Genomic DNA, 72089 nt, shown 5'->3' with positions numbered 1-72089 from the left:
GTTTTTCCTTTTCATCAATTTGAAATTGTAGAGTATCAATGATCATGTTCTTTTCTTCTATACATCTCTTGAGTCTAGTAATTTCATCATAAAGGTTATCCACATCTATAGCATCCATATAATCATCATCTTCAAATGCCATTAACAACTTATATTCATTACCTTGTTCATCTTCATCACTGTTTGATAGACCATCACTATCTTCATGAGTGTAGTAGCTTTTCTTATTTGCATTCTGTTTCTTGTTCCATCTAGCAGGTTCCTTTCCTTTATCCTTATAAGGACATTTTGCAGCATAATGACCTACTCTTCCACAAGCAAAGCATTTAAAAGGTAACTTACCTCTGAACCTTCCAGAACCCCTTTAAAGATTTCTGACAAGATTTGATTCTTCTTCCTCTTCTTCTGGGACGTGGCTCGCTTCATAATAATCTCCTTTTCCTGATGCCTTGAAAGCAGCTTCTCTTCTGTCTGATGGACCTCCCTTTCTCATTTCATAAGCAGTTAGAATTCCATGTAGCTGAGACATAGTAGGAATTCGTAGATTTTCCTTTTCTTCTATTGCAGATACTTTAGATTCAAACTTGGGGGACAATGATCTTAAAACCTTTTCAACCACAATAGCCTCTTTTATTTCTTCACCCAAATTTTTCATACAGTTAACAACCTCATCTACCCGAAGAAAATAGTTAGCCACACTTTCATCATTATACATTTTGAGAGTCTCATACTGAATTCTGAGAGTTTGAAGTTTAGCACGCTTTACCTGTTCATCTCCTTCATAGCTTGTGACAATTTTGTCCCATATCTCTTTTGCGGATTTATAGTGCATTACCTTCATGAATTCTGATTGAGATATACATCCTAATAGAGTACTGACTGCTTTCGCATTTGTTTCATACTTCTTTTTCTCGGCTGCATCTGTAGGAGTAGCTGAAGGAAAAGCGTAGCCTGTCTCTACGATGTCCCAAACTTCTGTACCAAGAGATTGAAGATAGGCAGTAACTCTTACCTTCCAATAATTGAAGTTTGTCCCATCAAAAACCGGTGGCCTGATTGATGCTTCTCTCTCGTAGTTGCTCATGATGAACGATCTACCTTCAAGCGATCAAGCTTCTCTGAAGGACCTGCTCTGATACCAATTGTTGGAAATAATACTGAGAGGGGGGGTGAATCAGTATTATGTAATTCTTTTAATAAATCTTCTTTATTTGTTCTTTGAATTATTTTTGCATGTCAGTACCATAAAATAATGAGCATGAACAAAGAAAACAGATAGTCACACCAAAGAACACAAGATGTAAGGTGGAAACCCAATGTGGGTGAAAACCACCTGCTGCAATATGTCTCTATCTTCTTTCAAATTAGAAACTCCTTTTACAATGGTTTTGTACTGGTGCAGTCCTTTACCAGTATGCACGCTGCAACCTGCAGAGAGCTATAACTCTCTCTCGTTTTCCAGTCTCTCCTGGAAGGGAGCTACAACCCCCTACTTCTTTTCTTACAAGGACCACTTTTCATAAATTTTCAAACTGGATCCATAAGCATCAAATGATCATCAAGTATAAGAGAATCACCCAGTCAACTGTAGTAACCAGATCAACAATAATAGGACCAGACCCAGAACACAGCAATGATAAACAAAGATTTTAAGAGAAGTAAGCACCTTGCTCAACTGCTCGCTTACTTACGTAAGCACCCTGCTCAACTGCTTGCCTGCTTACCGTACGCACCCTGCTCAACTGCTCGCCTGCGTACCTTGCTTTGAGTCCATTGAACTGCCTGTGGACCTCCGCACCTGCAACCCTTCTGTGCCTGCGTATGTACGCACCTGCAACCCTTCTGTGCCTGCGTATGTACGCACCTGCAACCCTTCTGTGCCTGCGTATGTACGCACCCGAAATTCTTCATTCCTGCGTATGTACACACTTTTCTCTCACTTTACCTGCGTACCTTCGGGCATAGATGATTTCAAGACTTCAGAAATAACCCAGACAGTCAGATCTACAGATCTGAACATGCGCCGAAGAGATCTCAATCCATCAGTAGATTCGCCTTATTTAGATCTAGACATACTCCCAAGAGATCATAATATTTCAGATCTAGCCCTCATAAGATATTCAACCCAAAACATGCTCAAGCCAAATGATCTCCTTTGCTTTATATAGGAAAGCTCTTCCTTAAATGATGGATCAATACCACGGGCCGACACCATAATAACACAATACCGTCGGCTAAATACCAAGAGTAAAACATAAGAAAACCCCACATGTGAATTTCTTTGCCTTGAAATGTGTGCACTGGGGGTACACACCTCCTGAACGGGATAACTGCGGGTATGTACGCACTTTATGTAACACTGACCTGCGTGTACGCACCTTATGTAAGGTGTACCTGCGTACCCCTTATTTTCTTCAATATTTGATAGCTGATCATCAATCTCTGCTGCTGACTTGAAGTACTGTGATCCATCACCTGAATGGGTTGCCATCAAGGACAACACTTTAGCCATAATGCCAACACAATGACACCTGGGGATTTAGATGTAGCTCATCCCTCCGTGATGGCCTGCCTATTCTTTGACATGCATCACATTCCCTACAATATGCTTTAGAGTCTTTATGTAGTGTCGGCCACCATAATCCGGTGCGTAAAATCTTCTGCGTTATTTCTTTTCCTACATAATGCCCTCCCGTAGCTCCTTCATCAGCTTCGGTGAGGATACTATTGTGCTCAAAATCAGGCACATAATGTCGAATTATTTTGTACAATCCCATCTTATACAAATGGTCTACAATGACTAAAAATTCTAACGCGCGCACCACCTATTCTTTCTTCAATTGACTGGTATATCCCTTCGGTGTTGTTCCTGTAGCTAGGAAGTGGATAATATCCACAAAGTGATTATTCGCTACAGACACCGTGAAGAGTTGTGAGTCAGGAAGCCCTTCCTCCACATTGGTAGGCTCCTCTCATGTTTCTTGAAACAATAGCAGCCATCTGCATATTCGCCCCCCAACACAGGCTTATTGACTAGATACTTCAATGGAGAATGGTCTGTGTACATCTTAAAATGTCCACCTAGTAGGTAATGTCTGAATTTCTAGAGTGCGTACACCATAGCCAACCCTTTGCGCTCTGTCGTTGAATAATTATTTTCAGCTTTTGATAGCTTCCTGCTTGCAAATGCTATAGGATGATCCATCCCCCTTCATTGGCCTATATTAGCAATGCTCTTAGTGCAATACATGAGGCATCCACATGCACATGGAATTCCTTCTTCCAATCTAGGAATACCAAGATTGGCATGATGACTACCTTTTCCTTCAATACATCCATACTGTGTTGACATTCTTCATTCCAATAGAATGTAGCGTCCTTCTTTAGCAACTTTTCCATGGGCGCGGTAATATGAGCATAACCCTTGATGAACTTCCGATAGTATCCAGTATGACCTAACGTTGTGTGCATCTATTTGACACTTCTTGGCATCTCCAAATTAATTATTACCGTGATCTTAGCAGGGTCCACCATTAGTAATTTCTTGCACACCACATGACCCAACAAAATTTTGAAAGGGATGCAGAACAAACATTTCTTCAGGTTTAGTGAAATTTGATACCTTCAACATGTATCCAACATCAAGAGAAAACTGGAAACATGGCACTTTACAAGCCCAAAAACTGTCGAGTCATCAAAATATACCTCCAAGAATTTGTAAATAAATTCTTTGAACGCTGCGATGACTACGCGCGAGAAGATTGGCGGTGCATTCTTAAGTCCAAAAGGCATCACTATATACTGGAAACATCCCCACTTTTTCATGAAGGTGGTCTTACTCATGTCTTCTGGTGTGATATTAATCTAATGGTATCCAGAGAATCCATCAGTGAATGAGTAGGAATCATGCCCTCCAACATTATCTAGTACTTTGTCTGTGAACAGTGTCGGAAAAGGATCATGAACGCAGGAATCGTTAAGCTTCCTAAAGTCTACACAGATCCTTATTTCTCCTTTCTTCTTCTTTTCTTGGACTACCATTGGGCTCACCCAATCAGATTCCTCCATAGGTTGAATAATTCCTGCCTTAAGCATCTTATCCAATTCTAAGTGGACCTGTCACCTTTTCCTTGTATTTGGGATTAAGGCGATATGGCCTCTTTTTCACAGGATTCACATTCGGTATCAGAGTTATTTTCATCACTCTTAAATCGCCTATCATGCCTTTCAAGTCCAAAAATTTTGTAGGGAACAAATCATGATATTCTGTTGAGAAACTTAGAAACTTTATCTACTATAGCATCATCCCCGTAATCCACAATCTTTGCAAACTTCGGCTCTGCCTCTGTGCCAATATTTACTTGCCTAGTTTTCAATGGCGCAGTCATGTCTGGATTCTCTATTTGCGGTCCATCTACCTCGCGGTGGCATTCTGTTTCTGGAACTTTAATATTCATTGGATCCTCATCGTCTCCTTCAGCAGTCATATTATAGCATTCCAGTGCATGGTGCAGTTGATTTCTCCAATCTGGTTGAATAAATTCCAAAGGATGTTGTGGTATTTGGAAGATCGCTACCTTATCCTCCTGCAATGCCTCAGCAATGCCTTTGAACCCATATTCAAAGATGAAGGTCCTTACGAATTCTTCTCTTAATATATCCCATTTTGCAGTGCCATGGTGGAGCTCCATCTCTAAATACCAGTTCATAGGGATTATATCCAGAGTGTGATAGAATAATTGTACCCATTCTTGTTGTGGCTTCATTCCATAAACCTTAGTCCACTTTGCTAAATGATTGCACGGATCATTTCTCCCATCATATTTCTCAGTTAGTTGAACTTTTGGGCGACCAAACCGCAATCTCATCATTCTTTGGTACTCATGCCATTCTTCAAAACCGTCCTTATGCGTACCCCACCACCATATGGGCGTAACACGCAACGCCAAATCTAGTGCTTGGAAGCGATGTTTCTTAGGTACTCCTCTCTCAAATGCATCCAAAAAAATATCAACATCAATTAGACCATCATAATAAGGTAAATTTCTTACCTCCAATGATACACAACGCAATGACTTAGTCATCATATTCCAGTGTAGCGTAGATACCTCATGCAACATATTCTGCCAATTCTCTAATTCCTCATTTGAGTTTGATGTACAGGAACTTTTGTGGTCCCATGTAATTCATCCATCAGTTGTCAGATTGACCCAGTCTTGGTCTCACACTATTATTTTATAGATTTTGTCCAAATCATCACTTTCCTCATAGTCGCAAACTGGTTCAGTAGAGCGCAGTCCTTCTACATGGTCCAGTGGGACTACAATGCGGAGCGATTTTCTTTCAAATGACACTGTCCACTTCATCAAATTGATTACCCCATTCATGTCAATAGCCCAATCAATTCCCAAGAGCATGGGGTATGGATTGTTGTCATCAACAATCACTATCACTTCAAAATCAGCTAGCGCGCTTGCTCCTTCAATATCTATGGTCACTCCATGCAGTCTCCCCATAGGGATAATATTCTATTTGTTTTCCTTCCTCAATTGAATCGGGGACCACTGCAGCATAGGCATCCCCATTCATTCCCATGTTTGTTTAGGAAAAACATTTGCATCCAACCCTAGATCCAAAATGAATTGGTCCATCTCATAGTCTCTTATTTGCACACGTTTTTCCTAAAAAGACAAGATAGTGATCTTTATCATGTCCCCGGAATTTACATTTGAGGCACCAAACTTCTTCACACACCTCCGGCTGAGCCAATTTTTCCTTTTTCAAGCTCTGTAATTCCAAGCAGAGATTCTACAATTCCGCATGAATATGCTGAACTCCCAAATCAACATCTTGAATAGGCGTTTCATGCAATCTCATCACAATTTCTAGGGCTTATGCTTGGGTCCCTATCTTTCGCTACAATAAAGCAACCCTTAGGTGGGGTAGGAGCAAGGCTACAAACCATTCGTGGTGCTGACTATCTGTGAGATTCATGTTAGCTTCACGGATCTGGAACTTCAATCTTTGATCTAATTCCCAGGGCATTTCACCAGGTCTCATCATTATTTCCTTGAATCCAATGATTGATTTTGATTCAGACTTGGGCTTACCAAATTATTTGTTCAGATTGGTCTAAGTTTTCGCTAATGATGCTAGCAAGTTATCAGTGTAGTACTTAATGTACCATGTCAACGCGTGATCTTGTAGAGAAGTAACCAACTGTGCCTTCTTGATATGATCATTTGTAATATTTTGTGCCATCCATACAGCCTTTGCAACAAACCAAAACTGATCTGGGTCCTCAATTCCCAAGCCCTTGAAAATGGGCAACTTCATGGTATTCAACACATTGAACAGTGGTGGAGGTAGTAGTGGTGTGGGTAAAGGTGTATGCTATGGACGTGAAGATGGAGATAGTGTGGGTGAATGAGGTACTCAGGTAAAACTCTGCTTTATCAACTATACAGCGCTTCGCCGTGAGGCTTGTACTACTCCCTTGTTGTTAATTGAAGGAGGTTCTATCAATGGGTTGTATTCAGGACCTGCTCTCTCCTGATTTCTAAAGAATCCTGCACTTCGCGTAGATACAAACATCAAGGCAGTGGCATAACCCTCTTTTCACACAAGAGAATTTTAATCCAAGTATTCAAAGATCTCAAATACTTACCTCGCAGTCCCTTGAAAAAGCATTGCTCTACTTCACTATAGCTGACTGAGGTATCGACCATGAATTCTATCACAAATCCTCCTATGACTCGATCAGGCCAGTGATTGACAGTGTGTGAGATATTATCTTTAGAAGCTTCCAACCCCTGCACTAGCTTTGGGGTCCACATTATTGGACCATCAAGCCTCCACCTTCCTTGGTCGACTGCCACTTTATCAATCCACTCATATAGTTCGATCAAGAAGGTGCAAAAGAAAATTTAGTGTATTTCTGTGTATAGATACCTGTCCAACCATTGTTCTTTTGTGAGGCATGGATTTCTGCTCTCTTGCGTTGTGAATTCATGGATCTATCTATCCAACCACTTCTCAATTTATTTCTTTGTCAGATTCCATTGATGTGACATCACACATATCTTTATGCAGAGCCCAATCCCGAAAATGAAACCATTTGTTGGCTTAGTGGGTCCTGACCTGGGTTCAGAGTTAGTTGCACCAAACAAATAGCTACACTACTAGCCCTTTCAACATCAATCCATGGAGTGTGGACTGAAGTCTCACCCGAAGCAGTATGGGGGGATGCTGGAACTAAGTTTTCGCACTGAGAGATCAACGTGATGTCATTTTGTTCCCTAGATCTGCCTTCGCGCAGATCAATAAGCCTTTATGGCTTATAGATGTAACTTCTTTTAATCAACCTCTAGACCTCCACGAAGGTCTACTACTGGATTTTGTGGACCTGTTGATGCCTCGAAAATCGCTGCAACAACATCGGGGATAACCACCCGGTCCGGACCTTAATACAGCTCCTTTTCCGTTTGGAATAGTGGCTCCGACTGGGGATAATGGGACCAATTTCCCAAAAAGGTAGATAAACCGGATGAATGGATGATAAAACTGAGCTAGCGATGGGCGAATGACTAAATCTATTGGCAAAAATAAAAGAAATATAATCTATCCCGGGAATCTATTTAGCTTTGAAGTGTAGCGTTTGATGATCCAAGCCCAAAGACAGGCATATAGATGACTCTATCTATCAGACGCAGATATTAATACATTTTATGATTGCTGTGCCTAAATAGTTAAGCAAAGCGATTGAGCGATATTACTACACTTATTATTATATCATTGATACATGCATGATTGAAAGGAAAGCAGACTATAAAACATCCAATAGTGGAACAAATATGGAACCGCTATTCAAACATATGCATGCGATCAATAATAGCAAAGATAACCAAATAACAATTTACATAACAGGAATGGATTCAGACATAGATAGAAATACCATATGAGCTGTTTAGACACTCCCGATATCAATCGCTACTTGTAGTTCCTCCTTCAACACAAAGACATTTCCATACAAAGACAATAGTGCACAATTGCATAAAAAGCTTCCTTATCGAATTTAGAACGATTGGTCCAGTTTCATAAAAGAATATTGACTGAAGCACAGTAGTGCAAACTTCAGTCTTTTAAGTCTGTTACAAAACTTTACGACCCTTTCTAAAAACATGAAAGGGTCTATAAATACTAAATTAATCTAAAACATCTAATAAACAGAAATCCTACATAATTGGCATCAATAACTTTTGATCCTATTTTTGGCCAGGGAGCTGGCAATCGGTGGCAATGATTCATTAGGTAGGCTCTTTGCCTTTAAACCTGAGCTGACATATCGCTAGCATTGGTTCTACTTCAGCCGGTTTGTTGAGGCGTGAACTGAGCTGAGAAGCGTATGTGGCATCTTGAATATCGGGAATTATACAACCGAGTGCATCAGTTAAACACTTGAGGGTCGACCTTTGTGTGTGTGGTTTGATCAGAAAGAGCCAATATGCATCGGAAGTCAAAGTATTAACTCCAACGATTAACCTTCCCTTCTCCTCCAAGTCAGGATAACTTGATTGCTCAATCATATTTGCTGTTGTTATGCTTCCAGGTGTACACTGGGAGATCATGTTTGCCAAGTAGAGGGTGTTGTTGACTAGATCAACCATATTGCTGGCAGTTAATTTACATCTTGAAGCCGCCCTTTCTGCTTTCATCACTTGAGTGTGCCATTCTGTGAAGAGTATGTCCTTGTATGTTTCTTGGATTCTGAGCAAATTCGCTGCTTTTCCCACATCAGAATCTTGCCAATCAAGATATGTGGTTATGATTTCCTCAGCTTGGTCTAAATCATTCCTGGCCTTTTCCACCTGCTGACATACGGAGGTAGTTAGCTCGCACAATGGTTCTGCCTCAGTGAGTTGATGACATAGGAGCCTAATCTGCGATATTAATGCACTGTTTATTTGAGATGCCTCGGCTCTGAAATCCTCCACCTGTGGAGCGCCTTTTATTACTTCGAGCTGTGCCGACAATTGAGCTATTTGCTCGTCTTTCATTTTCATCATCAGCTCATTTGCTGTCCTCAACTACGCCAATGCCTCTGATAATTCCTTTTGTTTCTGGATCACGCTTTGGTCAATCCTCTGCCTCTCTGTCTGTAATTGTTAGGTTAATGAATTGTTCATTTGCTGTTGTGCTAGCAACTGCTCTTCTGCTTTCTCTGCCTTCTGCTTTGCCTCGGTCACTTCTGCCTGTAGTGCAAAAATTTCTTGGTCCTTAGTCTTCAATAGAAGACTTACCTCTGATGCCTTATCAATAGTCGTTGCAGAATAAGCTCCTGCATACTGTGACAGCTTTGTTAGGTCATCGGAGGGGTCCAATTCCTCCTTCCATACTACATTACCCGTGACTGTTTGCTCTGGAAAGATAGCAAGTTGATCAGTCTTTCGTCCTTTCCTTGATCTCTTTACAACTGCTCTATGCCTTGGTCTGTAGAAAACATCCAGGGGAGGAATATCTTCCACCTGGAGAACGATTTGATCGGAAGGGTCTTTAGGAATTACCTCAACATCCTTAGAAATGGGTGGGCCACTGGTTCCACTTAGAACCTGAGGAGAAGTGATGTCCGGTGTGTCATTTGTTTTGGAGGTGTCCGTATCTTTGGAACCTTCCTTTCCACTGATAATAGAGTCAAATTGCTTCCACTGCTGGAGCAATTCGGGATCAATGGTGGTTTGTTTCTGCTTCTCGGCTTGGGACTCGCTCCGCTCTTTTTCCTGCTCTTTCCTCTGTTGCTCCTCTTGTTCCTTTTTCTGTCTATCTGCCAGTTCTTTTTTCTGTTTCTCCTCTCGTTCCCTCTTCTGCTGTTCCTCTACCTCTTTCTTCTTTCTCTCTTCTTGTTCCATTTGTGCTCTCTGCTGTTTTTCTGCTTGTTCTTTCTTTTGCCTTTCCGCTTGTTCTTTTCTCTGCCTTTCTGCTTGTTGCTTCTTTTGCCTTTCCTCCTGTTGCTTCTTCTGATCTTTTGTTGTAACAGGAGGCTGGCTTGACTGTTGCCAACCAGGCTCGCTTGAAGATGTCGCTGGGGTTGTTGCCAGTAAATCTAGAGGCAGAGTTTGCAACCTCTGCTCTCTAAGTTTATTGAACTCAGTTAACCCTTCATCATTATATTTCATCCTAGCGAGTTCTTTAGCATGGCCTATTGATTCGGAGGCAACGAACAGGTCATCAAACATATCTTCTTGATGATCAATTTTAGTCAATTTGGCCTGTTCTAATGCAGTGTAAGCAGTTTTCTTTGGATCATATAACCTATTTGGGATAGTGGCCAGAGTTAAGGACTGAATCTTTGTGGCTTCCTTTTCTGCATGCTTGAGATCATGCAGAGTATAGACACCAATTCTCAAGGGAAAAGAGGGCCAGCCCCTCTTCTTTTCTTTCTTGAGAGACTGTGTAGTACTCTCGGCCATAATCTGATAAGCGACTTCTCTAGCTAGCAGTTTATCTGGAATATACAAAGGGAGAACATGCGGATTGGCATGGCTCCCGAAAACCCTAACATAGGTAAACATCTCTTCTCCAAACCAACTTGCTACCGCTGGTAAATCAAAGGAAGCTAGATAGGAGATTTTGGGAATGGGCTTATCAAAAATAGAATAATGAATGGGAACCATAAATCCATTGCAGATTTGGTACAAATGGTGCTTGTAAGAAGACTTCCACAATTTCTGGTGGTATATATGAATGGGTGAGGTGTCTTGGGCGGTCCACCTCCAACCGAGGACGGGAAACTCAGAATTGAAACATAATGTATCTAAAATATATGCACTGTAATAAAACGGGGGAATTTTCATTTCAGTGACAACAGAATTAGCTCTAAAATCACGAACAACTACGGCTAGCTTATCAGAGAGAATAGTGGCCCAATCCATGATTATGCTGTTTACTGCTGCCTCCATTAGAGGAACCATCTCTATGGTGAAGTTAGCAGAGTCATGTAGTCCCCATAGCCTACACATCATTATTCCTGCATAGCAATAGGGAGAAGCCAAATAATCGACTGAGTACTTACCGGAAGACTCGTGCTTGTGTTTGGCCGGATTCTGCCTCCAATCCCGGATGGGTTCGGATTCCACTTCAATATCAGCTGCAAATTTCTCCAGGAACGTCTTGTTATACACCTTCTCCGGCTCGGGAAAATGATACATTTGCCTTAGATGCTCTGGCTTGAACGATCCGAAAATCCTCCCATCTCTGGTGCTAAAAGTCCTGTCGAGGATTGGAATTTCCTCAATTGCCCATTTCACGACGTCTGTGTAGGGAAGAATCTGTTCTCTAGCTGCTATCCTATGAAGGAAAGAGTCGGCCAAATCTTTGAGAGTAGAATCAGACTTCTTGAGTAAGTCCACACTAGCTTCCGTCACTGTTACCACTGGTTGTTCGGCCTCTAGCAGATTATAAGTGCCTTGCCATGTAGCTCTAGTGAGACCCGTGCATGTGGTATCCGATATTAAGCCCTTCTTTTTATCTGCGGCAGCTTGTCCTGCAACTGATGTAGCAGAGGAACCCGCGGTCTTCTTAGATTTCTTTCCCATCTTGCTCAGGCTTCTCTCGAAGGATGAATCCTACACAAAGGCAAGAAAAACCGTAACATAGAAACATAACAACGAAAATCTATAGTGGGAGAGATATATCAATCGAAGCGTGGCGAGAGATTAACTCTCAAAAATGGCTGTGGATCCAATCACTGGGAAGATCTTACAGATACATTAAATGGCAGTTTAAGGCCTGCTATTCTTTAAATACTTATTACACCGTTATCCGACTGAATGACCCCCTTTAGCGTGCAATGGATATTTTGGCGGTTGAGCGCAGGTAATCGTTAATCGAAGGGGCAAAACTTTAAATACGAATGCATCACCTTATCCCTCCATTTAACGACTTTTTCGAAATCTGTGCTCTATCAATCAGATATCAATAATACTTTAGATCTTCAAGTTATGGCTTTTGAAACGCCGATCGCCGATAGCGATATCGCATCTCTTTAGGAGAATAGGTATTATATAACCATAAGCATAGGATCCTCCCGAACGCCGATATGCGACATCGCATCGGATAGTGTGGAGAAATATAACAAGGCGCATTCAGAGTGAAGTGTCGATTCTCCGATTGCCAATATCGCATCGCATCGGTGGTTAGACCTGGGCGCCTTATTAATGTGCATGGGATGTTGCCGACTGCCGATTGCGAAATTGCATCGGATCGGAGTAAATGTCTTAAGATGGTTTGACCGCATATGAAGTATCGCCAATAGCCGATCACCGATTGCGCATCGCGTCGGAGCTTATGTTATGTGCGTTTTTTAAGATGTGTGTGGAGTATTGCTGATTGCCGATAGCGAAATCGCATCGGCGGAGACCATTGTGCCACTTAAATGTGTTTTCCATGTCATTACGATATGCGATCTTGCGATCGCTTTATCGCAATAATAAAAGATTGTTTTATTTGTTGAGAAATGGTTGTTCTCAAGGTTTAAATAAATGAGCTCATTTGATCATCGGACCTTTTTTGAACAACAAAAAATATTGATACCAATTAAACTTTCAAAGGGACCCATTCCATATATTAACCTTTATAAATAAAAAAGATATGAAATGGGGGGTTGTTGTAGAGCACAACAATTGGCGATTCGCTGGAAGAACCAGTTATCTCTGGAGCTTGATAAAAACACTTAAGCTTTTTCAAATAGAGTCTCAATCAGAAGGGGAAAATTCTAATATAACTAGATATCTATGCATTCTGAACAAAGTGAAACTATTTTGTTAACTTCCTCCCTTTTTTAAAGAAAATAAATGCATTCCAAGTTTTAAAATAGGCCTTTGTTGGTTTATAATGATAAAACAGAAAACTTTTCCAAATCAGCTTTTAAAATTAACCCCTCTGTCATAGGTAGAGCCTCTGTTGCTAGCAAACGTTTATAGTCTCGACAGGGATACCTTTTAACCATGCTATTGTCCATTGTTCCATTCACTTAAGAGTGTGACTAATCAGAATGAATCCAAAACATGTTTTCATATTTTGTATTTCATTTCCTTTTTCTTCTTTGTCATTAATAAGATAAAAAGCCATTGTCCTGGTTTGGTGGCCAGTTGTTGACAATGCCATTCACTGGTAGTAATCTAACTGAACAAGCTGGTTCGTGATGAGACCCCTTGTCTTGTAATTTCAAGCCATTACCCTGTTTTGATATGCAGTATTGGTAATGTCAGTCAAACTATTTTCCTAGGAACATGGTAAGCAGGCTTGTAATAAGACCTCTTATCTTTAATCTCTTATATTTTAGAATTACACTCTGAGTAATCATAAACTTTAGTGAATGGGGTGAACAATCTTCTCATTACGAGCAAATGGATGACAGGTCAAGAGTTGAAGGTTCTGGAATTGGATTAGCTTCTATCTTAGTATAGATAACCTTTAGAGACTGATTTTGAAAACAGAAAAATGATTCACAGAACTTTTATGTTTTGAGAGGAGTCTACAAAAGTTGGACTGTGGTTTCAGACTACAAAGATATCTAATTTCCTAGAAATTATCCCTTTTGGTTAAAAGTTGTATTTTTTAAAAGCAAGTATTCATACTACTTCTGTGAGACAACTTTTCAAATACAGCAAAAGGTCAATGGAAGATATCTTACAACATTATTTTCTGCGAATCCTACAAACTACAAAAAATCTACCAAACTTTAAAAAGGAGAAGGGGTTACCTCAATTAAAGAATTTCTTCAAGATCAGGCCATTAACAGGGAGAGAATCTCTCAACCCTGATAAGTCTTGTAGTACAAAGGTCGAATGGCATATCTTTTCACAGATCTGAAATGGTCCAAGCCACATCTTCTGGAACTTGGTGTGCTTTCCTTTATCTTCATGGGCTTTGTCCCATTTCAGAACTAAGTCACCGACTTGGAATTGTTTTGAACCGGATGAGACTGAATCAAAAGCTGCTTTGATGACTTGCTGATGTTTGGTGTGGATAATCTTGGCTTTTTCCCTTTCCTCTTCTAATTTTAAAATTTGATCATATCTAAGCTGAATAGAAGATGAAGGATTTTCCTCAATGAACTGAATTAGGGCTAAAGAAGGAAGAACAAGATTGGTGGGTAGTACTGCTTCTTTTCCATATACAAGATTAAACGGAGAAGTTCCAATAGAAGCTTTTTGTGTTATCCTATCAGCCCATAATGCAAATACTAAGGATTTATGCCAGTTTCTATGATTCTCTTCGATCGTTCGCTTAATAATTTTGATCAGATTCTTATTAGTAGACTCTGCTAGACCATTACCCTGAGGATAGTAATTAGCAGAATACTTTAATTTAAACCCTCTTTTAATAGCGAAATCAAACATTGCATTGCTTGAGAAATAAGAAGCATTGTCAAAAACAAGAGCATTTGGGACACCAAACCTGGTAATGATGAATTGATCTATGAATTCAATGATTGCTTCAGAATTTGTTGTCTTTAAAGGGATTGCCTCAACCCACTTAGTAAAATAATCGGTTGCAGTAAGGATATACTTATGCTGTTTGGAAGAAGGTGGATTAATCTCCCCAGTGATGTCCAATCCCCATTGCTCAAAGGGCTGTTCAATGTTGACTGGTTGCAAAGGGAAGGCCGGTTTTCATTGTCTTCCACTAGAAGTTTGGCAATTGAGGCATTTCCTTACATACTCGTGGGCATCTCTAAACGGAGTGGACCAATAATATCCAGCATGAATAATCTTGTGAGCTGTTGTGTCAGCTCCAAAATGTCCTCCTGCTGGTCCATCGTGTAACTCCTGCAAAACCCTTTGGGCTTCAGATTTCTCAAGGCATCTTAATAAAATAGAATCATAATTCTTCTTAAAAAGCACATCATCAATAATTGTAAAACTCTTCGCTTTTAACCTGATGGCCCTTTTGTTTTTGTAAGAAAGATTTGGAGGTGCATAACCATTCTTTAAGTAAAAGATTAAATCTGCATATTGAGATTCAGAATCAGTAACACTTATCTGATTGATTTCTTGAGTTTGGTATGTATCGCTTGATTCTGGAACGTTGGATGCTCCTGCCAATATCCTGCGAAAACCTTGGCCCTTAACAATCTTTGCTGGCCTAATTTCTAAGTCATACTCTTGTAGCGCTGTGACCCAATTTGCCCTTTTCTCACCCAATTCTTTTTGGATTAATAGTTGCCTAACTGCCGGGAAAGGAACTATTACTTTTGTATGGGTTTTCAGAAGGAAGGGTCTGTAATGTTTGACTGCTTTAAATACAGCAAAGGCTTGCTTTTCAACGTCGGAGTAATTCAATTCGGCACCCTGAAGATTTGAGCTAAAGAATGAGATGGGTGCTTCCAAATTGTCATCATTTAATTGCGTGAGTACTGCAGGATAAGATAAGTCGGATGCAATGGTATACAATATAAAATGATTGGAAAAATTTGGAGTATTTAAGGCTGGGGAATTGATTATTGATTGATTGATCAGATCGAAAGCTTCCTTTTCTACTGATCCCCACTTAAAGACTGAATTCTTCTTAATCATTGTCTGAAGTGGCAAAATAATCTGAGAAAAATCTAGAACAAATCTTTTAACAAAATTGATCTGGCCTAAAAATGACTGCATTGATTTTTTATTGTGAGGGAATGGGATTTCAGAGATTTCTTTGATCTGATCAGGATCAATATAAATTCCCTCTTTGGATACGATAAAACCCAAGAGCTTCCCTTGATCAAGAGCGAAGAATGACTTTTTAGGGTTAAGAGAAATACCATATCTTTTGCAGCGCTGAAAAATTTGATTTAAGTCGTGCAAGTGATTAGATCTCTCTTTAGAGAATACAGTAATATCGTCTAGATAGACGACTACTGTTCTATTAATTAACCCTATAAAAGCTATGTCCATGGCTCTTTGGAATGTCGCTCCTGCATTTATAAGCCCAAAAGGCATTTTCTGATATGCATATGTTCCCCATTTCGTCTTGGATGTCGTTTTGAGCTGGTCATCAGGATGAACTAGAACTTGGTTATATCCTGAGAAACCATCAAGAAAGGACATCAATTTAGAGCCTGCCACTGATTGAAGTATTTGCTCCATAGTAAGCAATGGGAAATTTTCTTTCAAGCTTGCTTTGTTCGAGTTTCTGAAATCAATACAAATTCGAATATCGCCATTTTTCTTTCTAACTGGCACCATGTTAGAGACCCAGTTTGAGTGTCGGACAGGAAAAATAATCTTGGCTTTCAAGAGTTTGTTAAGTTCCGACTTTATCTGGCTCTCTAAATTTGGATGTATTTTTCTTAACTTCTGCTGAATCGGTTTCTGATCGGGAAGCATAGGAATGGTATGCTGGATAATGGATGTATCATAAGTCTTCAAATCATCGTACTTCCAAGCAAAAACCTGCTTGTTCTTCCTTAACAGTCTAATGAATGCCTCTTTCTCTTCAGAAGAAAGTCCTAATCCTAAATTGATATTCTGAGGGGCTTGCTCGGTACCTAAATTTATCAATTCAAACCTTAGGGTAGAGCTTTGGAGTTTTGCATTAATTACAGGTTTGAATCTGTCTTTAATATCATAAAGATCTTCCAGCTTTACTACAGGCTTGGGAATTGTGTTTCTTTCATTTGAGAGTCATGCTCATCTTCTTCAATGATTTGATTATCATAGGACTTTTCAGAAGTTAAGAATTGCAAAATATCCTCATCATGGTTGAATACTCTCCAATTAGTGATATTATCAGGAATTGAAGGCCTAAAAATCAATTCTACGGAAAATCTATGAGGGCTGTAGTCTTCCAAAGGTAGAAGCTTGGAAGCTACATTGGCTAGTAGGTCGGCTACCGCGTTTTGTGACCTAGGAATGGAGGAAATGTTGAATGCCGAAAAATGTGAGGTAAGATCTTGTACTAGCGATTGATAATGTTTGAGGTGATTCGAGAGGCAATGAATTGCATTTCTCACCTGTTTAACAATTATTTCAGAATCGCCAAATACTTTTAGATATTGCACTTTAAGGCCGATTGCTTTATATAATCCCTGGACTAAAGCTTCATATTCGGCTGTGTTATTAGTGCATTCAAATTCTAGCCTACAGGACATCATTGTCTTTTCTCCTTGTGGACTAACCAAAATGCAACCTACTCCTGAGCCCTCGCTTGACTTGGAGCCATCAAAATATAAAGACCAAAATAAAGGAGTATTAACAAACATATTTACAATTTTTTTATCATCATTGAAACATCTAGACCTATCTGTTTGTGAAAAATTCTCAATCTGAGATGTAAAATGATTGACTGAAAAAGGAGATGGTTGGGCAACAAAGTTGCCAAAGAACGACTCTGACGAATAATTCCCCAAAATGTTGTTGTTGAACGCTACAGGTTGGTTTTCTTGCTCAAATTTAGTAACTGTGTGGCTCATATGTTTCTCACAATCAATCCTTATTTGATTTGGCTTACCCTTGTAGGGAAGCCACATATGTGACCAATCAGTGGAAATATACCCATGCAATTTTTCGGACCAATCTCTACTCAGAATTAAATCGTAAAATTCAGGTATATCGGCTATTAGGATGTCAATCCTTTGTACTACTCTGGGATCAGCAGACAACCTGATAGTTACAGAATTAATTTCACCCACAACCTGCACTTTGGTCCTGTCCAACTGTACAATATGAATAGCAGACTTCTGGGGTTCAATGTTCAGTTTAGAACAAACTGAAGCTGGCATTATGTTAGATGATGCCCCTGAGTCAATTAAACAGTTGTGCAGGTTTTTGTTATAAATCTCATAGGTCAGCAGGAAGGGTGGAGTATGAGAATTTGATCTATCTCCAATCAAAACTGAATCGGTAGCTTCAACCATACTCGGAGGAGGTTGGCCTGAATCATTAGCAGCTTTAGCACTGGGAAGAGGTGTAGAAGGAACGACATTTAATTCTTTAAGAAGTAATTTCTGCTGATGCTTTAATTTACTAAGTTCAAACATGGTGATGTTTTCTTTAGTTTTCTTCATATCATCAACAATATTATATTCCATTGAATCGGATACCACTAATGTTTTAGATGTTGAAGGAGAATTAGAAGTTGAAGGCTGGTTTTGGGGAACTACTACAGGTGATTTCTTTGGAGGAACTTTTTCCTTTGTTGTGGTGGCACCTGCACTCCTTTTCTTTGAAGTTGCCTAGACAGGTTCAGAAGTACTTCTACTTCTTGTAGTGACCAGGAAGGCTTCTTCTTCATTATCGGTATCAGAGTTAGGGAGTATAAAATCCCACATTCCGTGGCATTCAGCTACTTCTTCTTCATCATCAGTTTGTGAGGTTGTTTCCTCTTCCTCTTCTTCTTGCTCTGAATCTGCGTTAGATATGACATTCGGTGGTTTTGATTCAGTTCTCTTATAAGTCCTAAATGGTCTTCTGTTTGAGGTTTAGGCGACCTGTTTCTTTATGTCAACCATTTCGTTAGACAAGGTTTTTAGGACCTTTTGCAAACCCTCCATATCGTATGGGTCCTTTGGGGTTTTCTTCTTAGAATCCTCTTTGAAAGAGACTTTTTTGGCTTTTCTGTCCTCCAGAGCAGCTTTCTTCTCTAGAGCATTGATGCGTTTTTCCATGGCAAGGGCTTCTTTCATGTTTTCAGCTAAGGTAGGTTTCCCGGCCCTGTCTACAAAAATGGCTATATTGGCAGGTAGGGCGGTGATATACCATTCGCTTCGAATTTGTTCGCTTGGTTTGGAGGCAGTAGGGATTTTATTTAGGAGCTTATTGAATCTAGCATTAAATTCCTTTATTGGTTCCCTATGCTCTATTCTCAGATTGGAGAGATCGTTTATTAAAGTAGCCAAAGACCTATCATCTCCATATTTGGTAAGAAACTGCTCTTGGCAAGTGTTCCAACTGGTAATGGAACCAGAGGGTAAAGAAAAATACCAAGATCCTGCTGATCCTTGCAAGGTATAAGGGAAAATCCTAACGACAACATCTGCTTCTGTTACTCCTTTCAAGTTGACTGCCAACATGAAATTATTGATATGTTCCTCAGCCTGGGTCCCATTATCTGGGTTAAATTTAGGTAGCCATTTTTCAGGAGCATCTGGTAAAGGATGCAACGGTGCAGGCATGTTGACTGCACCTGGCCTGGTCCATGGGTCTGCCATTATAATAGCAACAGTGGTTGATACTACTGTTGGAATTCCAGATGTATGGGAAGGAAATAACGATGAGGAGTTAGCAGGTTGGGATGTTGAGGTTTCTAATCCCTGGTGGACAACAATATGTAATGGGGGAGTGGATGATTGACTTTGCAGAGGAGAAGATGGAATGGAGGATATGGATGAAAGCTCTCCACTATCAGATCCTTCAGTATATTTTTTAGCCTTTTTCCTTTTGGGTAAAGGGAACTCGGTGGGTTCAATACCAAGCTTTTCGCTTTGAAGTCTGGTGAGAGGATGAGATAAATTGAACTGCGAAGTCGCACTGCTTTGTGATACCTCAGATTTCTGTGGCGAAATCGAGAAGCTCTGAAGTTTGTGGATAAGAGACTGGACTTCAGGGGATTCAAGACTTAATTGTTCTGGAGTATGATGAGTTTGAGCAGTGGTAGTTGATTCCTCCTCTTCTTGTTTGGATACTGGCGAACCAGTATGCAAATAGGAAGATCGAGGGGATTCGGAGGGAGAATTACTCTTAGGATGGCTTATAGGTTTTGACTTATGTGCCATTCACAGTTGATGGCCCTCCTTCTAGCGCCAAAAATGTTGATGCCTCGAAAATCGCTGCAACAACATCGGGGATAACCACCCGGTCCGGACCTTAATACAACTCCTTTTCCGTTTGGAATAGTGGCTCCGACTGGGGATAATGGGACCAGTTTCCCAAAAAGGTAGATAAATGGGATGAATGGATGATAAAACTGAGCTAGCGATGGGCGAATGACTAAATCTATTGGCAAAAATAGAAGAAATATAATCTATCCGGGAATCTATTTAGCTTTGAAGTGTAGCGTTTGATGATCCAAGCCCAAAGACAGGCATATAGATGACTCTATCTATCAGACGCAGATATTAATACATTTTATGATTGTTGTGCCTAAATAGTTAAGCAAAGCGATTGAGCGATATTACTACACTTATTATTATATCATTGATACATGCATGATTGAAAGGAAAGCAGACTATAAAACATCCAATAGTGGAACGAATATGGAACCGCTGTTAAAACATATGCATGCGATCAATAATAGCAAAGATAACCAAATAACAATTTACATAACAGGAATGGATTCAGACATAGATAGAAATACCATATGAGCTGTTTAGACACTCTCGATATCAATCGCTACTTGTAGTTCCTCCTTCAACACAGAGACATTTCCATACAAAGACAATAGTGCACAATTGCATAAAAAGCTTCCTTATCGAATTTAGAATGATTGGTCCAGTTTCATAAAAGAATATTGACTGAAGCACAGTAGTGCAAACTTCAGTCTTTTAAGTCTGTTACAAAACTTTACGACCCTTTCTAAAAACATGAAAGGGTCTATAAATACTAAATTAATCTAAAACATCTAATAAACAGAAATCCTACATAATTGGCATCAATAACTTTTGATCCTATTTTTGGCCAGGGAGCTGGCAATCGGTGGCAATGATTCATTAGGTAGGCTCTTTGCCTTTAAACCTGAGCTGACATATTGCTAGCATTGGTTCTACTTCAGGCGGTTTGTTTAGGCGCGAACTGAGCTGAGCAGCGTATGTGGCATCTTGAATATCGGGAATTATACAACCGAGTGCATCAGTTAAACACTTGAGGGTCGACCTTTGTGTGTGTGGTTTGATCAGAAAGAGCCAATATGCATCGGAAGTCAAGGTATTAACTCCAACGATTAACCTTCCCTTCTCCTCCAAGTCAGGATAACTTGATTGCTCAATCATATTTGCTGTTGTTATGCTTCCAGGTGTACACTGGGAGATCATGTTTGCCAAGTAGAGGGTGTTGTTGACCAGATCAACCATATTGCTGGCAGTTAATTTACATCTTGAAGCCGCCCTTTCTGCTTTCATCACTTGAGTGTGCCATTCTGTGAAGAGTATGTCCTTGTATGTTTCTTGGATTCTGGGCAAATTCGCTGCTTTTCCCACATCAGAATCTTGCCAATCAAGATATGTGGTTATGATTTCCTCAGCTTGGTCTAAATAATTCCTGGCCTTTTCCACCTGCTGACATACGGAGGTAGTTAGCTCGCACAATGGTTCTGCCTCAGTGAGTTGATGACATAGGAGCCTAATCTGCGATATTAATGCACTGTTTATTTGAGATGCCTCGGCTCTGAAATCCTCCACCTGTGGAGCACCTTTTATTACTTCGAGCTGTGCCGACAATTGAGCTATTTGCTCGTATTTCGTTTTCATCATCAGCTCATTTGATGTCCTCAACTGCGCCAATGCCTCCGATAATTCCTTTTGTTTCTGGATCGCGCTTTGGTGGATCCTCTGCCTCTCTGTCTGTAATTGCTGGGTTAATGAATTTTTCATTTGCTGTTGTGCCAGCAACTGCTCTTCTGCTTTCTCTGCCTTCTGCTTTGCCTCGGTCACTTCTGCCTATAGTGCAAAAATTTCTTGGTCCTTAGTCTTCAATAGAAGACTTACCTCCGATGCCTTATCAATAGTTGCTGCAGAATAAGTTCCTGCATACTGTGACAACTATGTTAGGTCATCGGAGGGGTCCAATTCCTCCTTCCATACTACATTACCCGTGACTGTTTGCTCTGGAAAGATAGAAAGTTGATCAGTCTTTCATCTTTTCCTTGATCGCTTTACAACTGCTCTATGCCTTGGGCTGTAGAAAACATCCAGGGGAGGAATATCTTCCACCTGGAGAACGATTTGATCGGAAGGGTCTTTAGGAATTACCTCAACATCCTTAGAAATGGGTGGGCCGCTGGTTCCACTTAGAACCTGAGGAGAAGTGATGTCCGGTGTGTCATTTGTTTTGGAGGTGTCCGTATCTTTGGAACCTTCCTTTCCACTGATAATAGAGTCAAATTGCTTCCACTGCTGGAGCAATTCGGGATCAATGGTGGTTTGTTTCTGCTTCTCGGCTTGGGACTCGCTCCGCTCTTTTTCCTGCTCTTTCCTCTGTTGCTCCTCTTGTTCCTTTTTCTGCCTATCTACCAGTTCTTTTTTCTGTTTCTCCTCTCGTTCCCTCTTCTGCTGTTCCTCTACCTCTTTCTTCTTTCTCTCTTCTTGTTCCATTTGTGATCTCTGCTGTTTTTCTGCTTGTTCTTTCTTTTGCCTTTCTGCCTGTTCTTTTCTCTGCCTTTCTGCATGTTGCTTCTTCTGCCTTTCCTCTTGTTGCTTCTTCTGATCTTTTGTTGTAACAGGAGGCTGGCTTGACTGTTGCCGACCAGGCTCTCTTGAAGATGTCGCTGGGGTTGTTGCTAGTAAATCTAGAGGCAGAGTTTGCAACCTCTGCTCTCTAAGTTTATTGAACTCAGTTAACCCTTCATCATTATATTTCATCCTAGCGAGTTCTTTAGCATGGCCTATTGATTCGGAGGCAACGAACAGGTCATCAAACATATCTTCTTGATGATCAATTTTAGTCAATTTGGCCTATTCTAATGCAGTGTAAGTAGTTTCCTTTGGATCATATAACCTATTTGGGATAGTGGCCAAAGTTAAGGACTGAATCTTTGTGGCTTCCTTTTCTGCATGCTTGAGATCATGCAGAGTATAGACACCAATTCTCAAGGGAAAAGAGGGCCAGCCCCTCTTCTTTTCTTTTTTGAGAGTCTGTGTAGTACTCTCGACCATAATCTGATAAGCGACTTCTCTAGCTAGCAGTTTATCTGGAATATACAAAGGGAGAACATGCGGATTGGCTTGGCTCCCGAAAACCCTAACATAGGTAAACATCTCTTCTCCAAACCAACTTGCTACCGCTGGTAAATCAAAGGAAGCTAGATAGGAGATTTTGGGAATGGGCTTATCAAAAATAGAATAATGAATGGGAACCATAAAGCCATTGCAGATTTGGTACAAATGGTGCTTGTAAGAAGACTTCCACAATTTCTGGTGGTATATATGAATGGGTGAGGGGTCTTGGGCGGTCCACCTCCAACCAAGGACGAGAAACTCAGAATTGAAACATAATGTATCTAAAATATATGCACTGTAATAAAACGGGGGAATTTTCCTTTCAGTGACAACAGAATTAGCTCTAAAATCACAAACAGCTACGGCTAGCTTATAAGAGAGAATAGTGGCCCAATCCATGATTATGCTGTTTACTGCTGCCTCCATTAGAGGAACCATCTCTATGGTGAAGTTAGCAGAGTCATGTAGTCCCCATAGCCTACACATCATTATTCCCGCATAGCAATAGGGAGAAGCCAAAGAATCGACTGAGTACTTACCGGAAGACTCGTGCTTGTGTTTGGCCGGATTCTGCCTCCAATCCCGGATGGGTTCGGATTCCATTTCATTATCAGCTGCAAATTTATCCAGGAACGTCTTGTTATACACCTTCTCCGGCTCGGGCAAATGATACATTTGCCTTAGATGCTCTGGCTTGAACGATCCGAAAATCCTCCCATCTCTGGTGCTAAAAGTCCTGTCGAGGATTGGAATTTCCTCAATTGCCCATTTCACGACGTCTGTGTAGGGAAGAATCTGTTCTCTGGCCGCTATCCTGTGAAGGAAATAGTCGGCCAAATCTTTGAGAGTAGAATCAGACTTCTTGAGTAAGTCCACACTAGCTTCTGTCACTGTTACCACTGGTTGTTCGGCCTCTAGCAGATTATAAGTGCCTTGCCATGTAGCTCTGGTGAGACCCGTGCATGTGGTATCCAATATTAAGCCCTTCTTTTTATCTGTGGCAGCTTGTCCTGCAACTGATGTAGCAGAGGAACCCGCGGTCTTCTTAGATTTCTTTCCCATCTTGCTCAGGCTTCTCTCGAAGGATGAATCCTACACAAAGGCAAGAAAAACCGTAACATAGAAACATAACAACGAAAATCTATAGTGGGAGAGATATATCAATCGAAGCATGGCGAGAGATTAACTCTCAAAAATGGCTGCGGATCCAATCACTGGGAAGATCTTACAGATACATTAAATGGCAGTTTAAGGCCTGCTATTCTTTAAATGCTTATTACACCGTTATCCGACTGAATGACCCCCTTAAGCGTGCAATGGATATTTTGGCTGTTGAGCGCAGGTAATCGTTAATCGAAGGGGAAAAACTTTAAATATGAATGCATCACCTTATCCCTCCATTTAACGAATTTTTCGAAATCCGTGCTCTATCAATCAGATATCAATAATACTTTAGATCTTCAAGTTATGGCTTTTGAAACGCCGATCGCCGATAGCGATATCGCATCTCTTTAGGAGAATAGGTATTATATAACCATAAGCATAGGATCCTCCCGAACGCCGATATGTGACATCGCATCGGATAGTGTGGAGAAATATAACAAGGTGCATTCAGAGTGAAGTGCCGATTCTCCGATTGCCGATATCGCATCGCATCGGTGGTTAGACCTGGGCGCCTTATTAATGTGCATGGGATGTTGCCGACTGCTGATTGTGAAATTGCATCGGATCGGAGTAAATGTCTTAAGATGGTTTGACTGCATACGAAGTATCACCGATAGCCGATCTCCGATTGCGCATCGCGTCGGAGCTTATGTTATGTGCGTTTTTTAAGATGTGTGTGGAGTATTGCCGATCGCCGATAGCGAAATCGCATCGGCGGAGACCATTGTGCCACTTAAATGTGTTTTCCATGTCATTGCGATATGCGATCTTGCGATCGCTTTATCGCAATAATAAAAGATTGTTTTATTTGTTGAGAAATGGTTGTTCTCAAGGTTTAAATAAATGAGCTCATTTGATCATCAGACCTTTTTTGAACAACAAAAAATATTGATACCAATTAAACTTTCAAAGGGACCCATTTCATATATTAAACTTTATAAATAAAAAAGATATGAAATGGGGGGTTGTTGTAGAGCACAACAGGACCCTGAATAGGTAAATCAACTACTTACGCGCATCAAATATTACTCTTTCCCAATATTTACTCAGATCTATTTAAGTGTCGATAACTCTAACATACAATGATATAATCTTTGCGTAATCCCTTAACATCAATTGTGTTCATATAACAATATAGATAAAGTAAATTTGTGCATAACTACATCATTATTTTATAAACCCATCACTCATCACAGCATAAAGCGCATTCATAAATAACATAAGTAAATAGGTGAAACACAGGAATTTATGTAATAATATTCTTTATTAATATTTGGTTTGGCTTACAGACTCAAGACTTCCTTGTGCACTCAGCTACAGGGGTCCACACACTCAACTACAGACTCTACTCTAGGCCTCTGCGCACATATTTGTAAAACCTTTTCCTCCTCCAAGAATTCTACGGTCTTCCTTCTATTAACCCATTACATTCGTCTTCATACTTTATGTCTTATTCTTAGACTCTCTAAGACACACTTATTTATACAATCCCATTGTCCGTGGACCATGGGTAGTTCTTCAAAAATCCGCCTTAACTTACCTAAAAGAGGGTAAAACCCTTTTTGACTCTTTAGTTATATATGCGCTCCGCAACCACAATTTGTAGAGACTTTACATTCCTTTACATAAAACTTTGGGCTTTTTCTGCAAAATTGACCTAGGGGACCCCATCCCAACACTTGGCCTTCTGCCAATTTAGTGATCCACTCATACAGTTCGATTGGGAAGGTGCAGAAGAAAATTTCATGTATCTCTCTGTATAGATATCTGTCCAACCACTATTCTTTTGTTAGGTGTGGATTTTTGTTCTCTTGCACCGCGAATTCGTGGACATTTCTATTCAACCACTTCTCAATTTCTTTCTTTGTCAGATTCTAGGGATACACCATCACACATCTCTTTATGTTGATCCCAGTCCCAAAAATGGAACCATTTTTTGGCTTACTGGGTCCTGACCTAGGTTCAGAGTTAGTTGCACCAAATAAATCCCTACACTACTAGCCCTTTCAGTATCAATCCATGGAGCATAGACTGAAGTCTCACCCAAAGTAGTATGTGGGGATGTTGAAACCAAGTTTCCACACCCAAATATCAATGTGATGTCGTTTTGTGCCCTCAATCTGCCTTTGCGCAGATCGATAAGCCTTTATGGCTTATCGATGTAAATTCCTTTAATCAGCCTCTAGACCTCTGCGAAGGTCTATGACTAGCTTTCACGGACCCTAAGTAGGTAGATTAATTACCTATGCACATCAAATATTATTTCTAACCCAGCATTTACTCCGATCTACTTAAGTGTTCGATAACTCTAACATACAATGATATAATCTTCGCGTAAACTCTTCACATCAATTTTGTTCACATAACAATATATATCCAGTAAAGTCACGCATCAATACAACATTATTTAATAAACCCATCATTCATCAAAACATAAAGCACATTCATACATAACAAAAGTAAATTGGAAAAACACATGAATTTCTATAATAATCTTCTTTATTAATATTTAGTTCAGCTTACAGACTCAAGAATTCCCTGTGCATTCAGCTACAGGGGTCTGTGCACTCAGCTGTGGACTCTACTCTACGCCTCTGCACACCGAGCGGCAGAGCCTTCCCTCTTACTCTCTGCGCTAATTCTCTAGACTCTTTCCATAGACCAAACTTGTTACTTCTCTCAAACATCCCTAAGACACACCTATTTATACAATTCCATGGTCCACGGGCCATGAGTAGTTCTTCAAAAATCCGACTTAACTTACATAAAAGAGGGTAAAACCCTTTTTGACTCTTTAATTATCTACACGATCCGCGACCACAATTTGCAGAGACTTTACATTTCTTTACATAAAACTTGGGATTTTTCCCCAAAATTGAGCCAGGTGTTACACTAAAAAATGTCACCATGACTATTTACAGTTAGTATGGCTCAATCAACAGTCATGCTACCCTCTTAGGCAAGTCTTATGCCTCTGCTATCCATCTCAAACTCAAAGAAGAGAGAAAGTCTTGTAAAAAATGTGTTTATCTCTGGGGACGCAGGTTCTCTCAAGCCTTACCTGCGGGGATGCTCACAATGTTCACAAAAGCTGCGTTCTAGGACGCTCTGTATGTTAAGGGACAGGTGCGTCCTTCTGTAAAAGGAAAAATGCGCAAGTTTCATCTTAAAAAAGTTACTTGTGGTTACTTCTAGAACTTTCTAGAGGTCAGTTTGATGAAATGGATGCGCCTCCAGTTGGTTCATGTATCCCTATTAAGGAGGAACTTATCCCATCAATAAGGGAGCTATCCCACCCAAAGAGGGGGATTATCCCATTGATGGTGGCCCTGAATAACCTCTTTACAGCACTATAAATAAAGGCATTGAGCCAGAGGGAGGAGAGGTTGAAGCTATACATTTTCTTTGGGTAAATGCTGCAGGAATTAGGACTCCCATTTAGAACCTTGTGAGGAGAGATTGTCTTTGCTTGATTCTACTTGGAAGTGGGTGAGCTTTGTCAAAGTAGAGGAAAACCCTTGATGGACCCTGGGAGGAACTTGCACAACACCAAGGCCAGGTTGTAAGAGTTTCTTTGTTTCGTTATTAATACAAACTGGTTCATTTTTCTCAATAGCTTGTGTTAATGAGTTATTTCATGTGTTCCTTGGTCTGCATGTTGAATATATGTTTTATTATATGAGATGCAAGTGCTTGGTAATTGTTTGATTATTTGTGGTTGCAGGAATTGATGTGAAGGAGGAGCTCATCCGGATCGGCAAGGACGGACTACAACAACAACGTTTTGGAATAAGGTAAGCCTAAACACTTGTAGTTTTCATGTTTTAAAAGATGTATTTAGAGAAAGATCGCTCCATTTTGTCTTGTTTGTCGCTAGAGAGTTTAGACTCCTAGGGAGGTCAGTTGTGTCCGCACAAACGACTTTTTCCACCACGACAAATTGGCGACCATACTGGGGAAGCCGTTAATGTGAAAGTATTTTCCTTTGTGTGAACTTTGCTCTGAGAAAATCATTTTTATTTTCTGGTTTTTGACTGTGAGAATTAGTATTTGGGTGGCTTAGCTTTAGATTTAGTTAGATTTGGTTTTTCTTAACTTTTCCAGAAGGACGCACCCTCTGAGTACTGCACAGTGCGTCTTTGGACGCGCTGTTGCCGTTTGCACAGAGCGGGCCCGTGCCTGTTCTAATGGGTTGCCTGCGTCTTCCTGTAAAAATTTAGGAAAACTCCATTTTTGCTTTAATTGCTTTTAGATTTTGTTTTTTCTTAGTGTTTTCTGCCCAGATCCTTTAGTACCCTGTCAAAAATTTTCACCTGAACTTGTTTTGTGAGCTTTGAGTGTTTTAGTGGATTTCAACGAAGTTTAGGCCTAGGGTTTGATTTTTGAATAGGTCCTGTAGTGACTTTGATGGTAGAAAGTTGTCCAGCCTTAGATCTCTCTGGTTTGTCAGCCTTCTTAGAAGTCGGGCCTGTCGTAAAGTCTCCTTGTGTGAGAAGCTTGCCATTTAAGTTGTCTTTTGGGTCAAATTTCGAATTACTTGTTTATAAAGTGTTGATTTCCATTTTACAAAAGAACAAAAAGATTAGAGTTTTGTTTTGACTAGTTTTTGGTTCTGCAATAAGCTAGTCCTTGATTTGATTGTGATCAAGTAAAACACCTTAGAATAATCATTGTTGGCTTTGCCTCATTAGGTTAATTAAGGTAATTTCCTTTTGATTTGTTTGTTTTTATTTTTGAGTGAATTTTCATAGATTTCATAGTTTGCAATTGATTTTTATTAAAATAGATTTATGTTTTTCGTTAAATAAGAAAAATACAAAAACATCTCCTTTTAAAAGTTTTGTTTCAAGTATCATTTAAAGTTTTTGGAAGAAAAAGAGTTTTTTCGTGCAAGTAAAGAGCGGTCATTTTTTTATGCTTGGAAAAGACAAACGAATTGTTTCTTTGATTGTCTTTAATTAAGAAGTTGCTTTTATAAAAATTGCATTCTCTCAACTTTTTAGTTAAGCAATTCATCGAAAAAGTAAAGTAGTGGGTAAATCATCCTAGGTGCATTTTGTAGTGGTTTCTAGTCGAGTCAACACACCACTGGTTTCACTTCCATCACCTTTTGACTTAAGAAACAACCTTAAAAGTAACGCTTAAATTAAAATCAATCTAGTAATTTTTATTTTTCTAGGGCTCTGAAACACCAACATAGCTTAGGCTAGGGTCTTGGAGTAGGTGAGTACTTAACTCTCCAAGACTACAAAACCAAACAGATAGTTTATCTTGAGTAGAATAAATCCAATTGTTTCAATTGCACTCTGGGAAAGCTCCTCTTAAAGGAGAAGCACGAGCTCGTGTTCGAACCAGTGAGGGGATCATTCCCCCCTCATTGGGAACGACGCCAGACAGTACGTATTACAAACGGTAAACCTCGGATTGACCATTGTCGAGGAGCCAGGGGTCACTTATCGGTAAACCTTGGATTACTGTCAAGGAGCCGGTAAGGGGATTGAGCTTGTTACTCTGCCCTTGCGTGCTGTCGGAGTTTAGACTGTTCCCCCAGGTGTAATTGTTGTGATTGGTAACTTTAGTGACCATAATCTTTAGGGTTCTACCGAGGTGACGGTGGAGGGAAGGTCCCACTGTACCTGGAGCAGACGTCGGTTATACTCACTTGGATTTTCCGGGGGGTTCACTTCACTTCGAGACGGTTAAAGTGGAGGAACTTGTGCCGGTCTATTCATTAAGCAGGTTGCCGGGGTAACTGTTCCACCCGCCATTTCTGTACTGAATCCAGCGAGGTTGGACTTCATCACCAACTAGCGCTTTTGGTCCGGAAGACTACTGTTTTTGTTTGGTTTGACGCTCTAGATTCTTTAGGTGTGTGCTTCAAATTTGTTTGCTTCTTTAGAAGACTTTAGGTGGTTTGATTTGAAATTTTTACTTTGTTTTCGTGTGTTGTAGTTAAAAATCTTTAATTGTGGCGGAATTACCGAGACAGTCCCGTTGACTTCAGGGCAAGTCTCCTGAGATTGTTACCGGAATAGATTTGTTAAGAAAACTCCGTAAATCGCGGGGTGAATCTCCTGAAGACATTCCGGGTCAGTACGAAGGGTTAAAGGTCCTTGTAACTCCTCCTAGTGACAGTAGAGTAGGTTCACCTGAAGAAGGAGAATCTTCCTTGGTAGTCCATCCAGATTACCAAAGTTTAGAGACAGGTTATAATCCCGAAGCTGTTTCAGTTTCTGAGCTTGTCGGTAATTTTTCGTCTGCTAGTGATACAGGCGAAGAACCTGAAATATCTGAACCTGTTACTCCAACTTCTAGTGTTCCAGATTCACCGAGAATAGAAAGAATTATCACCGAAAATCTTCCTACTGGTTTGATTGCTATAGAAGAACTTGCTCCAGAGGAGGATATAGGTGTCTCTAACCTTGAAGGTCAACTTACTATTGATCTAAGGGAGCGTGAATCCATCTTTTACAGTCCTCCTAGAAGTACTACTTGGTACCTTTCGTTAACCAATTATTTGGACAACTCAGGGGTAGGTTTTTCTCCACCTCGTACTCCTTTTCCACCTAGAGGTATTTATACTCCTGTAAATATGACTGGTCAGTCGTCCGTGTTTACTCAAAGTCCTGAATCTTTCTTACACGGCGGTCCTTCTGTTCCCACTGGGTATCAATCTCTTTCTGGTACCTTTGCGGGAGCATCTCCTCAACCCGTTGATCGTGGGTTATTAATTGGAAACAGTGGTAATGTACCATTGGGTGTAGGAGACATTTACATGATGTCAGGTTCAGTTCCCGTTTCTCAACCTCAAGGTGGCCAATTACCGCCTGGGGGGCAACCGCAGTTAACGCCTGGGGGCAACCTCAAGGTACACAAATCGTGTCTGGGGGGCAACCTCAAAGTCAGTATGCACCTATGGTGCAATACGCGCCTCAAGGTCAACCCCAGCCTCAATATGTACCCCAGGGTCAACCTCAGTATCAATATCAACCTCAAGGATGGCAACCTCAAGGATGGCAACCTCAAGGGTATCAACCCCAAAGTTATCAACCTCAAGGGTACCAACCTCAAGGTCAAGGTCAACCCCAGTATTAGTATTTACCTCAAGGTTATCAACCTCAAGGTCAATACTCGAGTCAAGGTTATCAACCGCCTCAAGGTCAGTCATATGTTCCAAGTGTGGTAACTGCACCTTACAATTATCAATCCTACCCTCAATCCGGTTATGGATCTCAGTATCCTCAACCTGTTACGGGTCAATACCCTGGAATGTTAGTGTGGGATCCATCACAGGGTCAACAGGTGTTGCAGCCAAGTATACAGATGGTTCCTCAAGCTGGACAACCCGTAGTTTCTGGTCCAACCCAGCAACCGCAACCTGTCCAGCCAAATGTTCAAACTTCTGTAACTTCGGTAGTTACTCAGCCGCCAATTGCACCTAGTACTCCATCTCAAATGGCTGCTGCAACTACCGCTACATCTACCATACTTACTTCTGGAGTATCGACGGCTCCAGTTTCTACTGTCCCTGTTACCACACCTCAGACATCTTTACCGTTGTCTGGATCTACGATTCAAACCACGGTCCAGATGCCTGTAGGTCAGCCTGGTATAAGTACGGTTGTTACTACTCAACCTCAATTTGTTCAACCTCCGTACCAGGGACAGTACCAACATGGGCAAGCTGTCCAACAACCGGTTTACCAGTATCAACCGTATCCTGGGTACACTTATCAACAACCTCAACAACCCCAGTACGGTCCGGTTAATCCTGGTTTTCCAGGAGGATATAATATCCCAAATGCGACTCCTGTTCCTAGTTATCCTGGATATCCTCCTCCTGGGGCTGGTATTGTGACCCAGAGTTTTAGAGATCCTAACCGGCAGTTACCGTTTATCGCAACTTTGGATTTACCAGACTTGACGCGCCTAACGAACGATCCAATTCAATATCTTCCGTTCTGGCCGCCAATGCCAAACAAGTTGCCCAGTGATATACCCAAGTTTGAAGGTAAGTCTGGAGAGGATCCGTCCAATCATGTGATGACTTACCACCTCTGGTGTGCTTCGAATTCTATCTCAGATGATTCCATCCGCTTACGTCTTTTTCAACGTACACTCATTGGTCTCGCGGCCAAGTGGTACATTGAGTTACCACGGGCCTCTTTTTACAACTTTAGCCAGTTAGCTACCTCGTTCTTAACTCACTTTCAGTTGCCGGTCAGATACGATAACGGCACGGAGTTATTAACTTCACTAAAACAATCGACGTCCACGTACATTTCTGATCACATCCATGAGTGGAGACGTCGTAGGAGGTTAGTGAAAGTTTTTATCCCGGACCAAATCTTAGCTGAATGGTTTGTCAAATCATTATTACCGAAGATTACTGAAGATGTAGCTAAGGCCGGAGTAGTTACTGAGGAGCAAGTCATTGCTCAGGCACAATACCTTGACTTAGTTTACACTCAGTCGGGTACATTACACGAGAAGATTCCGGATCTTCCAAAGTCGAATCAAATCGCTGCTGCTCCTTCGGGATCTCATGCCGCTGATGGTATGATTGGTATCGTGAATACAAAGAGCAAGAAGAAGTCTTCCAAGGCTTCAACTACTCCAATTATCACTTTGCCTGATTCTCCGACAGGAGAGTCTTCTCCTGAACTTACCGCCGATATTCACGCTGTAGAGTCATCTACGGCCAAATCAAAAAACGGTGGAAAGAAGAAAGGAAAGAAGAAGGCTAAAGCAGACAAGGCTCCGAAGGAGAAAACAGAAAAGTCGGAAACCAATGACGAAAAGCGCAAACCTCGATATCCTTGTCTTATTTGTGAAGAGGATCATTTTACGAGAGATTGCCCTCATCGGGCCGAGGTTGTGAAAATAGTCAAAGGTTCTCCCACTCCTGCTGTGTTAAAAAATCCATTTCCGGAGCAGGAGAATAAGATGATAGGTTCTTCTTCGAATGCCAGTGAAGAACCCATTTTGATGATGTCTCATGTGAGGATTGCGACTCGATCGCAAGATTATGGTAGTAAGAATCCTGTTGATGGTAAGGAAGCAGAATCTTCTCACTCTAACCCATCAACCTCAGCTCCTGGTTCCGATCCACTACAGATCGAAAAACCTAACCCAGACTTAGTGATTAAGCCGCCCGCCAAGGGTGTACTTCGAAGGTCTGCTTTCAATCCACATGCGAGAGCAGCCCAGAATTACAACATTGTTGAGGACTTAGCTGTTTCACCCTCAGCAATGTCGGCGTTAGAAGTGCTGCAATCATGCCCAGCACAACGAAAATTGCTTTTGTCGGCTATCGGAGCTGTTGATGTTCAGGATCCGAATCTAATGATCTTCGATCTAGAAAATAGTACACCGCGTCTCCCCCATCAAATGGCTTTCCAAATTCCAGTGATAGTCAAAAACAGGCCTATTCATCGGACTGTGATTGATGAGGGAGCTTCTACGTGTATTATGTCGATTCAATGTTGGAGATCCCTTGGTTCTCCTTCGTTGAACCAATCCCCCACCATCCTTAAGGCCTTTGATGGCCGTGGGTTCCGTCCGTTTGGTATTCTACAAGAATTGCCTATAGGGGTAGAAGGTAAAACCGTTAGTCTGGATGTGGAAGTGGTTGATGCCCCTCTAGACTACAACCTTCTTTTGGGTCGAAGTTGGTCATATGCTATGACAGCGGTTGTTTCATCGGTCTTCAGAATAATTAAGTTTCCACATAACGGTAAGATCGTGACTATTGATCAGCTGACATACTTTTCATCCGACCCAGCCTCTTCAGAGAGTATCCAGCATGTCGGTAAGACGACAATCCCTTATAGGGACGTTGGTGTAGGTTTAGTTAAGGATTCCGGTTTACTGGGAACTTTTCCTCTCCCTCCACTCAACGTAGACTCTTCATTTGCGACAATTCATATGATTACATCAGAAAACATTATTTATGACGATCCTTGGATTGTCCCATCTGACTCTGAGATAGACTCATTCGGTGATGCTATGCCTTTGAGTCCATATGAAATTGCTTATGAAGCTGTCATGTCTTTTACCGACTCGCATTCAACCGAAATCGACCAAATGAATGTGGTCAGTGAAGAATCACTTTTCACCTCAACCTTAGAACGGATAGCGTTTCCCGAAGTCGTGTCATCTGACGAACAACTTCGCGAAATCCTAAGTGTAGATGATCTACCATGGGAGGATCTCCATCACAGATCTTCGTTTTTACCTAAGGATGATGCATTTGAAAATGATTTTTCATCTATCTTTACCGCTGAATATGTCAAAGACGCTCAGGATCCAACGAAACATTCTGATTCAGAGTTGAATTTAGGGAATATTTCTCGTACTATTCCCATTGATATTTCAGTGAAGCCCGGAATTGAGGAGAACATTCATATAGGTGCCGCATGTACTGAAGAAGAAATCCAAATTTACAAGGCCCTATTCCAAGAATTCCGCGATGTGTTTGCCTGGTCTTACGAGGAAATGCCGGGAATCGATCCTGCCATTGTTGTTCATGAAATAAAGACCTACCCGGATGCTAAACCCGTCCGGCAACGGTTGCGTCAGATTCACCCTCGAAAAGCGGCTGCGATTAAAGCAGAAGTCGAAAAGCTGTTGAAAGCAGGTTTCATTTATCCGATCCCGTTAACGGATTGGGTATCGAATATTGTTCCGGTTAACAAGAAACAAGGAACAATAAGAATCTGTATCGACTATAGGGATATAAATCGAGCTTGTCCAAAAGACAACTATCCTACGCCTTATATCGATCAAATTATTGATGATTGTGCCGAAAGTGAAATGTTTTCCTTCATGGATGGTTTTTCGGGCTATAATCAAATCAATATTCTACCTGCCGACCAACCAAAAACGGCATTCATTTGTCCATGGGGGACATTTGCTTATTGCAAATTACCTTTTGGGCTTAAGAATGCCGGGGCTACTTTTCAACGGGCGATGTCTTATGCATTTCATGACATCAAGCACATTGTGCAACCCTATCTCGATGATTTGCCTGCTCATTCTTTACATCGAGCTGATCACCTTGTCCACCTACGAGCAATCTTTATGAGGTGTAGGCATTATCGAATTCGGTTGAATCCCCACAAGTGTGTTTTCTGTATAGAAACAGGTCGATTGCTGGGATTTGTTGTTTCAAAAGCCGGCATTCGCGTCGATCCCTCGAAAGTCGAGGCTATCATCAAATTGCCTCCTCCTTCGAGTTTGCGCCAACTCCAAAGTTTGCAAGGGAAAGCAAACTTTTTACGCCGATTCATCCCAAACTACGCCGAGGTCACTAAAGGTTTTACACGGTTGTTGAAACAGAACGCACAATTCTTTTGGGACGAGATTGCCCAACAATCTTTTGATGCACTTAAACACGCGTTGACCCATGCACCGTTGTTGCATCCTCCCAACTACAACCAGGACTACTTCTTATACCTCGCAGCTTCGCATTCCACCATTGGAATGGTGTTAGTTCAAGAAGATGAATTCGGAGCGGAGCATGTGATATATTATCTTAGTAGGACCTTGAATCCCACTGAGCTAAAATATTCGCATGTGGAGAAATTGGCCCTGGCAGCCGTTCAAGCTGTCCAGCGTTTTCGTCACTACATTCTTCTCCGTAAAACTACAGTTATTTCGGATTGCAACCCTATGATTTACATTTTGACAAAACAATTGCTAGGGGGCAAGTACTCTAAATGGATCGTTATCCTGCAAGAGTTCGACTTGGAGTTCGAGAAGTCCAAGTCTAAGAAATCCTTAGTTTTTGCGGAATTGATGTGTGATTTCCCGAGTGCTGACACAGAGACTGTGGCAGAAGAGTCCATTGCGGACGAATCTTTGTTTCTTATTAGTACTGTAGATCCGTGGTACGGGGATATAATCATCTATCTCCAAACCCAAACCTTTCGGCCTGAAGCTTCCAAAGTGGAACGTCGAAAAATTCGGTTTCAATCCCAGCCATACAAAATTATTGGAGATACACTTTATCGCCGGGGGGCAGACTTAGTTTTTCGACGTTGTTTAACTCACGAAGAGGCTGAGAGAGTTTTGAATGATTGTCACTCTGGAGCATGTGGCGGTCATATGTCTGGGTATGCCACAGCTCAGAAGGTGTTGCGCGCTGGCTATTTCTGGCCGTCTATGTTTAAGGATTGTATCATTGCCGTCAGGAAATGCCACAACTGTCAAGTGTTTGATCGCAAGATGCGCGCTCCACCTGCTCCTCTCCACCCTATAATTGCCGCTGGTCCATTCGCCAAATGGGGTATCGACTTTATTACTTGTAACCCTCACTCGGCCGGGGGGCATGCGTATATCATCCTTGCGGTTGATTATTTTACTAAGTGGGCCGAGGCGATGCCTACATTCGACGCAAGCGGCAAAACAGCTGCAGTTTTCGTATTCAATCATATCATAACTAGGTTTGGTGTCCCACAAGCAATCATTACTGACCATGGGAGCCATTTTCGAAACATCATGATGACTGAGCTTACAAGCCAGCTTGGTTTGCGCCACGATAGCTCTACTCCTTATTATCCGCAAGCCAACGGTTTGGTTGAGTCTATCAACAAAGTTCTAGTTATCATGATCCGACGAACCATTGGTGTTCATCGGTCGAATTGGCACAACATGTTATTTTCAGCGCTATGGGCATACCGAACCTCAGTGAAAAATTCAACAGGGTTCACTCCTTTCCAGCTAGTTTATGGCTTGGAAGCTGTGTTACCCATTGAATGCGAAATCCCATCACTTCAAATGGCTGTCGAATTACTTCCAGCTACTTTCGAAGAGGAGAAACGTTTATTGTACTTGGCTAAATTAGATGAGACTCGACGTGACGCTACATTGGCAATCGAGACTCACGCGAAACGAATGAAAGCTCAGTATGATAGAAATGTAACACCTCGAAGTTTTTCGGAAGGAGACCTAGTGCTATTATATGATCAAGCTAACGATAAGCTAGGTGCTGGAAAATTCGTTCCTATGTGGCATGGACCCTACATTGTAAAGCGAAAGCTAGCAAAAGGGGCTTATGAGCTGGTTGATTTTGATGGGGACTCTTTGGGTAAACCCAGAAATGGACTTTACCTAAAGAGGTATTATGCTTAAATGGTGGGTATGGAGAAATTTTTAGATAGGTTAGATTTTCTTTCTAGCTAGCGTGTTTGTTAGTTTAGTCAGTGTGCTTAGCTTAGAGAGTGTGTTTTCGTCGTTATTCTGGCTTATCTTGGTTTTACTCTTGATATTGCAGATGTCGACGCCTCTCCAAACATACATTGGATTTGCTGATGGTGCTTGTCGTAGTACACGGAATATCTCTTCCGCAGCTTGGGTTATCTATTCGCCCTCTGACGAGTTAGTTTCTATGCATGGGGTAAGCCTCGGTCAAACAACGAACAACATTGCAGAATACAGTGCAGTGGTTGAATTATTATCCGAATCTATTTCATTTGGAATTCGACGTTTGATAGTGAGGTTAGATTCTGAACTTGTTGTATTACAGCTTAATAGAGTTTATGCCATTAGAAATCCTGTGTTATTAAGGTTGTTTTTGAGAGTGCGTCTCTTGGAACGTGAATTTGATTACATTGAATATCAGCATATTCCAAGGTCTTTAAATACATTAGCAGATGCAATTGCTTCTCGAATGTTGGACAGACATTTACGATAATCATGCAAGTAAATTTAAAAACATTTCATCACATATGTTAAACAAGATAAGCCGGTAATAGTGATATATATATAGATAGGAGTGTGTCAAAAAATATACATCGTCTTCGATCATAGGTTGAAAAACACCTTATGATCGGCAAAAATGATAGTACAAAAAGTCAAAATGTCACATGTGACTACAAAAGTGACTAGTCAATCACTGGTGGTGCTCTCTGTATGACACCACTGCGCGGGCTACCTTACGCAAAAATCTCCTAAACGGTCCAGGGACCGCGACTACGAAGCGCTGAAGCCTGGTAGGAATGTCGTCCATAGTAGTCTCAGGTATATCTGCCGTGAGACGCTCTAGATCATGCTCCAACTCAGCTAGTACTTCTGTAGCCGCGTCCTGTGGGGCCGGTACCGGTGCAGCTGGATGTAGTCTATCAAAAGGCCGGAGGTTGGCTGGACGCTGTGGACCAACATCTGCATTTTGAAAATTTTACTGTTAGTTTTGAGACGATATATATGAAAAATAAAAAAATATACATAATTAGAAAACTTGTGAAAAATAAAGTACCTCTGTCATCCCATTGTTCTCCCGGTGGAAGAACCATGTCCGGATCACCTCTAAAATCCACTCCGGCATACGGAAAGTCCTGTATCGAAAAAACCTGGTCCTCTAACTAGTGAAAGTAACTATCTGAGAATCGAACCACCGCCGTGCCCTCGTCAGGATGTCGGGCCATCACCGCAACCCAAGATATCAACAGTGAGTTGCTGAGGGATCAGCATTGGAACTCTCTCCAAGGCAAAGCTCACGACTAGAGGCCCATATCCAAAAGTCTTTAGTCGTCCGTTCTTTGCCTTGGTCAGTTGGCTCTTCATATGAGCCGACACAGCTTCACACCAGTTGAAAATGGTGCCTTGGTAACAGTCAATTGCCATCCGCATTTGGGATCCGGAAGCAATGTGTAAAGCGGCCGCGCCGCAAATTCTGGTAACCGTGAACGCTATGACTTTGAGTTCACGCAGAGTGATGTGTTTTATCTCTATGCCTTTCGAATGGTGAGCCCCAGGTGTGCACCACTCGTCGCGGAGACTATCAAGGGATTGGCCACCCGGCCTAGTCCCCGCAAGACTGAGTTGCTCGCCTCTGTTCGGCAAGCCAGTGAGAAAGTATACATCCGAGGGCTCTATCTCGAGCTGGTGCCCTCCTATGTAAAAACATTGTTCTTGAACGTTCCATCGCTCAACCAGCCATTCCAAGAATCTTACCTGGCCCCTCATGCCCGGTATGGTCCAGTATTTGTATAACCCGCATGCTCTTAGGGCATCCAGGGAAGGTTGATGATTTATTGCAACTTCATCATCCTCTACATGTTCTCGTTCTCTCCAATCTAACATGGTTAATTCCCTGCACACCAGAAATAGTCATTAGAAATTGATTTGGGAATTTTTAAATAGTTATTTGAGGGGGTTAGGGTTTTGAAATGCGCATTTCACGGAAGATGCACCCCGACTTTACAGCACAGGGCGCCCGGACGCGGCTGGCCTGAAGGCGGACTGTGTCTTCCGACCATTTTCCTGTATAGGAAAAAGTCGGGGGACGCAGGTCACCCGAAGGGCACCCGCGTCCGCCGAGAGGCGCATTCCAAAACCAAACCCCCCCCAAAAAATGAAACTAAGACCTAAAAATTAATTCTAAATGGATAGAAATGCAGAGTAGGATGTGTAAAATACCTGGATAAGACGGCGTTCGATTCCGACGGTCGGATTTTCCGCAGCGACCACGGGGAGTTTCTTGTCAAAAGCTCCTTTTTCAACCTCAACAGTCAAACGGTAAAAATGACATGGTAAAAGGTCTTTTTATAGGTTTTTTGGATGAATTAGTTCATTTTTTACCATGAAAAGATGTTTTTCGATGTATTTTTGCCTATTTTAAACAGGTATGAGTAATGTGTTGCTTTTGTGCAGGACAAAGGGATTTCGAGGGAAATTGTCATTTTTCACGAACAAAAATATCAGAGTCATCTTTTAAGCCCTTTTCTGACTCCTAAAACATGAAAAGATCGCCGAGCGTTTCTTTTACACTCGTTAAAACGGAATTAAAAGATGGTCCCCTTTTAGCTCTTTTCTGACCGCAAAATCAGGAAAAGATTGCCGGGTTTTTGTTGTTTCAAACTCGATAAGAAAATAAAACGACGTGTCCTTGATCGCTTTTTACTTTTTAGGTCAACGACACTATTATGAAAGTACTCCTTGGTCGCAAGATCAAGCGGTTCCCCCAGGTATTATTTTATACTTTTTCGGGCTTGAGGGACACAAATGTACGAAAAAGTTCAACGTGGAGTCTCCTTTAGTTTTTTCAGACTCTCTAAAATTGAAAAACGCCGAGTTTCTCCTATACTGGGCTCGTTAAACTTTTACAGTAGAGGACCTGTTCAATTACAAACAGGAACGAACCACTCCTTCCTAGGGTTCGAATTTAAACTAGGTTGGACTCGTCCGAAGGATGAGCTTATAATCAAGCATATGTTATCCTCCTCAAGCTTGTTAAAAATAAAGAGGTACTTGCCAGAAATGGTGGGGGAAAAGAGAGAAGAATGAACCTGTTTGTTACCTTTTGTCTCGAAAGAAACTTTATTACCACTCTTGAACACGACACTTTTTCATTCACCTGGGTTGGGAAATCTTTTACCTCACAGTTGATCAAACCACTTTGAAAGTCTTTAACAGGGTTCCGGGGATTAACTTTGAGTTATTTGTCACCAAGCCATCTGTCGTGTCGTTATGTGTTCAAGAGGTCTGCAAGAAAAACTTTCATCTGCAAAATACTTGTCATCCATTTGACCATCCCTGAGTCAGTCCTTATAGCAACATTTCTTCAACTTGAACAATGATTTCATGTTGCGGACTTGCCTGCAACGGGTCGCTTTCTATCGACATCGACACATTATCTAGAAATATGACTTAGGAATCGACAATACCTTGAAGTCTGCATGCATCAATGGCAGGTTTCTCGCCTTTGACGTCAGTTTACATCATTGACTTTCGATCAAAGGATTCCGTGAAGTGTTCGACATCAAAACATCTATTCACATTTCACGGGTTGTGCTTGGTACTTTGAGAACCATTGACATTACTGGTGGTCTCTCTCACGCTTGTTAACAGTTTACATCATCGACTGGTAATCAAGTGGTTTCTAACATGTTCGACATCAAATCATTTAATCACATGGCTAGAATCGTACCAATTCGGGAAGTAGAAGTGAAGACCCTGGATCTAGTTTCTACCATCCAGGCTGCGAGGAGTTTTGTATTCATTATCTATGTAGACTAATCATACACAGATGGCTGCGTCCATACTGTGTCTACAAAAGTCTATAAAAATGATGTACTACAAGATCATTCCTGTATCAGAGTAGTTAGTCCATTAGTTAAAGTTTTGAATCTGAGTATGGGAATGCCTACCTCAGTGATGATATAATCTTATACATGTATTTTGTGTTGAAAATTGCAGGTTCCAACCAGGACATCCACAATACAATCCTTGAAATGATAAAGCGCTTCACCCTTCCTAGAATTACAAAACCCTAATCTATTCCAGGCTTCGCACTTTAGGGGGCAATCTGTTACACTAAAAAATGTCACCATGACTATTTACAGTTAGTATGGCTCAATCAACAGTCATGCTACCCTCTTAGGCAAGTCTTATGCCTCTGCTATCCATCTCAAACTCAAAGAAGAGAGAAAGTCTTGTAAAAAATGTGTTTATCTCTGGGGACGCAGGTTCTCTCAAGCCTTACCTGCGGGGACGCTCACAATGTTCACAAAAGCTGCGTCCTAGGACGCTCTGTATGTTAAGGGACAGGTGCGTCCTTCTGTAAAAGGAAAAATGCGCAAGTTTCATCTTTAAAAAGTTACTTGTGGTTACTTCTAGAACTTTCTAGAGGTCGGTTTGATGAAATGGATGCGCCTCCAGTTGGTTCATGTATCCCTATTAAGGAGGAACTTATCCCATCAATAAGGGAGCTATCCCACCCAAAGAGGGGGATTATCCCATTGATGGTGGACCTGAATAACCTCTTTACAGCACTATAAATAAAGGCATTGAGCCAGAGGGAGGAGAGGTTGAAGCTATACATTTTCTTTGGGTAAATGCTGCAGGAATTAGGACTCCCATTTAGAACCTTGTGAGGAGAGATTGTCTTTGCTTGATTCTACTTGGAAGTGGGTGAGCTTTGTCAAAGTAGAGGAAAACCCTTGATGGACCCTGGGAGGAACTTGCACAACACCAAGGCCAGGTTGTAAGAGTTTCTTTGTTTCGTTATTAATACAAATTGGTTCATTTTTCTCAATAGCTTGTGTTAATGAGTTATTTCATGTGTTCCTTGGTCTGCATGTTGAATATATGTTTTATTATATGAGATGCAAGTGCTTGGTAATTGTTTGATTGTTTGTGGTTGCAGGAATTGATGTGAAGGAGGAGCTCATCCGGATCGGCAAGGACGGACTACAACAACAGCGTTTTGGAATAAGGTAAGCCTAAACACTTGTAGTTTTCATGTTTTAAAAGATGTATTTAGAGAAAGATCGCTCCATTTTGTCTTGTTTGTCGCTAGAGAGTTTAGACTCCTAGGGAGGTCAGTTGTGTCTGCACAAACGACTTTTTCCGCCACGACACCAGGGGACCCCATCCCAATAGAATTCGATCGAGTGCTTACTCCACAACCTGCAAAGTGAAACCAATAGCAATGCACTCGCTACCCTCTACTCAAATTGTTGCCCTCTACTTAGATCTACAAAACATAAATGAATCTAGAATACAAATTGAAGTGCTGGAATTCTGAAAACTATTTAGCAAACAACTTGGAAATGAAATATAAATCTATTGACTGAAACAAAACACACTTCCTAAAACTATTCCTGGGATCACACCATAAATCAGGAAGCAATTACATAATCTAAAATGCAGAAATAAATTGACAAAATAATTAAATCTAATTCAAACCATTTGCAAGGAATAAAAATATAAAAAGGAAATAAACACACTTACATAATCTATGTTAACCTTGCAAACACGATGGGTTCAGGCGGCCTTTCCTGTCCATGTGTTGTAGGTGTAAAATCAATTCATAAAATGGACACCAAAGCTACAACAACTTCAACATCCTTTATTCATCCAAAAGAAAAGTTTTAAGATACAACAACCAACAAATGTAATTGTGCTTCCTATCCTATGTAACTCTCTGTAACTCCCTAGCTCTGAATGATTGAAATATATACTATGCTTTTATAATTTGAGATCCCAAGCTCAAGGATCTGATCTTAGCCAAATGCTAACAAAATTAAAAAAATACATTTCAAATGATGTTTTTGGAATTGGTTATGGCAAATTTGTCTTGAGAAATCTCATGATCCATGAATATCATGATTGAGATATAGAATATCTTATTGCAGCTCCATATATATTGAAAAAGAAACAAAATAAATGTTCAACCCAAAATATATGGAACTATGGCTGATCCAAAATCGTCAAACCAAACGATTCTGTACTTAACTCAAAATTTCGGCACCAATTTTGTACTTAACTTTCACTGAAATATACCCTTGAGCATAACTTCTTCTAAATGATGAATTGTGCCAAAAAATTTCTGGGTTACCTAAATTAGGGTGCTCTGAACAAAAACCCGTGTGTTGGAATTTCAAGATTTTTCTTAATTTGATCACAAATTGATATTTTAATCTACATCCATTCTGAACTTAACTTGTAAAAACTAGTTTAATTGAGTTATGAAGGACTTCGGCAATGAATCCATGCAGTAAATAAACTTAGAAAAACCATCATTAGTAAATCATGACAAAACCATCTCTGATCACTGAAAAGTCAAGAAAACTAATGATAATCAACCACGAAGTGTAGGACATGAATTAATGGAAAATTGTGGAATTAGAGTGTGAAATGAATTAAAAACATAGGAATTAAGGGTATGAATAATGGTATTTGTATGGTGGAAAAATGGGAATATTCGAGGCCCAACATCCCCCCATGCCTGATGGTTTTCATGTCCTCATGCAAACAAATCCCTTGCTTATTGACAAATTCTTGGCATTGTTTTGTAGATTTTGGTTCTTGTGGGACAGCATTGCCTGAATATTTGAAGGTGTTGGTTCTTGTGGAAAGCACTACTTGAATACTTGGAGGCGCTAGTTTGTGTAGAGAAACACTTCTCACATTTACTATATCACAGTAATTTACAAAGCAATACAAATTGAGGACAAGAAAGGGATGGATGAGGAAGAGATAATGGATGAAAATGAGATGATGATGGAGATGGTGAATGGGTGCGTACATACTCTGACTTCGTAAGGCCAATGTCTATAGGTGGTTTCCTTTATCATTTCATGGCATTAATGACTTCATCCTCTGATTGTTTAGCATGGGATGAGAAGACACTAAAGATATGACTTTTATAACACAAGGATTTTTCTTTTAACATGGCCTTGTAATTAGAGTATAAGCGTAATGAATGGAAGGAAATAAAAGGATAATGGTTTATGAAAGATGAAATGTGTGGAATGAGAAATGGTGAATAATTAAGTTTATTTAACTTTTATAATTAATTAGAGAATAATAAGTGAAATTTACCTCAAGTTTTACCTTTTTGTTGATGTGCTCTGTGTCGCAAGATGAAGCAGAGGATGGAATGGCTAGAGCTAACGTGACTAGTGGTATGATCTGATGAATAAGGCTGAAGGATGAAGGATGAATTAAAGTGCTGAAGGATAAAATGAAGGTCTCCTTCTCCCCCATGCCTCGGGAGTTTTATGTCCCCAAACAACTGAGGAAAGGTGACTACTGCTGCAAATGACAATGGGAATGTTGATACAAAAATCCAAACTGCTGCAAACCTATGTTGAGATCTCAAAAATATATAGCCTTCAAGCGCTACACACCTGTGTACAATCTTGCATATGTGAATAAATGGTGTCGATGTCGAACATAAGAAAAAATAACTAGATTATCGACCATTGAGGATGTCGTTAACCAATGTGAGATATCCCACCTTTGATGTCAATTGGAATCAAGGCACTATGTACATTCTCTTAGCCATGAATGGATTTGTCGAAGTTGAATGGATTGCTGAATTAATTTGCTAAGAATAATTGATGTATTTCCTTATTAGATGATAAGGATACCTTCCATCAAGGCATGTAGGCTCCTACGTACCTTATCTAACCCTAATCTTGGTCCCAAATAATTTTCTAATGTCGATGGTACAAGGTTTGTTGGCAGGTGGGCCTTAAGGGATTCCACATCAACCAACACAGGTACAAGAAGTCTCAACTATCTCCTCAATATGAAGTCCCAACTAGACCTCACACCATTTGGAGTAGCAGTCCCATCAGTGGGTGGTAAAGTTATGCCTTGACTGTGAAAACACGCAAAGTGAAGTATGATAACTTTGGGTGAGAGTAAGTGTGTGAACCTGCAGAGAATCAAGTGAGATGCATGGAGGTTACAACCCATGAAGGGAAAATGAAGTGCACCCTTTCGAAGCTTGTAATAGTACGCAACTAGAAAGGAACACACGAGCATAATGACATCGCAAGCTAAGATGAAAAATAGTCCATAAGTTAAAGTGATGAATTAATACAACAACACACATTCAACAAGATTCATACAAATTCAAACGAAATATTTCATAAGCATAAGTGTAAGTTAAATAACATACATTGTAAATACAACAAGAATAGTCCTACTATATTTACAACATATGCATGAAAGCGTATTGGCTCTGATTCTAATATTATAAGTGTTATGAAACCAGCTCATAAAAAGATAGAAAAGATAGTTGAACGCCTTAGAATTCAGCCTCTTCGAGGGAGCAACCTCCTTTACATTACACAAGTGAACAATTCTTGGATGATTCAAATGAAAAAACATCCTTTCTATATATAGGAGTCTAAGGAGTCACAATATAACCCAGCCGACCTAACAATAATAATATAAAGCCACAAAAATAACAATAGAGGGATTCTATGGGGCACAATAATAACAATATGGGGGCAATAGGGGCACAACAATATTAATAAGGGATACAACTACAATAGTAATGGGGTAATCACTAGTATTATAGGGACCTAACATGCCCCTCTCCTTCAAAAAAAGTGTTGTCCTCAATGCTTGAGTAGTTCTGGATGCTTCTGTATAAAATTCTCATCCTCACATGTGGAATCTTCAGCAGATAAGTTCTTCCACTTGATGAGATACTCTGATATTGATCGATTTCGTAGCTATCGAGTTCTTGTTTCTGTGACTGTTTCCGGTTCCAATATAATTTTTCCTTCCTCATCAAGTTCTGGCAATATTGTTTGAATTGGGAGCTTGTTGCCTATAACCTTCTTTAAACATGAAACATGGAAAACTGGGTGCACTCGAGAAGCTGCAGGAAGCTCCAATTTGTATGCCATCATACCAATCTTTTGCAACACATTGTACAGACCATAATACTTTGGTGATAATTTATTATCCTTCTTAGCTTGCTTGAGGGACATTTGTTTATATGGTTGTAGCCGTAGGAATACCCAATCACCTACATCAAAACTTCTTTTGTTGTGATGTTGATCTGCCTGTTGTGTGATTCTATTTTGTGTCAACACGAGGTTATCCTTTAAGAGTTGGAGGACTTGTTGTTGATGTTCGATGTGATGTTCCACTGCTTGAACCTTAGAATTTTCTCCTAAATATGATGTGATGGATGGTGGCTGATATCCATAAAGTGCCATAAATGGGGTCATTTTTGTTGTTGTATGGAAGGAAGTGTTATACCACCATTCAGCCAGAGGCAACCATTTGTCCCTTGTGTCTATTTATCAGATACAAAGCAACGAAGATATCCTTCCAAACATTTGTTTACTATCTCAGTTTTCCCATCAGATTGAGGATGATAAGATGAGCTATGAGCTAACTGAGTGCCAAGACAAGAAAATAATTCTCTCCAAAAATTTCCAGTGAAAATGGGATCTCTGTCACTTACAATAATCTTTGGATTTCCATGTAGCTTTTGAATTGTTTCCACAAATGCAGTAGAAATTGTACTGGCTTTAAATGGATGTGATAATGCACAAAAGTGTGCATACTTGGTAAGTCTGTCAACTACCACCATGATGACACTCTTTCCCTCAGACTTGGGTAAACCTATGATAAAATCCATTGAAACCTCCTCCCAACGTTGGCTTGGAATGGATAAAGGTTGTAATATACCCGAGGTCTTAATTGTTTCCACTTTATTTTGTTGGAAAACCAAACATTCCGCCACAAACTTTTGAATATACGATTTAAGGCCATCCCAAAAAAATTCCTTCTTAACCCTGTGGTATGTTTTTAAAAATCCTGAGTGCCCTCCTAAGGGAGAAGTGTGCAATTCCATAAGAATATTTTGTTTGAGTTGGGAATTCTTACAAAGGTATAAGTGATCTTTGTACCATAACGAATCATTTTTCTAGCTAAATGTATCAGGTGTACTGGAATCTTGTTGTACCTTTCGAATAAGTTCCCACACTTCTTCATCATTCTTCCATTTCTCCCTTGCTTCATTTATCCAATCTGGTTGGATAATAGAAATGGTGCACAACAATGGTTCCACATCCTCATTCTTTCTTGAGAGTGCATCTGTCACCACATTTTGCTTCCCTTTTTGTAGATGATTTCAAAGTCATAACCCAACATCTTTGTGACCCACTTTTGTTGCTCTTCAGAGGATAATCTTTGTTCTAAAAAGTATTTAAGGCTATCATGATCCATTTTTACCTTGAAGTGTCTTCCCATTAGGTAGGGTCGCCATTTCTTAAGTGCATGTAGTATTGCCAACATTTCCTTCTTATAAATAGCTTTGTGTATAAACTTTCCCTTGATTGGACAACTTTCAAAAGCAATGGGTCTTTCATCTTGCATTAAAACAACACCAATTCCATTTCCTGAAGCATCACATTCCACATTAAAGGCTTTTGTGAATTCTGGTGTAGCTAACACCGGTGCTTGGCACATTGCCTCTTTAAGATGTTCAAAGGCCTTTGTTGCTTCTGGAGTCCATGAAAATGCATCTTTCTTCAGTAATGTTGTTAGAGGTGCTGTTATTCTCCCATAATTCTTAACAAACTTGCGATAATACCCTACCAACCTGAGAAATACTCGCAGATGCTTTATGGATGTAGGCATTTTCCATTCCTTAATGGATTTAATTTTGCTAGGGTCTACCTTAACTCCTTCATGAGATACAATATGACCCAGATATTCCACCTCTTGTACTCCAAAGAAACATTTGGATCTTTTTGCATATAATTGTTTCTCCTCCAATAGTTGTAGCACCCTGTCAACATGTTCAACATGATCCTTCTAAGACTTGTTATAGATTAGTATATCATCAAAAAATACTAACACAAATTTTCTAACGAAGGGTTTGAAAATGTGTCAGGCCAGGCAGTAACTCCATTAGGCAGAAAACTGATTCGTATATAATTCCATTAGGTAGGTATTTGTTATATACAATAGGGAGTGAATGTTCAGTTCATCTCCCGATGACTATTCACATTCCTAATTTAATTATTTACATAAATTCACCCAATCATGAAGTTTAGGTGTCAACATTCCCCCCCTTAATCTGAAGGGATGTTGGTGAGTCCAAGCATTGTTCTGAATCATTCAAGCTTTTCTCTTCCAAGCGCTTTGGTGAAGATGTCTGCAATTTGCTCATTTGTGGAACAATGACGGAGATGGATTGTTTTGGCCTCAACATGATGTCGAATCAGATGATATTTAGTATTGATGTGCTTCGTTCGATCATGGAACTTTGGGTTCTTGGCCAACTTTATTGGAGAGGTATTGTCAATCATGAGTGGAGTTGATTGTACTTGTTTTACCTGCAAATCTTCAAGAATTTTCCGAAGCCACACAATTTCTTTTGTTGCTTCAGCTGCTGCCACGTATTCTACTTCTATTGTGGAATCTGCTGGAACTGATTGTTTGCGTTATCTCCAGGAGACAGCTCCTGATCCAAGACTCATAGCATATCCTGAAGTAGATACCCCAGTTTCTTTGTCTCCATCGAAGTCTGAATTAGAGTATACAATCAAGCTGAAGTCATCCACCTGTGTATACTTGATTCCAAAGTCTTGAGTTCCCTTCAAGTACTTTAGAAGTCTTTCTGCAGTAGACCAATGTCCCTCACAAGGCTTTTGCATAAACCTGGAGAGGATTCCAACAGCAAATGAAATGTCTAGTCTGGTAGTAGTTAGGTAGTTGAGACTTCCTACAAGCTGTCTATACTTTGTTGCATCCTCAAATTCCTCTTCTTCAATAGATGTGAGCTTTAAGTTTTGTTCCATTGGAGTAGTAAGAGGATTGCATTCTGTCATGCCAAACCTATTCAACAAATCTCCAATTTATTTCTTTTGAGAAAGAAATATGGACTTTGGATGTTGGGTTACTTCAATGCCAAGATAGTAATGAACATAGCCCAAATCAGTCATTTCAAAACTTTTCCCCAAATCCTTCTTTATCGATGCAATGTATCTTTCATTGTTCCCTGTCATTAAAAGATCATCTACATATACCACAAGTTATACAACTGTTTTGCCAACTTTCTTGACAAATAAAGTTGCATCATCAAGATCAAAATGATTGAAATTGAGTTTCAGAAGATGCTCAGTTAGTTTTTCATACCAGGCTCGCAGTGCTTGTTTGAGGCCATACAAGGACTTCACAAGTTTGCATACTTTATGTTCATGTCCTTTCACAGCAAATCCTTCAGGCTAGGACATAAAAACATTTTCTTTTAGATCTCCATTCAAGAAAGCAGTTTTTACATCCATTTGATGGACTTTCCAACCGTTCTGAGCTGCTAGTGCAAAGAGTGTCCGGATGGTAGCCCATTTTTTTGTGGGGGCAAAAGTCTCCTCATAATCAACCCCTTCCTTCTGTGTAAAACCTTTTTCCACAATCCTAGCTTTGTGCTTGTCAAGTAATCCACCAGCTTTATACTTGTTTTTGTAGACCCACTTGCAGCCAATTGGTTTGGTTCCTAATGGAGGATCAACCAACTTGCAAGTGCCGTTCTTTATGAGGGCATCATACTCCTTTTGTATTGCTTCTTTCCATTCATCATGAGAAGCATCTTATTTGAAGGAAGTTGGTTCAAAATCTGTAGACAAGTTCAATTCACAATCATAAGAAACATCCATATCAACAGGTGAATTAGAGTCATCTACATCACCTCCATTTTGTCGGTTTGAATTTCTGGTTCCTGTCTTTCCAACTTCATCAGGATGAACACTTTCAAGTGTCTTTGTTAGCCACTTTTGGAGACCATTCTGAGATGGTCCAGGCTGCTCTGTTGATTGAGTTGGGACTGAATCAAGATTGAGTCTCCCAATTCTATCAATTACATCACTTAAAGCATCATCCATTGTTGGAGTTTCATGCGGGGGAGAGTGTTCTTCAGAAGAAGATTCCACATGTTGATCTAGTATAGGAATCCCCCCTTCAAGATGTAGAATCTGATTACCAAATTCTTGAAATGATTTTGCTTTTGCGAATCTATCCAAGCGATCAAGTTGCTGCTCAACAACATTGTCAGTTTTGGATGATTCAAGAAAAATTACATCTCGAGATACAAAAAAAAAAATTATTTACTTCATCATAGAGGCGGTATCCTTTGGAGGTGTTTGAGTACCCTAGGAAGATACACTTACGACTTCTAGCACCAAGTTTGTTTCTATGTACCTTTGGTATCAAGGCATAACAGGTGGAACCAAAGACCCTGAGATGCTTTACCGAAGGAACATGTCCATACCACATTTCATAAGGAGTCTTGTTTCTTATAGCATTAGATGGACATCTATTCTTTATATATGTAGCACATAGAACAACATCAACCCAAAACATTATCTTTACATTTTTTAAGAAAACCATGGATCGTACCATATTCAAGATTGTTCTATTCATTCTTTCAGCTACACCATTCTGTTGGGGATTATAAGGCATAGTTGTTTGATGTTTGATCCCATGTTGGCGAAGATAGTTTTCAAATTCATTTGATGTGTATTCTTTTCCATTATCAGTGCGAATAGACCCAATATGATATTGTGCATCATTTTCATCCATTTATGAAAATTCTTGAATGTTTGAAAAGCATCAGATTTGTTCTTCAATAAATAAACCCAACACATTCTGGTGTAGTCACCAATAAATGTCATGATATATTTATTTCCATTTGCAGAAGGAATAGGCGTTGGACCACATAAATCTGAATGAATGAGTTCAAGTTTCCTATGTGCTCTTGAATGTGAATCATGAAAAGACTGTTTGCTATGCTTTCCTAGAATGCAAGAATCACATTGCTTAAGTTTTCTAGGAATTTTAGGAAAACCAGCAACACTATTTTTCTTCAATAAGGGGAGACTGTCATAGCTCAAATGTCCGAATCTAGCATGCCATAATAAACTTGATGGAAGTTTACCTTCTTCATGATGAGAATTGTATGAGAAATGTTGTGCATGAGCAGATGTTCCTTGCAGTTTGAGAAGCCTTTCTTCTTCTATTCCCCTCATGACAAGTGAGTGGTTAGATGCTCTTATTACCTCAAGCTTGCCATCAAACATATGAATGGAGTGACCTTGCTGGCGGATGTGGACCAAGGACAGCAAGTTTCTCTTAAGCGGTGGGAGATATAGAACATGATCTAGAAGAAAGTCTGGAAGACCAGGTAGTTTAAGCCTGATTGTGCCAAGCCCTGATGGCTTGATTTTTGATTGATCTGCAAAGTATACTGCTCCATCAACATTGTCAGTGAAATCTTCAGAAAAATCTTTTCTATGAGTCATGTGGCAGGTTGCTCCTGAATCAAGCAACCAATTATTTTTCCATGAAGCAAGTGAAGCATTAAACAAATCTTCATTTACTCCAATGTTACATTGTGCCTCAACATAGTGAGCGGATTCAGGTGCTTTACCTTTATCTGTATCATCAGTTTTACCTTTCTGTTGGTTTCTTTTCTGCTCAATTTTGTCCCATGGTAGCTTGCATGTAGGGGCATCATGTGATCCATTTCTTTTGCAGCAAATGCAGTGCAAATTTGCCTTTTCTCCTTGAGAATGTCTGCCCCCCTACCTCTGAAATATCTTCCTCTTCCTCTTCATCCACCTCTTCCTCATGTAGAATATTGAGCAGGATGCTTTTCTTTATGAGCAAGGCACACAGTCTCTTTAGAAGATTCAGGGGCTGTCTTCTTTCCAAAAGCTTTCTCTCTTTCAACAAACTTTTTCACAAGAGAGTCAAAGGTTATATCTTTGAGATTTCCATTTGCTTGCAATGACTCAAGATAATTGGAGTAAGTAGGATAAAGTGCCTTGAGAAAAGCGATAAGAGGAATATCCAATTCAACCTTAGTAGATTTGATATCATGCATTATAGACTTTACTTCAGATGCAAGAGCAAGAGGATCATTATTTTGCAGTTCAAGAGTGAAGAGTTTAATCATGAGTTGAACAACTTCAAGTGCAGAATGTGAGTCATAGAGTTCTTTCAGCTTTTGTAAGGCTTCAAAGGCAGTTGAATATGATGAAATATGGCGACTCACCTCTTCATTTACAGATGCTGCGATTAATGCATAAGCTTTGCTGTTCTTGTTTTCCCAAATGACAAGATCTTTGTCTAAGGTAGGCTGTACTAGGTCATTATCTCCTTCTCTGACACACACTCCTTTCCACAACTCATTGAAAATGAGGGTGTGTTTTATCATCCGGGACCATTCAGGATAGTTCTCCTTGCCAGTGAGAACTATTCCCACCATAGATATGATTGAATGCATTGTAAAATCCGAGAGCTGTAAAAAATACTTCTGCTGCTAAAAGAAAATTGATTTTGATATCAAAATGTATTCTGGCCTCAAACAATATACTAAACACAGTCAAACGCAGGAGTGTTAACTATGTTAATCACTTTGAAAATAGCTTTATGAAAACAACACTATGGTAGCCCAAACAACACTATGGTATAATACATATGTATGTATTATCAAATAATACAAACATTATACATCGATGCCCTAAAATATTTACTGCATATAACATTTTAATGCATTATATGCCATTTCCATCATATAAAAGGCAAACACGCATATAAAAGGCAAACTCCATGTCCACGCATCGGTCTCCATGTCCACTTCAAACACTCATCGATCTCCATGTCCATGCATCGGTCTCCATGTCCACTTCAAACACTCATCGGTCTCCATGTCCATGCATCAGCAGCATTACAAAGGTATAAAACACTTAATGGTTCATATTAGTGTCCACGCATCATAGGTATTATGACCACAATAACCATGCAAATCCATTAACAAAACATGACCATGCATACGCATATCAGGTCCACGCATATCATGTTGTCTCAAATATTCATGCGTAGCGTTTAATAACAATGGAGCAGTGTTAATATCTCTCACGTGCAACGTTTAATATCAACGGAGCAGTGTTAAAATCTCTCACGCGCAACAATTAATATCAACGGAGCAGTGTTAACACCATTTCCGCATGCGTATTAACATATCTATATGCGTTTTCATTGAAAAAAAACTATATGCGTATAACAACGTTCAGATACCAAAATGCTTTCTAATGCATACTCCAGCAATCACAAGACAGGATTTGAATGTTTAGTGGTATGGATTCCATGCTCACCACACCAAGTGCCTTGCCCAAACTCAAAGATACAAAATGAAGACAGCATCACATGAAGAACAGTCAGGGGAACGTTTCAACTTGGAGTAGCGATTCATTTAGATGAATGCACAGCGCTTCGGTACAGCTTGGACAGCGCTAGCAGTGTCAGGCAGAGGAGCGTTTGCAAAGTCAGGTGCAGGTCTGTATAAAAAGAATATGGCAGACAGACAGAGGAGTTACAAGGAGCATGAGAGCTAAAAAAGGAGCTCGCTCTGATACCATGTCAGGCCAGGCAGTAACTCCATTAGGCAGAAAACTGATTCGTATATAATTCCATTAGGTAGGTCTTTGTTATATACAATAGGGAGTGACTATTCATTTCATCTCCCGATGACTGTTCACATTCCTAATTTAATTATTTACATAAATTCACCCAATCATGAAGATTAGATGTCAACAAAATGGAATTCATCAAACATTGAAATGTACAAGGTGCATTGGTAAGGCCAAAAGGCATGACCAAAAATTCATAATGACCCTCATGAGTTCTAAATGTTGTTTTCGGAATGTCTTCAGTCTTCATTCTGATTTGATGATATCCTGAACGAAGATCCAACTTGGTGAAGTAAATTGATCCATGCAATTCATCCAGTAATTCATCAATGACAGGAATGGGAAACTTATCTTTAATAGTGAGCTTGTTGAGCTCCCTATAATCCAGACACATGCACCATGATCCATCCTTCTTGTGCACCAATACTACTGGAGCAGAGAAAGAACTTTGACTAGGTTGAATTATACCAGCCTCTAGCATTTCTACAACCATACGTTCAATTTCACTCTTTTGGGCATAGGGATATCTGTACGGCCTGATGTTTGGAGGAACACTTCCTGGAATCAGGTGAATAGCATGATCATGATCACGAATAGGTGGGAGACCTTTGGGAGTCTCAAATACCTTGGAATGATTTTCCAAGACATTTTGGAGATCTGGAGAAATAGATGATTCTGATGTGGAAACACCTAGCGAACATAATTGTGCAATTACACCTCTTTGTTGCTTTTTTAGAAGCTTTGTCATACAGTTAGAGCTGATTATCTTTCCTGGTTTCGCTGCAATACCTCTTAATTCAACTTCATTTCCTTCCGTAGAAAATTTTATGAAAAGTTCTTGAAAATTAAAAGCTATTGTACCCAAATATTGTAGCCATTGGACTCCTAGTACAACATCAACACCTCCCATTGGAATGGAAAGCATTGGGCTAGTCAATACATATTCTCCCATGGATAGCTTGATATTATGGCACTTTCCAGAGCAATTTATATTTCCTTCATTTGCAATCATCACTTGACACTCTGGTGCTGGATATAGGAAGCAATTCAATTATTTTGCTATCTTACAATGAATAAAATTGTGGGTACTTCCTGAATCAATCAACACTATTACCTTTTTCTTCTTGATTTGCCCTTCTATCTTGATGGTTTGAGGAGTGGTAATTCCAGCCAATGCATTACAAGATATGGTTGGATTCATTTCTTCTTTATCTAGGCTTTGTTCCTAGAGTATATCCTCTTCTTTTGAGCTTTCCTGCTCCTTTTCTTCTTTCTCTTCACAATCTATGTAGAATAATTTCTTCTCAGCACACTTATGAACTTTAGTGTATTTGCTATCACAACTGTAACAAAGCCCTTTTGCTCTTTTTTCTTCCAATTGTTGTGGTGTCAACCTTATAGGTTGTGGAAGACTAGGGGCAACTACACTTCCATCTTTATAGTTGTGAGTGGTATGCTTCCTGGTTGCCATAATTTTTCTTTCCATTTTTCTTGCTAACCTGAATGCCTTCTCTAATGAATCAAGTTCCCAAAGGTGAACATCATGTTGGATATTATACTTTAAAGTCCCTATGAACACATCAATCCTATGCTCCTTTGGAATATCTTTTACCCTTATGTTCAATTTTTGGAACTCCTCAATGTGCTCCATTATTGAACCCTTTTGTTTGAGACTTATCAATTAGCTAAAAAAATTGTCGCTTTTTGCATCCTCATAATGTGCTGTCAATTCTTTCGTAAAAATTTCCCAAGTGATAATTTGTTTATGAGAGCAAAGCCATTGATACCATACAAACTGATTTGGTTCCAAATATAAAGTTGCAATACGTACCTTTTGTGTGTTTTGCACATTATTAAGATCGAAAAATTGCTCCATCTGTGATATCCATGTTGCAGGATCCTTGGCATCAAACTTCCTCATATCGATTTTTGGAATATGGTGGGTCTTCGATCCAACATTAGAGTCTATGAAATCATGATTAACATTTCTTTTGTTCTCATCATGAGTTTCCTTTACTACCCTTTCACCATTAGTAAACATTTCTTGTAGAAACTTTGTTAAATTTGTCTTCAAATCTGTCTTCAAATCTATATTCAAATCGTCCATCTTAGCTTCCACGTCATTCATCTTAGCTTATATGCCTTTCTTTAAACAATCCATCTTAGCTTCTATGCCTTTCTTTAAACCATCCATCTTAGCTTCTACATCTTTCTTTAAACCATCCATCTTAGATTCTGTTCCTTTTTATGCAAGTGACACTTGTTGCACTTGGTCTTGTAATTTTGATATATCATGTTGCATTACTTCCTCTTCTTCATGAGTCATGCTAGAGCTTTCAGGTTGCTTACTAGGTGTTTGCATTTTCTTTCCTCGAGGCATCAATTGTTGATAATAATTATTTACTATGCCCTTTCAATTCCTTCAAACTAATTTTTCAAACCAAGCTTATGAAAAAATAAAAATAAAAACTACACACCTTTTTTTCACTTTGTAGGAGCTTGATATTGAATCTGATGTATCTTTGTAATTTCAAATCATCTAGTTTTGAAATTGCGACTTGTGGTAGCCCTCTGCATCCTCTTTCCAATGCCACCAGTTTGATCCAAATTGGATTCTCCAGGGAAGCATTATGCCAAATATCCCAAAATGAACTGATTATAGACTAGTTTAGTAGAGCAAACTTGTACGACGTGCCACGAGTCACTGTTTCGACCTTTGGCTCTGAAAAATATATACAATAAACTACAATCTGTCCTCTTTCTATACTTTCTTATGAAATTTCAATCCGATGCTCAGAGCGAAAGTTATGATGATTTTCCCCAAGTCACCTGTTTGGAATGTAATTCAGGAATCTGCAAAAATACCAACTTCCTCAGATCATATCTCCACAAATATAGTGTGAAAAGCTCTGAAATTTGGACCCGAGGTTTAGTGTGATTTCTTCTCAAATGGGTTTTTTTTTTAGCTTTTGAAATGTCGCAGAAAAAAAAGTTATAGTGAAAATGCCACGATGACCTATTTGGAGCAGCGAAACCCTAGAATCCAATGCTCTGATACCAAATGTTATGAAACCAGCTCACAAAAAGATAGAAAAGATAGTTGAACGCCTTAGAATTCAGCCTCTTCGAGGGGGCAACCTCCTTCACATTACACAAATGAAAAATTCTTGGATGATTCAAATGAAGAAACCTCCTTTCTATATATAGGAGTCTAAGGAGTCACAATATAACCCAGCTGACCTAACAATAATAATATAAAGCCACAAAAATAACAATAGAGGGATTCTATGGGGCACAGTAATAACAATATGGGGGCAATAGGGGCACAACAATATTAATAAGGGATACAAATACAATAGTAATGGGGTAATCACTAGTATTATAGGGACCTAACAATAAGTGAAAGTTTAATTTATACATACATCATTGATAAACCACTAGCTCCAACACTGGAAGATGTAAGTCAAGAACACATGCCCCTCCAAAGAAGTATACTGGCTCTATGCTACAGAGAAGCCAAGGATTTTCACAATACTCCCAAGATCCTTCTAAGCCTAAGCCTAGCCAAATGATTGGCTCCCAAAAGACCCTTACATGAGTTATGAGGTTCTATTTATAACAAGAAGGGGTGACTCTTCAACTCCCCTTTGTGACCTTTGGACTACCCTTATGACTCTTCAACTTCTTTACAAAATGACTCATTACATTACATCACGAATCTTCATATTCCAATATTAACACTTGGAATTTCACTTACAACATAATTACAAATAATATTACAATTTACACTTGTATCCATATAAGAAAAAATAGGGTAAAGACAACTTGAAAAAATAACAAGACAAAACACTATGTTGCTTGAGTTTGGGGAAACTCTAGCTCAAAAAGTTCCACTTGATGCTTCTCGGTCACATATTGGTGTCAATATCAGTATTGTGCAATGGAATACCCAAACTGTGTGATGGCTTCTAGATGGAAGCAGACCCTATCCTCCATAGCATCCGACTACAATGACTTGGAGCCAATCTTAACCTCTTTCCAAACCAAGAGCAACATTTTCCTGATCTGAACAAGAACACCAATGTAGTTTTTCATGTCCTATCTGTTTAGCTCCAAATCCTCCTTGGTAGAAATTTGTTTCAGCTACTCCAAATACCTTTCAATATCCTACATAACGTGATGTTTGTGCTTAGATTCAGTGAGTGAGATAACTGATGGGATCTTGTGGGTTCACCATGAAATTTAAATTGTTGTACAACGATACATATGAGGCCTAAATGTTTCCAATGAATGAGTTGATTTGCTTGTTGTTCTGAATCAATATTCGAAATGTTACTTTCTCTAGCTCTTATTGTGACTTTATCTTATTCACCAAAGTAATTTGTGGCCCTTTATATCACATTGTCCATTCTTGCACATCGGTGATGAAAGTTTCCACATTCCTAAGAGTCTTGACAAATTCCTTGCTCTGCTGCTCCAAGTTATGCAAGTATAAAAATACCTTATGTATGATCATGAGATCCTCATAGAGGCCTCGCATGGTCTCTCCAAGTGTTGATACTTCAGAAAGTATTTATACTCTCATTTCTCTCAAGTAGGCCTGTGCGTAGACTGCGTTCTATGTTGTTGCGTTGAGCAGTTCTATCTCTTGCTAGACAACATGTAATTTTTGTTCCAATTGATTATTCTTGGCCATCAAAGACTGACTATTTGATCTTGCTTCACCTACAATGGCCAAGTTGTCTCCAACAATGGAATTTGGATTCCTGTTGATGTCTACCACTAACACCCTTTCTTTAATGAATTTAGGTGAATCGTGATCATCTGGAAAATTATTTCTCTAGGTTTGTACAATTCTCTTCTGAATTTCATTATATGACAAATTGTACACATCCATTATCAGATCATCATCAAGGGGACTTATGTCCCATTCCTTGCTTGGGGCTAAGTCTACGGCTGGAGGTGGTGGAGACTGAATGATGACCTACGGTGCACTAAGAATCATATCAAGTCCTCATCTTGTGGCTCTGGTAACAACTCTGTGTCTGCAACTTCAATAAAATCTTTAATCGACTGAGAAAGCTCCCCATCCTGAATCTGCTCGCTCTCTCCCTCTGCTACTGGCTAGTTTTTTTCTTTCTCTTCAACTTGAATCGACATTGTGTCTTCTTCCTTTGTGCCTTGCCTTTCTTATTCTTCCAACTTCTGCTTCTCTTCCTACTCTTTCCTCCTCAACTCCCGTTCTTCCTTAAGTTTTTGTTCTGCTTCCTTCTATCTTAGTTATGCTTCCCGAAAGCTCTATTTTTTCCCTCTTCCTCCACTCTTCTCTTTTCTTCCGCTCCCAAATCCGCTTGCATAAGAATCAAATTTGCTTTCAGCCTACCGATTTATTATCCCTCTATCCTATGAACAACCTTTCTCTTTCCCTTATCTTGTATTATATTCCTACCTTCTGTTACTGCTGCTCGAATTGTTGCAATGTTAGTGTTGAATCCTTTTCTATAAACAATTGAGTGTCCTCATTTATTGGCAAGTTAACTGGACCTTGCTCAACTGCTTCCCCAATACTTATTTTTGTGGTCTCTTTTGAAGAAACCCTCTTTGGTGCCATGGTAATGATGATTAGTAGAGAGAATTTCTTCACAAGTGTGGTATCTATAGGACAAAAATGACACTCATGGAAAGGAAATATTAGCTTTAGCAAATCTACCTTCAAACCATAATCAAGCAGAAAACAAGGCATCTGATGGGAAGGATTACACTATTTTAATTGGAAAGAGGGACTGGATACCTACAGGAACTGTGCATTGTGCAATTTCAGCATCCAAGGAATAAGCTTGAGGCGTGGGACACCTTAATGCATTGTCTCAGCCTGGGAAAAGACTTAGAGAGACTATGCATTGCACAGTCTTAGTGGCCAAGGTGACAGGCTGACCCCTAGAACTGCATAGTGTGTAATTTGGGCTAGTCTATAGTGCACACTACATAGTTCCAGAGGCCAAGATTTTGGCTTGAGACTTAGGATTGCGTAGTGCCTAGCTTGACAGGGCAAAATCCAGCCAAGGGAAGTACAGATCTACCTAGTGGAAGTGTGAAAAATGAGTACAAGTGAATGATTATGTGAGTGAAAAACTTACTAAGTGCGAATGAATCAATGTGGATCAAGTGTAGAAACTGATCAAACAGAAGGAAAATCAAGTATGTGAGGAGAGTGGCCACAATAACGACCATCAGTACAACAACAGGAAAACCGATGTGACACTTGTGAAAGGAAAGCAAAAAATTAGAACAACACTTCTACAAGTTAAAATAGGTTGAAACACCAACAACTATGAAGAGAAATAAGCAAAAGAACACTCTTAAAAGTGAATGACAAAAAGGGACAGAAAAAATGGCAAAAGACAACAAAAGCAAAACTCCCCCGGAGAAGTGACGACAATTCCATCGAAGGTTCTTTGATCTCTTTTGGAATGTTAGAGATTCAATATCAAATGTTAAAATGAGATCTAGAGGCATCGATTAATTAGATTTGAGAAAATGATGTTTTAAGATGCACATACCTAAAATCAAGGAAAAAGAGACACTTGGCAGAAACTTTTAAAAATAATAATGTGCCACCTTTAGGAAACCAATAATAGATCCCTAATTCATAGGGATGATTTTTTCCCTTTATCTTTCTTTCTTTTCTAGGGAAAATTTTTGTTATCTCCCTATAATTTCTTAAGGATGTGAAAGAAACCTAGAGGTAACCACATAACCACTCGTAAGCTTAGAATCTAGCCCTTCTAAACTTAGAGAGGGATCTCTCTATTGGATTTAGATCCGTTTCTTTAAGATTTTAGGCTAGTTATTGGGTTGAGAGTTTGATTTTTGAAATGTTTGGTTGAAACTGCAAGGAAAGGCCATTGGATAATGGAGTCAAAGTCTTAGGGTGATTAGATGCAGAAATATCAGAACATATTTGAAACAAGGCAAGGTAGGCAGGCTATTTGATCTTTGAAGCTTTGTGGAGTGAAAGGGAGGAAAAAATCCAGATTCAATTAAACATAAAGCATTTTAACATGAATTCTATATTTAATCTCAGTTTGAAAACATATAGATTTCTTATAAGCCAAGACATAGTGTAATTAAACAAGTTCAACCCTTCATCTTCTTTTAAACAATACATATATAAAGGACATATAAAAAATAGAGATATAACAAGTTTACAAGAGAAAAAACATCACCAATTAGTCTGACACATGAATCCTGGAACGATCTTTTGTTTTAATGAAATGATCACTTTTCTCTCAGTGAACAACTTTACATAGAAATGTGCTTTATTGATACAAGTCCGATCATTTGTACATCAATTTAGGAAATACTTATACAAAATTTGTCAAAAATATCTTGAGTAAAAATAGAAATATTCTTTAGAAAATTTCTTAAAAACAGATTACATAAATAATACAAAAAAGTAGGCAGCTAAAACTGTTGTAGTGTTCTCACACTATATTTGAGGATTGCTGGTTATGAATTGGCCTGAAAAAGTGTTGCCTCGCAATTGAAGGTGAAAATTTTTTCTACTGAAGTACCTCGCACAATTTTTCCCATCTGTATTCACCTAGAGTGGAGAATTTAACTAGCTTCCTGTAGGTTTCATCCACCTCAGTGTAATTTTGAAAATTAGGCTTCACAATGAATACGTGTTTTATTTCATGCTTGATAAGCATATCAAAATCCAAAGCTTCCATGAAGGATTTCCCTGTGATACTTCCTTTGATAGTAGAAAAATTTGACTTATAGATAGCTATGGTATATAATTTCAGGGGATAATCTTCTAAACTGATCAACTTATCTTCAATCCCTATCAAACCTCACAGTCCCTTCTGATTTATCACATTAAATTTTCTATGGAACTTTTGAATGTTGGACTCCATATTCTGACACTTGTTCTCCAATTGTAGCATAAGGTTCCTTTTTGTAAGGACGCTCCTCACCTCCAAAATTGTCTTTGTCCTATCTGCAATTTCAAATTCTTCTTTAGTCTTTGAATTCAAAATTATGATTAGAGCAGTGGTTCACCTGAATTCTATCCTAAATCTACTTTCACCTCTTCAATGACCTCTTTAGACCTTTGTACTAACTCCTCTTGCTAAAAAATAATTTGAATTAAGGGCCATATTTCAGTCATGGCCTCATTTATTTCTATCCATATACTTTCTTTTTCCTGTGCCAATGTTTGTGCCATTGCAGACTCACTTTGCAATTGTTCAATCTTCTGTGTTAATTTATGAATTTTCCGATAGTTTTGCTAGGTATACATTGTCAATTTTTATCTTATGCTCGTAAAGATTATTTAGATGAGTTTTAAGCTTCTCAATTTCTTGTCCTCTAATTGAAAGGTCATCCATTGCTTTGATTAGTTCTTCTGAAGAATCTGTGGATTGTGCCTCCACTGTGATGGTTGCTGAAGTGGATGCCCTTGCTACTGATGTAGATGAAATTGGAACTGCTATAAGTGGAATGGCTGCCAACTATGTGGATTGTTCTCTTTCCTTTAACAATTTCTCCATCTCAACCTCCATTTCTTTGATCTGTCCACTTTGTTCAATAATGATTCTGAATATGTCTTCCTTTTCCTTCTCTAATTCTCCAACTTCCTTAGTTTGTGGGTCTTCTATGGAGGGAAGCTTGAGCTACTTCTTGAGTGTTGTAATGTTAGCATTTTTCCTTTTGATAATGTCCTCTACATCTTTAACATTGTTGGGTTCATATCCTAGTTTAATTCCTAGATCCCCTAAAGATTTTATTTTCGTGTCTTTAGCCAGAGAAGAGATTTTATCTAATTTAAGTTGGGACTAGATGTTATGGACTGAAGCTTGAAACCTAGAAGTTACCATTACTGGAATTGTCAAAGTTGAGTGCGAAATCTCCCCTATTTTATTATGCAGGTTTATTTGATCATTTGGATGAATTTGTTCAGTATCGAAAGAAAATATTAGTTTATTGTAGTCTTTTGGAGTTTTTGGGAAAGGAACCATAGCCTGTAGGAAGGTTATCTGCATTTTCCCTTTCTCTGTTAAAGGTAGAGAGTAGCCTATGCTGTGAAGAGGTTGTCTACTTGCAAAACTGTGTATATGTTGTAGCTTTTAGTAGTTCATTTTTCTTCTTGATCTCTTTATATTTAGAAAATATGTTTGGTTCAACTTGGTCATGAACCAATTCCCCTGACTGAGAGGTGTCCAATGGCTCTTGGGAGGCTGAAGAGGATGGAGATCCTATAAAAATATCTTCATCCCTCCTTGAAGCATGAGGGCCTGTCAAAATAATAGTGGATTGTGTATTTTCTTCTTGAAAATATTGCTCTATTGGATTGGTCCTTTGCCTCTTCTTGTAGATCTGAAATTCTTTCTCTGGAATTTCTGTGACTATAGGGGAAGAATCTTCCCTTGGTCTCTTGTCCTGCTTCTCCTATGGTGTAGGAGTCTGGGTTGTATTTGTTGATAATATCTATTCTTCTTCCTCCTGCAAGGTGTTTTCCATCCATTGATCCTGGTTCATGTATTTCTCAATCTCCGGCCTGGGAGTGTGAATGTATGGAGTCGTATTTTGTTCTACTTTTAGCTTTGAAATCACTCTCAAGGGGTCATATGACCAGGTGAAGTTGAGTTTGAAGTTCATTTACTTTAGGAGGATGTCTACCTCTTTAGTTGCTACCCTAGTATTCCAGATGAAAGGGCCCACCTGTGTTTTAATCTTGAATTGGGATTTCTTCTTTATTGCCACAAAATGTAGCTCACCCATGTTAATCATTTGTCTTATGTATTCTAATGAGAACATTCTAATTGGGACAAACTTTGGCAACTTGTAAGGTGCCACTTCACACCCATAGACCCTGATTTCTGTGTAGTTTTGGTACAACTACCAGTCACCTATTTTGGTCTGCTCACTGAGATAAAGAAATATTTTGATTTTAAGTCCTATCCTTGGCTCCACATGACTGTTTAATAAGAAAGATACTATATATAACAATTGATCAACATATTCGCTGAAGGTGAATTAATTGGAATGCTTCCTCACCAAGGAATTCCAATGAATTACTGATTGAGAATTTCCTTGCTCATCCAATTTATTTAAGGGAAACTGAAATCTGTCTGCCTGATGGTATAAAAATAGATAAACTAGCACATAAGCATATTTAAAAGTTCCCTCTGTAGAAAATTTCAGGAACTAATCATGAATTGCATCTGCTAGATACTCACTGTAATTGAAGATGGAGGGTTTTTCACCTATTGTAAAGACTCATAAAAAACCAATGATGGCCTCATCCACCCATTGATAGAATTGGTAGCGAAGTAAGAATGAAAAAATGGAGATAATATTTTTGGTCATCTCTGGAACATAGAGGATGAATAGGGGGGATTTTTCTTGGGTAATTGGGCATCCTTAGTCTTAGAGATCTTAGCTCTATGTGGGAAGGTGAGGTTCTTGCAGAATTCCATGATGGAATCTACTGTAAAAGGTTTCAGAAGGGCAAACTTTTGCACTTGGAGAATTTGCAAGACGGATTCAGATGTGATTGTGAAAAGGATGTCATTATTTTGGGCCACAATTTCCCTCTGACCAGGAATATATCAGAATTGGCACCATGAAACAAACTCAGGGAAATGGTAGGTCCGAGGGAAAATGAAGTGGGGTAGGGAGGATTAACACAAAGCCAACTCCTCGCTAAGGACTATGAATTCTTCTTTAACCAGTTGTGAAGTTCATAAAGGTCAAACTCACAATTGGTTTCAATGATCTTATATTCTTGGTCTACTAGAGGTTGGTGGTCTAAATCAATGACAGGGGGTAGAAGGGGGTTCTCCTCTGTAACCTTAGATTTTCATTTAGGAGGCATAATGGAAGGCAAATGAATAGGAGAATTCAAATTACCTAGGAAAGGTTGGTCGAAGACTGGTGTCTAAGGTGCAGAGGTAATTAACTTGCTGAAAGGTCACAATGGTGATTTGGTCACTGATTGGGTGTTGTGATAGGCTCTATCTGCTGACTATGTGCTAGAACAACTTCTGATCACTAGGTATCTTGAAACAATGAAAGGAGGGAAATATAACGAGTTTTGGTTCATTCTATAGGACAAAATAGCTTTACTGTTGTGATCAGTTCATTAACAGAGTGGGTCTATTATCACGGGAATGGTTATATAATGGGTGGAATGAGGGTGTTTGTAGTCGCTAAAAAATTTTGGAGGGTGTTTGTAGTCACTACAACATTGGTGAAATAATGGTAGAACTCCATCTCTATGAATGAATATTGTCTCATGCAAAACAAGTCTAACTCTTCCAGAAGTATTCCTTATTTCATTGATTACCACAAATTTCTTACTTAGCTTGAGTTAACAATATAGTCCCAACCATTCCCTTCATCGGAAACACACATACCAAGCCAAGTCAGACTGATTTTTTTCGATTGGGGATGAGGATTATATAAATGCACAAGTAAAAGAGATTGTTAGAGTCTTATTTTTCATCTCTGGTGTTGCTCTACTACCAATAAGCCTGGTCAGTACCCCGACAAAGTCACTTCAGGAACACAAACATTTCTCTGCTTCCAGCAAGCATGGACTATACCCTGGCAGAGCTTTTTTCTTCACCTATTTGCATAGGAATCCTTTCTCTTCTCTCAACCTTTATTTCATTTTTCATTTTTTCCATTTTTGTTATTCAAATAACTCTGCATAGGCACTTATTTATTTCATGGGGTAGAAGAGGGATCCTGACTTATAGGGAGCAGAATAGGTTTTCCATTCAAAGAAGGATCTTTATATGCACCTCTGAAATAATTGTTAAGGTTTTCCTCCCCTGCTTACTCTACTATACTTAGTTGACAAGGATTAACTGAAAATAGAAGATCGATTAGAGTAGGGGATACTAGTTAAAAGTGCAAGCATTGTGATTTCAATGTGGCTTTCTCTGAAAAGAGAGTATATTCCATCAAAATATTTTCTGCGATTATATCATGTGATTTAAAGACATAAAATAAAAAAATTTCGAACTGCGAAGATGAGCAAACATAAAGAAATAATATAATTTTTGTTTTGTGACAGTGCTTGCTACTTACAACTCCTCCAATGACTAAGAAATAGGATCATGTAATATAGATGGAGGATGTGACAACTGTAAGACAAAATAATCTTCAATAGGTGTGATAGAGTGATGAGGGGACTCAAAATATTCAACACTATTCTAATTGGAAGTGGAACTGACCTCAAGAGGACAAGAACCTGACATAACCATCAACTCGAGCTGAAGTGCCTCAACAACTTGGGGAAGTTACAATTTATCAGAAGGTGGATCATCACAGATCAGTGGTTGAGAAAGATCAACAATAAAAAAAATCATAATTGTGACCGAATGAATCAATGAAGAGGTCGCAACAACCATGATTAGAAAGTTCAAGATCATAGATGGAGGCATGCTCATAATATGATGAATTGCAAAGAGGGGAAGATTGAAAATAAGGAATTTCACCCTCTAATTTTTTAGAAATATGAGATGAGATATTAGGAAGATCTATAATAGAATATTCATCCTCTCCGCATCTGGATGAAAAATTGACATCCCATGTGTCCTAGGATTTATTGGAAGTAGTAACAACATCAGAAATTAAATTTTCACAAGATTCAACAGAAATGACAGAATTATGAGAAATGTCAGGATGATGAAGGAGAAGTGTCGAAGGAAGAGAATCATGCTTCATCATAGATTTTTGTTTAGCTATAGGATCCCCCACATAATCATCACGAATGATATTGCAAGTTGGTTTCTTAACACCAACTCCATCCAACACTTGATCCTCATGAACATCATAAGAGAGATTTGAAATAGGTGAACACGAAAACGCACAATCTGAAGGATCAGAGCGACCAACGAATGGAGGATGAGGGGATAACAATTCATCATAACAATCAAACTCACACTCCAAACCTACTCAAAAATTCTGAGTATGCAGGGTGGGAGAAAATGGTGGTAGATCAATAGATGATTTCTGAATCTCTCCCACCTCAACCTGCGAAAGTAGAGTATTTTTATGAGAAGAGGATGGAGGGTCACTTGGAAAAGAAACCTTGTCCTTCGCATATTTAGAAGCTCTAACACCGAGGTATGTTGGGAGTGGTTCAAAAGATTCTAACTCATGTGGATTTTCCTTTGAACATGAGGATGAACAACCTACAACCAACATCCTCAGAGTGGATGTTGTGCTTTGTACAAAATTCAAGAAAACAAGAAGTATGCTCAAATAAGGTTGTCTGACCCTCACCATCTAATTTAAGAGTTGACAAGTCATCTATGATATTTGTTGGCACTTGCAGACTTACGTTTCTAGAAAAACATGATGGGGTTATGATTTTGGAAGAAGTCATTAAATGAGTGCGTAAATTCAAAACTAACTTCAAGGGCTCAATTTGTCATCTGGCCCTCCTTCTAGTGCCATAAATGTTGATGGTGTTGGGCTTGCGAACATTCAGGGGATTTCCCCAATATGAAGCCCAACTATACCTTACATCATTTGGAGTAGCAGTCCCAAATTTGGGTGGTAAAGTTATGCCTTGACTGCGAAAGCGTGCAGAGTGAAGTATGATAACTTTGGGTGAGATAAAGTGTCTGACCGAGTCAAGTGTGATACATGAAGGTTCCAAAACATGAAGGGAAAATGAAGTGCCCCTTGGAAGCCTATAATAGTACACAACTAGAAAGGAACACACGAGCATAATGACATCACAACCTAAGATGCAGAAAATTCCACAATTTAAAGTGATGAATTAATATAACAACTTGCATTCAAAAATATTCATACAAATGCAAATGAAATAGTTCATAAGAATAAGCGTAAGTTAAATAACATATATTGCAAATACAACAAGAATAATCTGCTATATTCACAACATATTCATGAAAGCATGTCAACTCTGATTTTATTATTATAAGTGAAAGTTCTACTCATACATACACCATTGATAGACCACTATCCCCAATAGTGGAACTTTAAAGTCAAGAATACCTTCTCCTCCAAAGAACTATACTCACTCTACGCTACAGAGAAGCCAATGATCTTCACAATACTCCCAAGTTCCTTCTAAGCATAAGCCTAGCAAAATACTTGGCTCCCGAAAGACCTTTACATGAGTCATGAGTTTTTTTTATAACAAGAGGGGTGACTCTTCAACTCCCCTTTGTGACCTTTGGACTATGCTCATGACTCTTCAACTTATTTACAAAATCACTCATTACATTACATCATGACTCTTCATATTCCAATATAGACACTTGGAATTTCACTTACAACATAATTACAAATAATATTACAATTTACACTTGTACCCATTTAAGAAAAAATAGGGTAGAGACAACTTGAGAGCCTAACAAGAAAAAACACTATGATGCTTGAGTTTGGGGAAACTCTAGCTTAGCAACTTTCACTTGATGCTTCTCAGTCACATATTAGTGCCAAGCTCGGTATTGTACGATGACATCCCCAAATTGCATGATGGTGTCTAGATGAAAGTAGACTATAGCCTCCATAACATCCGGGTACAAGGACTTGGTGCCAGTCTAAACCTATTTCTCAACCAAGAGCAACATTGTTATGATCTAAACAAGACCACCAATTTAGTTTTGCATGTCTTGTCTATTCAACTCCAAATCCTCCTTGGTGGCAATCTGTATCAGCTGCTCCAAATAATTTTCAATATCCTACCTAACTTGATGTTTGCACTAAAATTTGGTGAGTGAGCTTACTGATGGGATCTTGTGGGTTCTCACCATGAAATTGAAACTATTTTACAACTCTACATATGAGGCCTGATTTCCAATGAATGAGGAAATTTGCTTGTTGTTCTAAATCAACCTTCAGACTCTTAATTTCTACAGATCTTCCTATGACTTCATCTTCTTTACCAAAGTAAGTGGTTCCCCTTTATATTGTATTGTCCATTCCTACACAACAGTGATGATAGTTTTCACATTCCTACAAATCTTGATAAATTCCTTGCTTTGTTGCTGCATTCTATACAAGCGGACAACTACCTTATGTATGGTAATGAGCTCCTCATACAGGTCCCACAAGTTCTCTCCAAGTGTTGATTCTTCACCAAGTATTGTTTTTGTCATTGCCCCCAAATAGACCTGTGTTGAGACTACATTTTGTGTTGTTGCACATATTTTTTCTATCTTTTTTCCGGGAAGCCTACAAGTTTTGTGCCAATTTCTTATTCTTAGCCTTAAAATATATAGTGTTTGATCTATCTACACCTGCAAAGTCCAAGTGGGCTTTGACAATGGCATTTGGATTCTTGCTGGTGTCCACCACTATCACCCTTTATCTAATGAATGCAGGTTATGCATGATCATCAGGAAAATTCTCTCTCCATGTTTGTACAATTCTCTCCTAAAGTTCATTATATGAAAATTTGTACACATCCATTACCGGATCGTCATCAAGGGGAAGTATTTCCCCTTACTTGATTGGGGCTAACTCTACAACTGGAGGTGGTGGAGATTAAACGATGACCCACGGTACACTAAACATCAGATCAATATCACCATCCTATAGCTCGGGTCCCAACTCCGTGTTTGAAAATTTAATCAAATCTTCAATTGGCTGAGAAAGCTCTCAGTCTTGCATTTGTTCACTCTCTCCCTCTACTTCTGGCTAGTTTTGTTCTTTCTCTTCAACTTGAATCAGTGTTATTTCTTCTGCCATTGGACCTTGCCTTTCTTCTTCTTCTTGATTCTCCTTCTCTTCCTATTCTTTCCTCCTCATCTCAAATTCTTCCTTTATTTCTTGTTCTGCTTGCTTGAATATCACTTATTCTTCTTGCAAGCTCTGTGTTTTCTCTTTTCCTCCCCTCTACTCTTTGTATCCTCTACTTCCTCTTTTCTTCCACTGCCAAAGCTGCTTGCAAAAAGATTGAATCTATTTTCACCTTACAAATTTATTCTCCCTATATTATGTCACCAAAAATTCTCTCTCCCTTATCTAGTACTGGATCTTTGTCTTCTCCCACTACTGCTAGAATTGTTGCCATCTTAGTGTTGACTCATTTTCTATAAATAGTTGAGCATCTGCATATATTGGCAAGTTAACTAGTGCTTTCTCAACTACTTCCCTAAAACTACTTTTAGTGGTCTCTTTTGAAGCAACCCTCTTTGGTGCCATGGTAACAATGACTACTAAAGAGAAGTACTTCACAAGTGTAGTACCTATAGGACAAAAAGGACACTCAGGGTAAGCAAACATTAGCTTCAGCAAATCTACCTTCAAAGCATGATCAAGCAACAAACCAGACATCTGATCCGAAGGATTGCACAATTTTCATTGGCAAGGGGGCTCACTGCCTATGGGAACTACACAATATGCATTCCCAACATCGAAGGATGAATCTTGAGGCTTGGGATTACGCAATGTGTAGTTGATCTGGATTTAAACAGGAACACAACAAATTACAGAGATAACCATATACACAAAGATGCAGCGGAAATAATACTTCATTTCATTAATGGAAAATACTGAAATATGCTTACAACCAGAAATGGAAATAAACCAGCTAGGGCGATGGTAGCTTATCTCTGAGAAGAGATGTGATGGCTACATGCCTCTGAACTGTGTTACAATGAGGCTCGAAGGCCTATTTATTGTTGAGAAACAATGGAAAACCCTTAACATTCCAAAACCTAACCCTAGGAGATGAAACGCCAAACTGTGGGCCCCGTTTGGGGTAAATTGGTACATCAACTTCCTGGGGTCGTAACTTTGGCATATGATCTCCGTTTGACGCGTACAATAGCTCGTTAGAAAGATCTATCCGAGCACTACCATTGTTGGAACGGGCAACATCGGTCCATTCCATGGACCCATGTTGCCCTCGGATTCCCCAAAAAACGTCGTTTAGGGCCTCAAAACGGCTCCGGAAGTTCAGGACCCGAAAAACTGCTAAAAATAGTAAGTTGTGCTACAATTAAGGAAACTGAAAATGCTGAGAAGAACAATGGTGGGGGTCCAGGTGGACTTGGCAGGTGGCCACCAATATCCACCTGGATCATTCCTCCCCCCTTAGGAAGCAATGGTCCCCATTGCGTTGAGCTCCTCCATGAGATGAGGAAACTTTTGCTGAACTTGTTCCCTGGTGAGCCACTTGCCCTGCTGAAGGAGTTGGCCTGCTTTGACAACTCGATACAGTTGGATATTCTGTTGGCGAGTGTTCTTGATCTGTGTGTCCATGATCCGATCAGTTGCAGCTTGTTCCATGCAATCTGGATTTAATTCTGTGGGTTTGAGCTGTTCTGCAATGTCGGATGTGTCTAGCAATGGTGGAAAGTATGGCCGAAGGCGGTCCACATTGAACACTGGGTGCAGGCCAAGGAATGGGGGAATGCTGAGCTCAAATGCATTGTCTCCCATAGCCTTAGTAATGGTGTAAGGACCATATCGGAGTGGTCTCAATTTCCGATAGGCTCCAGTAAGGCGTTCCTTTTGCAAATGCAACCAGACTTTGTCGCCCACCTGAAACTTGTGTGGCACCCGATGTTGATCATGTCGCTGCTTGTACTTGGCATTTGATTTCTCAAGAATGTCATGGACCTGCTGGCGAATATGTTGGATGCGCTCAATGAAGCTGGTGGCCTTATCTGTTTCGGACTGGACATGAGCTGAATTTATGTGAGTAGCTGCAAGTGGCATGGCCACATCAATGGGGCATAGTGGCTGGAATCCCAAACCCACCTGAAAAGGGCTATGGCCAGTGGAGCTGTGAAGAGCTCGGTTGTAGCTGTGCTGAACATAGGGGAGGCTCTCGTCCCATGTGCGTGGATGCTTTGAGTTATACATGCGCAGAATGTGCACAATCATCCTATTGACAACCTCTGTCTGGCCATCAGTTTGAGGATGGAAGGCTGTGGACTTCGTGAGTTTGGTGTCCAGCATTGACCAGAGACTGGACCAAAATGTGCTGAGAAACCGACTGTCCCGATATGAGATGATAGACTGTGGGATCCCAAAGTGCACCCACACTCGTTCAAAGAAGAGTTTAGCAGTGGCTTCTGCTGTGATATTCTTCTTGCAGGCCACCATAATGGCCATCTTCGAGAACCTGTCGACGACCACAAAAACACAGTCATTTCCATGCTTAGTGGAAGGAAGGCCTGACATGTAATCCATGGAGATGGATTCCCAAGGTCGACTAGGGGTAGGCAACGGGGTATAGAGGCCGTGCTTCTTAATGGTTGGTTTGGCAATGGCAC

The sequence above is a fragment of the Pinus tabuliformis genome, chromosome 2_2 (genome assembly GCF_031772625.1).
Source record: "Pinus tabuliformis cultivar Carrire ecotype Pingquan chromosome 2_2, CPIR1, whole genome shotgun sequence".
NCBI lineage: Eukaryota > Viridiplantae > Streptophyta > Pinopsida > Pinales > Pinaceae > Pinus > Pinus tabuliformis.
Note: the sequence above shows the minus strand (reverse complement) of the source record.